Source organism: Microcaecilia unicolor, unplaced genomic scaffold, assembly GCF_901765095.1.
Source record: "Microcaecilia unicolor unplaced genomic scaffold, aMicUni1.1, whole genome shotgun sequence".
NCBI lineage: Eukaryota > Metazoa > Chordata > Amphibia > Gymnophiona > Siphonopidae > Microcaecilia > Microcaecilia unicolor.
In genome coordinates, this window is record NW_021963092.1 from 149,753 (window position 1) to 221,841 (window position 72,089).

At 45.4% G+C, this 72,089-nt stretch overlaps 1 protein-coding gene across 1 annotated transcript; it reads right to left on the bottom strand.

Annotated features, from left to right (window-relative positions):
* Positions 1–30,737: 30,737 nt before the first annotated feature.
* Positions 30,738–45,165, bottom strand: LOC115458923 (prothymosin alpha-like). The gene is made up of 5 exons (XM_030188777.1): positions 44,962–45,165; positions 38,061–38,129; positions 37,369–37,468; positions 32,430–32,497; positions 30,738–31,599 (listed from the first exon to the last, which is right to left on the bottom strand). The coding sequence occupies exons 1-5, from the start codon at positions 45,004–45,006 to the stop codon at positions 31,552–31,554; spliced, it is 330 nt and encodes a 109-aa protein (XP_030044637.1). The 5' UTR covers positions 45,007–45,165; the 3' UTR covers positions 30,738–31,551.
* Positions 45,166–72,089: the final 26,924 nt, after the last annotated feature.

A 72,089-nucleotide genomic window follows, 5' to 3' on the forward strand; every position in this document is an offset into this window, starting at 1 on the left:
AAGATAAACTCATTTTACATGGTATGTGATACTTTATACCCGAGTTTGATTTGTCCTTGTCATTCTCAGGGCACAGACCGTAGAAGTCTGCCCAGCACTGTTCTTGTACTAAAAGTTCTGAAGATTCTGGAATCCTAAAGAGTTACAAGATTCCGGAATCCCAATTAGTAGCAACATTCCATGTAGAACCCCAAAGAGTAACATAGTAATATAGTAAATGATGGCAGATAAAGACCTGAATGGTCCATCCAGTCTGCCCAACAAGATAAACTCATTTTACATGGTATGTGATACTTTATACCCGAGTTTGATTTGTCCTTGTCATTCTCAGGGCACAGACCGTAGAAGTCTGCCCAGCACTCTTGTACTAAGTTCTGAAGATTCTGGAATCCTATAGAGTTACAAGATTCCGGAATCCTAATTAGTAGCAACATTCCATGTAGAACCCCAAAGAGTAACATAGTAATATAGTAAATGATGGCAGATAAAGACCTGAATGGTCCATCCAGTCTGCCCAACAAGATAAACTCATTTTACATGGTATGTGATACTTTATACCCGAGTTTGATTTGTCCTTGCCATTCTCAGGGCACAGACCGTAAAAGTCTGCCCAGCACTCTTCTTGTACTAAAAGTTCTGAAGCTAATGTCGAAGCCCCTTAAAACTTACACTCCAGCCAATCCCTATCTATTCAGTCACAATCAGGGCATAGACCGTAGAAGTCTGACCAGCTTCCATTTTGTATCCCAATTACCGGCGTTGCCACCCAGTCTCCGCTAAGATTCCATGGAACCATATAAGCTTAAATGTGCGATGATGGTTGGTCGTCCTCAAAAAGTAGGGTATCTGGTTCTGAGCACATTCCCCCAAATTCTATAAATGGCGCCTGAACTTGTACACATTAATTTGGCCGCATGACCAAATCGCACACACAACTTAATTGACTAACAAGCCAATCAGTGCCGATAATTTCTACTTAAGAACCAATTAGCATAACTAATTGGCTTTATTTAGAATGTATGTGCACAACTTTCTAGGCAGGGGCGTAGCTACGTGGGGCCACGGGGGCCTGGGCCCCCATAGATTTGGCCCTGAACCCCCCCTACCAACGACCCTCTCAACCTCCCCTCCCGCCGCCAACCCTCCCCCGCCATCACCTACCTTTGCTGGCGGAGGACCCTAACCCCTGCCAGCCAAGATCCTCTTCTTCCTTCATTCTGTTTCTGAGTCTGACATCCTGCACGTACAGGACGTCAGACTCACAGAAACAGAACAAAGGCTTGCGCTAGAAGAAGAGGGCCTCACTGGCTGATCTGTAAGGCTTCGTTCTGTTTCTGTGAGTCTGACGTCCTGCACGTACAACGTGCAGGACGTCAGACTCAGAAACAGAATGAAGGAAGAAGAGGATCTCGGCTGGTGGGGGTTAGGGTCCTCCGCCAGAAAAGGTAGGTGATGGCGGGGGAGAGTTGGCGGTGGGAGGGGGTGTTGAGAGGGTCGTCGGCAGGGGGGGGGGGTCAAAGTTGGTAATGGTGGTGGCGGCGGCGGGGGGGGGGGGGGTCGGCGGTGCCGGGGGGGGACTAAAATGTGCCCCCTCACCTCAAACTCTGGACCTCCCTCCTGCCGAAATCTGGCTACGCCCCTGTTTCTAGGTGTATTCTACAATGCAGTGCGTGTAAGTTCTAATGCGCACAGTTGAAAAGGGGGCCTGGCCATGGGTGTGGAATGAGCAGGTTGTGGGCATTTGAAAAAAACTATGTGCACTATTATGGAATACATCCGAAGGTATTTAGGCCTGGTTTTAGGTGGCCTGAAAGCCTGTGCCTACACTTTAGTCTCAAGAACAGCATGTGAGCATTTTCTATAAACTATGCCTAACTTTAGGCGTAGTTTATAGAATCACACTAACCTTGTGGTTTTTCAGCACCGATTTTTAAGGTGTCATTTATAGAATTTGGCCCATTACACATATTATTAAAATAAGAGTTAAGTTATTATTTAAGAGGTATATATAGAAGTTGACACCTTGACAAATAAAAAGTTTTTTTTCAAAATATGCGTAGCCAAGGTGGATTCCGAAGGGCAACCTGAGAGGTCAGTAAAGATGTACATCATGATGGACTAGAAATAAGCAGTGGATTTTCCAAAGTCCCCCTTAATAATGGCTTATGGACTTTTGTTTTAGGAAATTAGCCAAACCTTTTTTAAACCCTGCCAAGCTAACTGCTTTTACCACATTCTCTGACAACAAATTCCAACGTTTAATAACACACTGAGTGAAGAGATATGATATGATGTGTATATTTCTGACATTAAAACAGCGCAGTAGAACAGTCATATATATGTAATATGATAAATGTCAGCAGAGTAGAAATGAAACATCATAATATACAGCCTGCAGGAACATTCATATAACACAGATATGATACTTACAATATCAGCACGATACAATGAAACATTTTAATAAAATCACAGCAGAGAGAGAGCGAGTTCATCTCTTTGCTGGACTTTCTGAATTTACGATGGCTGGAGGGAAGGAATGCAAAAGAAAAATTCTCACTGTAGCCTTTGATAGCTGAGAGACAAGACATTATCATACTGTTTGGAAAAGCTTGGAATAAGTGGGCATTAAAATGGTACAGAGAATTTCTTCTGGGATGCAGTCAATGTACTGGGATAAATGGAAAGGGTACTGCAGCAGGGATCAGGGTTATCTCCTGCATCCTTTGGCTGAGCTAGTGACTGGGACAGGGATTTTGTTTCAAAAACATGCAGGTTAATTTTACTAATACAGGGCAGTGTTGATTGAGGAGAATATTCATACATTTCAATCTGGCTGAGCAATAATAGATCACTTTTAAGGCAGAGAGATTATGCAGAACTTTAGGTAGGCAGGATACAAGAAGAAAGAAAAGAGCTTGCAGATTGATCTCATAAGAACAGCCTTACCGGGTCAGACCAGTGATCCATTTAGCCCAGCATCCTGCTTCCAATAGTAGCCAATTCAGGTCACGTTATAATGCCTTTGTATCACTCCATGGTGCGACCGCACCTCAAATATTGTGTTCAATTCTGGTCGCCGTATCTCAAAAAAGATATAGTGGAATTAGAAAAGGTGCAGAGAAGGGCGATGAAAATGATAAAGGGGGTGGGACGACTTCCCTATGAGGAAAGGCTAAAGCGGCTAGGGCTCTTCAGCTTGGAGAAAAGGCGTCTGAGGGGAGATATGACAGAGGTCTATAAAATAATGAGTGGAGTTGAACGGGTATATGTGAAGCATCTGTTTACGCTTTCCAAAAATACTAGGACTAGGGGGCATGCGATGAAGCTACAATGTACTAAATGTAAAACAAATCAGATTGTTCAGGAGCGCATTGCCTTTAAACTCTGCTCCTTGACCCATAAAATTATCTATGGGTTTGCCCCGGAGTATATGCACCCCTTGATCGACCTCCCGCCCAGGAATGCCAACCCTGCTGCTCGTTCCTTCCTCCACCTTCACTTCCCAAACTGTAAGGGTGTCAAGTACAAGAGGATCTTCGCCTCATCTTTCCGCTATTGGAGTCCTAAGCACTGGAATTCTCTCCCGCAACACCTTAAAACTCAAGCGGACCAATCCCTCTTCAAGAAGTTGTTGAAGACCTACTTCTTTGCCAAGACCTACTCCTCACTTTATACCGCTGCTTGATGCACCCTCCCTGGCTCCTACCCTGCTAGTTCACCCTGTTAGATGCTTCTCCCCCTGCATACTCCTTGTATACTCTTCTAAGTTTTCCTATTCTGTATTTTATTTAATGTTTGTAAGCCACATTGTGCCTGCATGAGTGGGAAAATGTGGGATATAAGTGAACAATAAATAAATAAAAAATAAAATTGATGTAAGAAGAGTTTATTTCTCTTAGTTTTTATTATGTTTTATTGTAATCCACTTAGTTGTAGGCGGAATAGAAATTCGTAAATAAATAAATAGTTATTCGAATGTTCTTCTGTTATATGATCGTTTTACAGTTAAATGTCTATATTTCTGATACTGTATCTTGTTGGTTTCGTTATTTCCCATCTCCAAGTTACTTCCTTTATTGTTTTTTATGTTTATATTTAGTCATTTTACTATTATTATGCTCTTAACGAAATTGTAAGTTTTATGTTAAACTGTACCTACTGCCTTGGGTAACTCTCTTCATAAAACCAGTTAAGAAATAAATAAAAATAAACGATAGGCATCCATGTTCTCAAAACGGAAGTTGAAATGTTTAATTCCACCATAATACAAGCGATGACCCTCTGTTCTACACCCCTGCCAGTGCTTCAAATGGTACATCATGCTGTAGTTGGGTTAGTGACAGGGGGGGACGAATAGAGACCATGTCACTCCCTCATTCAGGAGCCTGGGTGGCCTGCTGATCCAGCAGAAGATGCCGGTTCTGCTCAGATCCATGCTTGAAAATGACCGGGGATAGATGTATCTCAGTTTGGGTTCTGCATTTATCGAATTTATTGTCCCAGGAATTAGGAGAGAAGCAGTGTTATCTGAGGTTTCAAAAGCAGCTTAAAACTGTATTAATGCAGTGGGAATTGATCTGGTCAATACTGAACCGTGAAGGTCAAGTGCTTAAAGAAAACACAGGCCACTGCAGTTAAAATTAAACTGTATCCAGACCGTGCGCGTAGCGATATTCGGCTTGCAAGATAAAGCTGGGACCTGCCTTTTTACTATCCTAACTTTCTGCAATTTCTTATCCATAACTTCCAGCCCTGTCAAGCTCCATCCACGGACCACCCCAGCACGATTAAGAGTAAATAATCAGAGGCACTATCCAGTTAATGGCATTGAATATCCCTCCCACCAGTACCTGCTAATCAGATAAGCCCCAAGGTTTTTAGATGGGATTTGTTTATAGGTGTAATTTTTATGTAATTCATGTTCAGTGTTTTAATTGTGTCTTTGATGGTATAAGTTGTAAATTTGTTTAAATGCATACAAACCACAGGCTTCAGGATATGGAGAAAGTGAATTGTATGTTCATTTCCCATTCTGCTTAAATTTATTTATTTTATTTGTTGCATTTGTATCCCACGTTTTCCCACCTCTTTGCAGGCTGAATGTGGCTTACAATACATCATGAGTAACAGAAATACATGAAAACGTGTACATTTAGTGATAACTGCAGGATTTGGGGTAGTATGATAATGATAAAACATGATAGTGTTTCAACAAACAAACATATTAAGAAGTATCTAAGAAATATATAAGAATTGTATAAGAAAGTATACATTTAGTAGTAGTTACAGGGTCTTGGGTATCATGATAGTGAAAAAGACGGTGGTGTTTTGGCAATTTGATATAGTAGAGGTAGTTTTGGATGTGAGTATAGGAGTTTATATTTGTCGATCATTGTTGTATGCCTTGTTAAAGAGATGAGTCTTCAGTAGAATTCGGAAGTTAGCTAATTCATAGATCGCTTTTAATTTGCGTGGCAGCGCATTCCAGAGTTGTGTGCTCAGGTAGGAAAAGGTTGACGCATGCGTTAGTTTTGTATTTGAGACCTTTGCAATTTGGGAAATGAAGATATAAAAACTAAGTAAACCCACAAGAAAAAAATAGTTTGGAAAAGTTTTGCAGTACCTTCACCTGTTCAGATACTTTAAAACAAACAAGACCTCAAATCTGCCGATAGGTTGAAATACAGCACTATCCTGAGCGGGACTAAGATATTATCATTGGTCAATACAGCAAAATGGAAGAGGAAAAAAGAATCAGAACAAAAAACTCCCAAAACATGGAGAAAAGCTACTGATTAAAATAAAAAAAAACAACCCTTCCACCACAACAAAAGAACAACACGAATGAACATGCAAAAATGTTTAATGTAAGTATGTTTCTCAAAAAATGTGTAAAGATACAACAAAAAAATGCTAAACCTTGCCTATAGTAAAACATCATCCATGCAAGTTAGCTGTAATGTCAGAAGAGAGTCAAATAAAGGTTTTTGAAGGACAATATATACATCTTCAATGAGCAATGCAAAAATGTCCACAAACAACCCAAAAGAGTCACTTAGCTGGACAATGCTGCTCCTTTACACACCAGACCTCCCTCAATTCGGCTCAACATTAGTCTCCTCCTCCACTACTCAACATGGATCTCATCCACCCATGCTAAGCAGTGCACTGCATTTCTTCTTCCTCAACAAAAGTGCCTCGTTTCGTAAATATCAGTGCTGCTTTAGGAAGAGAATTCAACTTTACACCTTCATCACAGGCTCAAAGATGACTCCTCACCTACCACAGTTCATTCATGTTTAATTATCAGAATCATGAGCAATATTTACTCCAAAAGCCAATGACTGTAGGTCAGAGTGAGCCCCAACTGCACTCTATCTGTGGCATTTATTAGCTGGTTAGCAGTTACTTCATAGCTCCAATTTAGCATCAGTCCCCTCCCCAGTATGGACATCCATCAAGCTGCCTTTTTAACTGTAATCGAAGAGAAGACATGCTGTAAGAGGACTTCCAGAGCAAGACAAAACTTCACTGGTAAGTTATTTGCTGGGAAATTACTTTTAAACTTACATAAGTACATAAGTATTGCCATACTGGGACAGGCCAAAGGTCCATCAAGCCCAGCATCATAACAGTAGCCATACTGGGACAGACCAAAGGTCCATCAAGCCCAGCATCCTGTTTCCAACAGTGGCCAATCCAGATCACAAATACCTGGCAAGATCCCAAAACATTTAATGCTGCTTATCCTAGAAATAAGCAGTGGATTCTCCCCAAGTCCATTTTAATAATGGTCTATGGACTTTTCCTTTAGGAAGCCATCCAAACCTTTTTTAAACCCTGCTAAGCTAACTGCTTTTACTACATTCTCTGGCAACGAATTCCAGAGTTTAACTACATGTTGAGTGAAGAAATATTTTGTCTTATTTGTTTTAAATTTACTACTTTGTAGCTTCATTGCGTGCCCCCTAGTCCTGGGACAGAGTTGTATTTATTACCTAAGGATTTGGAAACAATTGATGAAATAACCAACTTTCGTAAATCTCTGAAGACATATCTCTTCAACAAGGCCTACAAAGAAAACCCATAATCCACTGAACACTTCGCCAACCCAACCAGTTAAGACAATTTACCTTCTATACTCACTCACCTTACTCTCTTCTATACCCTCACATTTCTTTACCCTCACTTAATCTTAATACATCACTAATGATATCTAATATTCTGTAATGTTAATGTCATAACAAGACTATGTAAGCCACATTGAGCCTGCAAATAGGTGGGAAAATGTGGGATACAAATGCAATAAATAAATAAATACCTGCTACTACTTATCATTTCTATAGAGCTACTAGACATACACAGCACTATACACTAAACACGTTTGAGACAGTCCCTGCTCAACTACTACTACTAAGCTTTGCCATACTGGGACAGACCGAAGGTCTATCGAGCCCAGTATCCTAAGTCTCTTCTAGTCCAGTGAGGCTCTGCAACCAGGAGCAGCAACAGTGCAAACCATGAACTCCCAGTTCAACGCTGTACTCCATAACCTTCTTCCACACAAGTTCAGAGACAGCTGGAAACCAGGCAGCTAAACTACAGAGACCCAGGGCACAGGACACACAGAGATAAGCAGGCAAACTACAGAGACTCAGGGCACAGGACTGTGGCGAAACAGTGGGTTTCTGAGCCTTTGAACTGTATTGTTTTGGTGATGATGTGTTTCTCCTGGTTGGCCAGCAGATGGCGATTGTCTTCATTAAAAATATACAAGAAGTAACAGTTTGTTTTCTTCCCCCCCCCCCCCCTCCTTCCCCCCCCCCCCCCCCCCCCCCCCCCGTCTAACTGTGAGGTAATTCGTTAGTCTCAGTTTGGAAGTAGAGGGAGAAAGACCTCTCTGCTGAGACCATGATCAGTTATATTGTGTAACTGGTGAGCAGCTGTATTTCCTGCACTTTCCAGGCATTATTCAGGTAGTGATAAAATGTTTATAATTAATCCTATTTCAGTTACCTGTTATTGTATGTTGTTTTCCCCATCTGTTTTATAGTTCACAGTTCAATATTTTATGAAAATAAACGTAACTGTTTGTTTGCTCTGCTTGTCTGGACTGACTAAGAATCCTGGTGGTTTGTGTTTTGGGTCTATGGGTGCTTTCTGGGAATTGGGGGGACCCCTGGGAGTGTGGCCTCCAGTAACCTAGAAATCACTGTGGATAATTTGAAAGTGGGAGACTCGCCCAGAGGCGGTTGTGATCCAGTCGGTGGGCAGAGGGTGCTAATGTAGAGCACACGCGGCAGGTGCAGGAGGACCGGAGCTATGCTGGGGACAGACCCTCCAGGTGGCCGCAGGGTTAGCCCCAGGCAGGCGACTAGGTGTTTCGTGACAAGGACACACAGAGATAACCAGGCAGTTAAACACATCTGTACCTGCCAACACCCACTCTGATCCCCACTTTCCTCCTTTCCCACAGCTGAGATAAGAGGTAGGGAAAAGCTTCTCCTTTACTTTTTATCTGCTGCTGGTCCTCTCTCACCCCTTTACAGCCCTACCTTCAGATTTTGAAATCACTTTTAACGTGAAAGGTGAGTATTAAACAGATGAAAACTGAGGCTTTAGCACCACCTGCTGGAATATGGAAGACATGGATGATCAAGAAATAATAAATCTCACTGTACAAAATATGCCAAAAGATCATCATTAGATATGCTCTATCTGCTTTGATTACATTTTTTTTTCTTATATGGGATTCTCTTCATTGGTAGCTCAAGGTGAGTTATAATTCAGGTACAGTCATAGGGGAAAGCATGGTGGTGGTGGGGTGGACAGCAACCCTCCCCCCCTAATGCTCCAGGTGCTGGTGCTGAATACTGAGTGGCGTGGAAGGGTAGACGTGAATCGCTGATTTACTCTTTCCAAAAATACTAGGACTGGGGAGACCAAGCAATGAAGCTACTAAGTAGTAAATTTAAAACAAGCCACAGAAAATATTTCTTCACTCAAAATGTAATTAAACTCTGGAATTAATTGCTAGAGAATGTACATAAGTACATAAGTACATAAGTAATGCCATACTGGGAAAAGACCAAGGGTCCATCGAGCCCAGCATCCTGTCCACGACAGCGGCCAATCCAGGCCAAGGGCACCTGGCAAGCTTCCCAAACGTACAAACATTCTATACATGTTATTCCTGGAATTTTGGATTTTTCCAAGTCCGTTTAGTAGCGGTTTATGGACTTGTCCTTTAGAAAACCGTCCAACCCCTTTTTAAACTCTGCTAAGCTAACCGCCTTCACCACTTTCTCCGGCAACGAATTCCAGAGTTTAATTACACGTTGGGTGAAGAAAAATTTTCTCCGATTTGTTTTAAATTTACTACACTGTAGTTTCATCGCATGCCCCCTAGTCCTAGTATTTTTGGAAAGCGTGAACAGACGCTTCACATCCACCTGTTCCACTCTACTCATTATTTTATATACCTCTATCATGTCTCCCCTCAGCCGTCTCTTCTCCAAGCTGTATAGCCCTAGCCTCCTTAGTCTTTCTTCATAGGGAAGTCGTCCCATCCCCGCTATCATTTTAGTCGCCCTTCGCTGCACCTTTTCCAATTCTACTATATCTTTCTTGAGATGCGGCGACCAGAATTGAACACAATACTCAAGGTGCGGTCGCACCACGGAGCGATACAACGGCATTATAACATCCTCACACCTGTTTTCCATACCTTTCCTAATAATACCCAACATTCTATTCGCTTTCTTAGCCGCAGCAGCACACTGAGCAGAAGGTTTCAGTGTGTTATCGACGACGACACCCAGATCCCTTTCTTGGTCTGTAACTCCTAACGTGGAACCTTGCATGATGTAGCTATAATTCGGGTTCTTTTTTCCCACATGCATCACCTTGCACTTGCTCACATTAAACATCATCTGCCATTTAGCCGCCCAGTCTCCCAGTCTCGTAAGGTCCTCTTGTAATTTTTCACAATCCTGTCGCGATTTAACGACTTTGAATAACTTTGTGTCATCAGCAAATTTAATTACCTCGCTAGTTACTCCCATCTCTAAATCGTTTATAAATATATTAAAAAGCAGCGGTCCTAGCACGGACCCCTGAGGAACCCCACTAACTACCCTTCTCCATTGTGAATACTGCCCATTTAACCCCACTCTCTGTTTCCTATCCTTCAACCAGTTTTTAATCCACAATAGGACATTTCCTCCTATCCCATGACCCTCCAATTTCCTCTGTAGCCTTTCATGAGGTACCTTGTCAAACGCCTTTTGAAAATCCAGATACACAATATCAACCGACTCCCCTTTGTCCACATGTTTGTTCACTCCTTCAAAGAATTGAAGTAAATTGGTCAGGCAAGATTTCCCCACACAAAAGCCATGCTGACTTGGTCTCAGTAATCCATGTCCTCGGATGTGCTCTGTAATTTTGTTTTTAATAATAGCCTCTACCATTTTCCCAGGCACCGACGTCAGACTCACCGGTCTATAATTTCCCGGATCTCCTCTGGAGCCTTTTTTAAAAATGGGCGTTACATTGGCCACCCTCCAATCTTCCGGTACCACACTCGATTTTAAGGATAAGTTGTATATCACTAGCAGTAGCTCCGCAAGCTCGTTTTTCAGTTCTATCAGTACTCTAGGATGAATACCATCCGGTCCAGGAGATTTGCTACTCTTCAGTTTGCCGAACTGCCCCATTACGTCCTCCAGGTTTACCGTGAAGTCAGTAAGTTTCTCCGACTCATCCGCTTGAAATACCATTTCCGACACCGGTATCCCACCCAAATCTTCCTCGGTGAAGACCGAAGCAAAGAATTCATTCAGTCTCTCCGCTATGTCTTTGTCTTCCTTGATCGCCCCTTTTACCCCTCGGTCATCCAGCGGCCCAACCGATTCTTTTGCCGGCTTCCTGCTTTTAATATACCGAAAAAAATTTTTACTATGTTTTTTTGCCTCTAATGCTATCTTTTTTTCATACTCCCTCTTGGCCTTCTTAATCTGCGCCTTGCATTTGTTTTGACACTCCTTATGCTGTTTCTTGTTATTTTCAGACGGTTCCTTCTTCCATTTTCTGAAGGCGTTTCTTTTAGCCCTAATAGCTTCCTTCACCTCACTTTTCAACCAGGCTGGGTGTCTTTTGGACTTCCGTCTTTCTTTTCTAATTTGCGGAATATGTATGGCCTGGGCCTCCAGGATGGTATTTTTGAACAGCGTCCACGCCTGTTGTACAGTTTTTACTCTCTCAGTTGCCCCCCTAAGTTTTTTTTTTTACCGTTCTTCTCATTTTATCATAGTCTCCTTTTTTAAAGTTAAACGCTAACGTATTTGACTTTCTGTGTACAGTTACTTCAAGGTCGATGTCAAAACTGATCATATTATGGTCACTGTTATCAAGCGGCCCCAGTACCATAACGTCCCGCACCAGATCATGCGCTCCACTAAGGACCAAGTCTAGAATTTTTCCTTCTCTCGTCGGCTCCTGCACCAGTTGCTCCATAAAGCTGTCCTTGATTTCATCAAGGAATTGTATCTCTGTAGCGTGTCCCGATGTTACATTTACCCAGTCTATATTTGGATAATTGAAGTCACCCATTATTATCACATTGCCCATTTTGTTCGCGTCTCTGATTTCTTTTATCATTTCTGTGTCTACCTGCTCATCCTGGCGAGGCGGACGGTAGTACACTCCTATCACCATTTTTTTCCCTTTTATACATGGAATTTCAACCCACAGTGATTCAAAGGTGTGATTTGTGTCCTGCTGAATTTGTAATCTATCTGAGTCAAGGCTCTCGTTAATATACAATGCTACCCCTCCACCAGTCCGGTCTACCCTATCATTACGATATACTTTGTACCTTGGTATGACAGTGTCCCACTGGTTATTCTCCTTCCACCAGGTCTCAGTAATGCCTATTATATCCAATTTTTCATTTAGTGCAATATATTCCAACTCTCCCATCTTATTTCTTAGACTCCTAGCATTTGCATATAGACATTTCAGAGTATGTTTGTTGTTCTTATTTGCATGATGCTTAGTACCTGACACTATTGATTTGACATCTTTTGTCTGATCTTTAGTTGTATTTAAGGGCACCTGGCCTACCACGGTCTGTTGTGCAACCTCACTATCCAGAAACCCTATCTTCCCTGTTTGTGAGGTAGTAAAAGCAGTTAGCTTAGTGAGGTTTAAAAAAGGTTTGGATGGCTTCCTAAAAGAAAAGGCCATAAGCCATAATTAAGATGGATGGGGAAAATCCACAGCTTATTTCTAGGATAAACAGCATAACATCTATTTTAGTCTTTTGCGACCTGGATGGCTACTGATGGAAACAGGATGCTGGACTTGACGGACCTTTGGTCTGTTCCAGTATGGCAACACATATGTTCTTACGACTCTCTGCCCCTGCTGCTAATATGACCTCCCTCTTCCTCCGCCCCCCCCCCCCCCCAAAAAAAAGCAATTAGCAGGGTACAGTAGGCGTTCCCCTATCTGCACAGGGCTAGATTTCGCGAAGTGCATACTCTAGTAGACACCAGGTCCAGGAAGAGTTTTACAGAGACATATGGAAGTTATACAGTGGTGGAAATAAGTATTTGATCCCTTGCTGATTTTGTAAGTTTGCCCACTGACAAAGACATGAGCAGCCCATAATTGAAGGGTAGGTTATTGGTAACAGTGAGAGATAGCACATCACAAATTAAATCCGGAAAATCACATTGTGGAAAGTATATGAATTTATTTGCATTCTGCAGAGGGAAATAAGTATTTGATCCCCCACCAACCAGTAAGAGATCTGGCCCCTACAGACCAGGTAGATGCTCCAAATCAACTCGTTACCTGCATGACAGACAGCTGTCGGCAATGGTCACCTGTATGAAAGACACCTGTCCACAGACTCAGTGAATCAGTCAGACTCTAACCTCTACAAATGGCCAAGAGCAAGGAGCTGTCTAAGGATGTCAGGGACAAGATCATACACCTGCACAAGGCTGGAATGGGCTACAAAACCATCAGTAAGACGCTGGGCGAGAAGGAGACAACTGTTGGTGCCATAGTAAGAAAATGGAAGAAGTACAAAATGACTGTCAATCGACAAAGATCTGGGGCTCCACGCAAAATCTCACCTCATGGGGTATCCTTGATCATGAGGAAGGTTAGAAATCAGCCTACAACTACAAGGGGGGAACTTGTCAATGATCTCAAGGCAGCTGGGACCACTGTCACCACGAAAACCATTGGTAACACATTACGACATAACGGATTGCAATCCTGCAGTGCCCGCAAGGTCCCCCTGCTCCGGAAGGCACATGTGACGGCCCGTCTGAAGTTTGCCAGTGAACACCTGGATGATGCCGAGAGTGATTGGGAGAAGGTGCTGTGGTCAGATGAGACAAAAATTGAGCTCTTTGGCATGAACTCAACTCGCCGTGTTTGGAGGAAGAGAAATGCTGCCTATGACCCAAAGAACACCGTCCCCACTGTCAAGCATGGAGGTGGAAATGTTATGTTTTGGGGGTGTTTCTCTGCTAAGGGCACAGGACTACTTCACCGCATCAATGGGAGAATGGATGGGGCCATGTACCGTACAATTCTGAGTGACAACCTCCTTCCCTCCGCCAGGGCCTTAAAAATGGGTCGTGGCTGGGTCTTCCAGCACGACAATGACCCAAAACATACAGCCAAGGCAACAAAGGAGTGGCTCAGGAAGAAGCACATTAGGGTCATGGAGTGGCCTAGCCAGTCACCAGACCTTAATCCCATTGAAAACTTATGGAGAGAGCTGAAGCTGCGAGTTGCCAAGCGACAGCCCAGAACTCTTAATGATTTAGAGATGATCTGCAAAGAGGAGTGGACCAAAATTCCTCCTGACATGTGTGCAAACCTCATCATCAACTACAGAAGACGTCTGACCGCTGTGCTTGCCAACAAGGGTTTTGCCACCAAGTATTAGGTCTTATTTGCCAGAGGGATTAAATACTTATTTCCCTCTGCAGAATGCAAATAAATTCATATACTTTCCACAATGTGATTTTCCGGATTTAATTTGTGATGTGCTATCTCTCACTGTTACCAATAACCTACCCTTCAATTATGGGCTGCTCATGTCTTTGTCAGTGGGCAAACTTACAAAATCAGCAAGGGATGAAATACTTATTTCCACCACTGTAACAGTGGTCAGTTTTCAGCCCCTAATGGTCAGTACTTTTTAGCTGGTGACAGTCACGAGCTGAATTAAGTGCAGATACTTAATGTTATAGAAACATAGAAACATGATGGCAGATAAGGGCCAAATGGCCCATCCAGTCTGCCCTTCCTCAGTAACCACTAACTCCTCCTTTTCCTAAGAGATCCCACATGCCTGTCCCACGTACCTTAAATTCTGTGTCATGTCCCCTACCTCAACGCAAGCGGCGTCCTCGGGCTGTGCAGGGTCCCATCGACATGCACACTTGACTGGCACTGACTGAGCCATGTGTGTGTAGTCCTCTCTGGGTTTGTTCAGAGAGCGGTGGTTGTAGGTTCCTTGATTACTTTGCTTCCATGCACCTGGCTCTGCTCTCTCTCTCTCTGCCTGGCTTCCAGGCTGCTTGATTGCTTTGCTTCCACCCACCTGGTTCTGCTCTTCCTCTGCCTGGCTTCCCTTGCTTCTCTCCTATTGGTCTTCCGGTTCCTCCTTCCCCTGCTTTTGTCCTATGGCTGTGCCCCTTCTCCCTGTTGATGTCAGACACCAGCACTTTATCAGCTGAGCTCTCCCTGGACTCCATGCTTCAGCTTCTACTTTGGTAGGTGTTTCTAACTCTGTAGTCTGCTTCTTATCTACTGGTCCCTCGTTGCTGACTTTGCCTGTACCTGGATTACCCTTCTGCCTGCCGCCTGCCTACTGACTTTCGCCTGCATCTGGATTACTCTCTTGCCTGCCGCCGGCCTACTGACTGCCGCCTGCACCTGGATTACTCTCTTGCCTGCCACCTGCCTACTGCCTTTCGCCTGTACCTGGTTTACTCTCTTGCTTGCCTGCCGCCTGCCTACTGACTTTCGCCTGTACCTGGATTACTCTCTTGCTTGCCTGCCACCTGCCTACTGCCTTTCGCCTGTACCTGGATTACTCTCTTGCTTGCCTGCCACCTGCCTACTGCCTTTCGCCTGTACCTGGATTACTCTCTTGCTTGCCTGCCACCTGCCTACTGCCTTTCGCCTGTACCTGGATTACTCTCTTGCTTGCCTGCCACCTGCCTACTGCCTTTCGCCTGTACCTGGATTACTCTCTTGCTTGCCTGCCACCTGCCTACTGACTGCCACTTGTACCTGGATTACTCTCTTGAACTGCTGCCTGCCTGGCCGATACATTCATTACCCTGCTTCCAGCTCCATCCCGTAAGTCTTGCAGGAGAAGAGATAGGAATGGAATTGCAAGACTGAAAGATAATGAGAATAGCTATGTGGAGAGTGATAAAGATAAAGCGAACGTGCTAAACAATTATTTCTCTTCAGTGTTCACGGAGGAAAGTCCTGGAGAAAGACCGCGGTTGGCTGTCGAGGGAATGTCTGGGAATGGAGTGGATACTGCGCCATTTGCGGAAGAAAGAGTTTATAAACAGCTAGAGAATTTGAAGGTGAACAAAGTTAGAGACGGGAGAGGTTCCGTGAGAATGGAGACGAGCGGATGTGGTCCCTCTTCACAAAAGTGGAGACAGAGAAGAAGTGGGAAACTACAGACCGGTAAGTCTCACGTCGGTGGTAGGAAATATAATGGAGTCGCTGCTGAAAGAAAGGATAGTTAACTTTCTAGAAGCCGACGGGTTACAGGACCCGAGGCAACATGGCTTTACCAAAGGAAAATCCTGCCAAACGAATCTTATTGACTTTTTTGACTGGGTGACCAAACAACTGGATGAGGGATATGCGCTAGATGTAATCTACTTGGGTTTCAGCAAAGCCTTTGATACGGTCTCTCACAGAAGACTCATGAATAAGCTGAGAAGGCTGAGCTTGGGATCCGAAAGTGGTGAACTGGATAAGAAATTGGTTGACCAACAGGTGGCAGAGGGTGGTGGTAAATGGAATCCGCTCGGAGGAAAGGAAGGTGAGCAGTGGAGTTTCTCAGGGGTTGGTGCTGGGGCCTATTCTGTTTAATATATTTGTGGGAGATATTGCTGAAGGGTTGGAAGGGAAGGAAAGGTGTGCCTTTTTGCGGATGACACGAAAATAGCCAATAGAGTGGATACCCTGGAGGGAGCAGAAACGTTGAGAAGGGATCTCCAAACCTTAGAAGAATGGTCGAGGGTCTGGCAGTTAAAATTTAATCACAACTACTATTCGGGTTCTATTAGATCAAACTGGTTTTGGGATTTATAAATTCTATATATCTTTTCACCAGTATATAATTGTATGGCTTTGCCTGTATATATTTTTTATATTTTTAAATCTACGGTGCTCAGTGTTTGTTATGGTGCTTAATTACCAGTATATGTGGTAACAACATACAGCCCAATAACCCATAAACATCATCGCACTGTGCACAGCAGCAGCACTGGATTTCAACACGCCTAAACAGATAAGTGCTGCTTTCCCCTGCCATTATCTGAAAGTACTATATAAGTAAGCGTCATTCTATCAATTGCAGAGTCAGGCAGGAAGGTAGGAACAGTGCAATGATGTTTATGGGTTATTGGGCTGTATGTCGTTACCACATATACTGGTAATTAAGCACCATAACAAACACTGAGCACTGCAGATTTAAAAATATAAAAAATATATACAGGCAAAGCCATACAATTATATACTGGTGAGAAGATATATAGAAGTTAAAATTTAATGCCAAGAAGTGTAGAGTGATGCACTTGGGGTGCAGAAACCCAAAAGAGAGATACCGAATAGGAGGGGAGAGATTAGTAAGCTTGACTCAGGAGAGAGACCTTGGGGTGTTGGTGTCTGAGGATCTAAAGGTGAAGAAACAATGCGACAAAGCGATGGCCGTGGCCAGAAGGATGCTAGGCTGCATAGAGAGGGTATAACCAGCAGAAGAAAGGAGGTGTTGATGCCCCTCTACAAGTCGTTGGTGAGGCCCCACTTGGAATATTGTGTTCAGTTTTGGAGGCCGTATCTTGCTAAAGATGTAAAAAGACTGGAAGCGGTGCAAAGAAAAGCTACGAAAATGGTATGGGATTTGCGTTGCAAACTGTACGAGGAGAGACTTGCTGACCTGAACATGTATACCTTGGAGGAAAGGAGAAACAGGGTGATATGATACAGACATTCAAATATTTGAAATGTATTAATCCGCAAACGAACCTTTTTCGGAGACAGGAAGGCGGTATGTAACAGAACTAGAGGACATGAATTGAGGTTGAAGGGGGGCAGACTCAGGACTAATGTCAGGAAGTATTTTTTCACAGAGAGGGTGGTGGATATGTGGAATGCCCTCCCGCGGGAGGTGGTGGAGATGAAAACGGTAATGGAATTCAAACATGCGTGGGATAAACACAAAGGAATCTGGTTTAGGAGGAATGGTTCCGTGGAATCTTAGCGGAGATTGGGTGGCGACGCCGGTAATTGGAAACAAAATGGGAGCTGGGCAGACTTCTACAGTCTACGCCCTGATCATGACTGAATAGACAGGGTTGGGCTGGAGTGTAAATTTTAAGGGGCTTCGATATTAGCTTCAGAACTTTTAGTACAAGAACAGTACTGGGCAGACTTCTATGGTCTGTGCCCTGAGAAAGGCAAGGACAAATCAAACTCGGGTATAAAGTATCACATACCATGTAAAATGAGTTTATCTTGTTGGGCAGACTGGATGGACTGTACAGGTCTTTATGTGCCGTCATTTACTATGTTACAAAATCATTGACAAGGTGACAGTCCCTGCCACAAAAAGTGCACAGACTGACCTAGAGCAGACATCATTTACATTCGTGCTTCCTGCCAATTTCTCTTACATTTCAGGTGTATGAATTGCTGAAGTCACCAAGTGAATAGAGGGAAACTCCCTGCAAGAAAGGGAAAGGGAAATGGGACTTGATATACCACCTTTCTGAGGTTTTTGCAACTACATTCAAAGCGGTTTACATATATTCAGGTACTTATTTTATATCAGGGGCAATGGGGGGTTAAGTGACTTGCCCAGAGTCACAAGGAGCTGCAGTGGGAATCAAACTCAGTTCCCCAGGATCAAAATCCACTGCACTAACCACTAGGCTACTCCTCTTCTCTGGGAAGACCAAAACTTCCCAGAGAATGTGCTCATGACACCCTGGGGGCCCCAAACAATGTCTTTATAGCCAGCATGTGTACAGCAGGGGCAGAGAGATATTCACACAAAGGATTTGCAGACCTGCTGGCTACAAAACTCACCCTTCCTCACATTTTCTGAGCTTTTCCAGTGCAGTTCTCCAATTTGCCACCAGAGGACACCTTTTCCTAAGAAATTCAGGCTCCAGGGACAAATTCCAGTTCCTTTACCACATTCTCTATGTAAGTCCCATTCCTGACAGGGTCTAGTAATAACAGGAACATGTTGTCACCACACTACTGGGGGCTAAATAACTCCCCAAAGGCCTTAAGCCAATGTAAAGAATAGATCAAGAGTTGCCTAATTTAAGCTATTTCATGAAACTAGGAGCAAAAAGAACATGATTCATTCTATCTAGAAATTTACTCATCTCCCTCCCCACCCCCACCATGATGTGGGCTATATTTTTTTAAGTTTCTTTCATATTGTAGTTTTTTTTCTTATTATTGTTATATTTGGAAACTGTATATGTCATAAGTCCAAGACCTCAGGAATCCCCAAGCCTGTCCTGCCTTGTGACATTGAAATCTTTAAGTCTGTCCTCATACCAGGGGCGTAGCCAGACTTCGGCAGGAGGGGGGTCCAGAGCCGGAGGTGAGGGGGCACATTTTAGCCCCCCCCCCCACCCGGCACCGCCACTCCTCCCCCATCCCTTTTGACTTGTCCTTCTGCCACCGCCAGGTACCTTTGCTGGCAGGGGTCCCCAACCCCGCCAGCCGAAGTCCCCTTCAGCGCCAGTCTCCGAGTCCGACGCGTTCTGGATTCTGTTTCTGTGTGTCCTGACGTCCTGCATGTTACTACGTGCAGGACGTCAGGACTCACAGAAACAATCCAGATCAGCAACGCGCCGGAGACCAGCGCTGAAGAGGACTTTGGCTGGCAGGGGTTTGGGACCCCCGCTAGCAAAGGTACCTGACGGCGGGAGGGGGCGGTCGAATGTGAAGGGGGAGGGTCGGCAGCAGGGGGGTGAAGGCAGGGGGGCCAGGGCTAAATCTGCAGGGGCCCATGCCCCCGTGGCCCCACCTAGCTATGCCCCTGCCTCATACACTTTATGACAGAGACCACTGACCATTTTCGTAGCTGCTCTCTGGACCGACTAAATCCTGTTTATATCTCTTTGAAGATGTGGGCTCCAGAATTGTACATAGTACTCTAAAGGAAGTCTCACTTGAGACTTTTTTCAGAGGTGCCACTGCTGTCCTTATGCACCCAAGTATCTGTCTGGCTTTTGCTGGCACCTTTTCTACCTGTTTGACCACTTTAAAATTAATTCTGAGGCTGGAGCTGGAGAAGTCACAGAGACAATTCTCATAGTATTGAGAGAGAATTTCAACCACTGCACACCTACTGGTCAGATTTGGAAGGAACTGGAATCGGTAGATCGATCCCGGACAAGGACTATTGCTGTTGTAGTTGACCTCGATGGAATAAGGGTAAAAATGTGAAGCCCCACCCCCATCCCTGGTAGCTCATGGCCGTGTCCCCACAACAGCCCGTTCTGATTGTGCTGGAGACCTGACTGAAAGAAGAGGTGCATAAACAGTGTAAAATACAGTTAGGGCTTTTGATTTTAGGTTTTGACCAATAAACATTAAAACATCCTGGTGGAAATAAAATAATATAGTTTTCTATTTGATAAACCCTGGAAACCAGGGGCGTAGCCAGACAACAGATTTTGGGTGGGCCTAGGCAAGAAATGGGTGGGCACCAAGTGTTCTTCCGAACCCCCACCAGAAAAATATCTGAGCTGGCGGGAAAACGCTTCTTTCCACCTTGGCAGTCTGCAGTAGGCATGCGCTGAAAACTGAGCATGCACAGGTGCCAGTATTGTGGAGAGCAACGTTTTAATTACCATCAGGGGATGTCTTCAGGCTGGTGGAGCTTGGGATCCCCACCAGCAACCGCTAAATGTGTGCTACTGTTGGGTGGGCCTGAGCCCTAAGTGGGTGGGCCCTGGCCCACCCAGGCCCACCTGTGGCTATGCCACTGCTGGAAACACAGCATTTCCTCTCTGTCTGTCTTGAATCTTCCACTCTATTTTCATGCATTTTATGCGTTAACAACTCCAGCCCATCTAGTTCAGTGTCCTGTTTCCAAACAGTGGCCAATCCAGGTCACAGGTACCTGGCAGAAACCTAATTAGTAGCAACATTTCACACTAGCAGTCCTGGGCCAAGCAGCGGCTTCTCCCACGTCCATCTCAATAACAGACTATGGATTTTTCCTCCAGGAACTTCTCCAAACCTTTTTATAAACCCAGATATGCTAACCGCTGTTATTACATCCTCTGGCAACGAGTTCCAGAGCTTAACTATTTGTTGAGTGAAAACATGTAGTATTTCCATGTAACTTCACTGAGTGTCCCCTAGTCTTTGTACTTTTTGAAAGAGAGTTAAAAATCAATTCACTTTTAATCATTCTACACTGCTCAGGATTTTGTAGACCTCAATCATATTGTAAACCCCCTAGTGGTGGAGTCGAGAGTTACTAGATAAAAATAAACTGATAAAAATGTCGTGGGTTTCGGATAGGTTTCCAAATACTACATACGACCAAGAGATTTAACAAGAAAAAAAGTATCTTTTTTAAATAGTGAAAAAATGGAAAACACCTGGATGTGTTTCTCTAATTTAGGATCAATTACTAAAGTTGGATGGTATTAAGGAAAAAATGATACAAGGTGTTGAATACTTTGCAATAAATTACAAGGTGAGTGTTTGCCTAAAGAATCACAATTCTAACCTAAATTTGGAAAAGCACCGCTCTGCTATACTGCTGGTTCGCTCTACTTTCCAGTGCGGTAGCTAGCAGGAATCCTCACTAGTCTTACTCCCTCTGATAAGAGCCAAGCCTCCCAATTTTTAACTTTTTATATATATTTTTGTGGAGGAAACAGCACCGGGAATCTGAAGTCTCTTCTTCCCTCTTATATCTACTAGCTGGATGAGCCAAATAGGTTTGCAATTGTGTTGTTAGAATAAAATACAAGGGCAATATGATATTCAGATTTATAAGGTTTCAATTCAGCTTCCACAATAACACATGATATCCCAAAACATTTGCACAAACTTAATTGCTACTTTAATACCTCCACGACTGAAACTCAGTCACTCTACAGCCAGCAACTGTCAAGGACCTACAGCATCAGATAAATATACACAGCTATTCTTTCCCCTTAATGCAATTTCAATTCTGCCTTTCTCTTTTCAATGGATTCACATACACCCAAGCTTCCTTCAGGTAAGTATTTTCCAGTGGTGTATACTGGTAGTTATTTTATTTTTGTTACATTTGTACGCTGCGCTTTCCCACTCATGGCAGGCTCAATGCGGCTTACATGGGGCAATGGAGGGTTAAGTGACTTGCCCAGAGTCACAAGGAGCTGCCTGTGCCTGAAGTGGGAATTGAACTCAGTTCCTCAGGACCAAAGTCCACCACCCGAACCACTAGGCCACTCCTCCACTGTTGCTACTATTTGAGATTCTACATGGAATGTTGCTATTCCACTAGCAACATTCCATGTAGAATCTCCAATAGTATCTATTTTATTTTTCTTACATTTGTACCCTGCACTTTCCCACTCATGGCAGGCTCAATGCGGCTTACATGGGGCAATGAAGGGTTAAGTGACTTGCCCAGTCACAAGAAGCTGCCTGTGCCTGTGAAGTGGGAATTGAACTCAGTTCCTCAGGACCAAAGTCCACCACCCTAACCACTAGGCCACTCCCCCACTGGTAGTTATAGCACACAGATCTGAAATTTTCTTATTGGAATAAATTTGTGTACACAGAATAGAATTACTGATATCAAATTTTCAATAGCATCACCGCTGTCTTGCATTGGGTACCTTGGTTGCCTCCACATCTCAAAAGAACTGAAAAAAGGAAAACCCTGACTCCCTATCCTCAGTGTTTGAACTCTAATCTCAGTCAGTATCTTCCTTGGCAGGTCTTTCTCTTCCACCTGCAACACGCTCCTGCCCGGGCTTGCTCTCTCGTCCTTCCTCCAGCCCGCCACTTCCCCCAGCATGCCTGCAGCTGCCTTCTTGTTTGGTTTTGCCCTACTCCCTGCCCCAGCTTGCAGCACAATCCTAACCCAGCTTGCTCTCTCTCTCTCTCCCAGCCTGCCTCTGAGCTCAGCACACTTCCTAGGCTGCTCCACTGATCCTGCCCCTGGATTGGCTTGAATTTTGTGCCAATCTGGGGCTCTGGCTGCCTGCTCCTCTCACCTCTGATTGGCCTGGCTCTTTTCTCTGTCTGATTGGCGTGATTTTTGCACCATTCCTGGCTTCTCCCTCTGCCTGCAACCCAGTGCAACTGCAAGTCATGGTCTGTGGCACTTCTGGGTCTGCAGGGGGATTGATGGGCCCACCTCCTGTCTTCACAGTGTCTCTGGGGAGTGCCCTGGCTCCTTTGGCTGCTGCTCCCTATTCTCCCACATCTTCACTGCGGCACCAGAAAGTGCGATGGCTCACCCCGTTTTCCTGTCTACCTCTCTTCTCTCCTTTGTGCGTGACCCCCCCCCTCCTTCACCGCGGCACCGGTGAGTCCTGCGGCTGATTTGGCTGCCCTCTATGACCTCTTCTCTCCTCCGCGACCTGGAGTGATCATGGCCATTTCAAAGTTGAAAAATGTCTCTTTTTTTGTTTCAAAAATAGCCATTTCCTAAACATTTTGTGCTCCGTCAGTTTTTCTTTTGTGATCATTTTCCAAAGCAAAAGCCCAAGGAAAAAACACACAAAAACAAGCCATTAGGATGTTGGGGGGAGGGGGGTAGCATTCTAACCCAGGGGCGTAGCCATGGGCGGGCCCAGGCCCAGCCACTTTCCCTCCAGGCCCGCCCATCCAACATCCTGCTGCTGTCGCTGCCTTTTCTCCCGCGGCTCTGCCGGGTCCGGGAAGCAACGTTCAGCAGCGTTGCCTGCCTGCCTGCCTTTTGAAATAATTCATCTCCCCAGTTTTACTTCTTCGCCCGTCGCAAGCCGTTCGCACAGGCAGCTCCGCTCCCCTTTGCCGCGTCCATCTGGCCCTACGTATCCACTATAGGAAGTGGATCAGAGAGGGCCAGATGGACACGGCAAAGGGGAGCGGAGCTGCTTGTGCGAACGGCAGCGCTTTGTGATGGGCGAAGAAGTAAATGCAGCGGAGTCTGGGGAGACAAATTATTTTAAAAGGCAGGCAGGCAACACTGCTGAACGCTGTTTCCCACCACGCTGGTGACTGGCGCAAGGATGAGACTTCTCAAGCCTTGGGGGCCTCCAGAAGATTCTTCAGCTGGCAGGGCCCGGAGATCCCTGTCAGCCCAGGTATTTATCTTTACGGGAGGGGGATGGACAGAGAGGAAATATGTGGGTCATGCCCACCCAGTCCACCCCCAGGCCCACCCAAAAAATGAGGTCTGGCTACGCTAACCCCCTCCCTGGCCACACAGACATCCCAGCAGAGCAGTAGGGTACCCTAGGGGGCACTACAGTCGACTTTACATAAAAATTAATTTCATTGTTATCCCCTTATACTGTATCGTGAGCCCCCCCAAAACCTACTAAAAACATACTGTACCCAACTTTGAGTATTCTAAGGTTTTTGAGATTTAAAGATTTTTAGGAAATGCTATTTTATTGTTGATACAAATTTGTTTTGTTCTCTCGATGTGAAGAGCTTTTCTTATTGGAAATTGGGAGGAGTAGCCTAATGGTTAGTGCATCGGGCCTTGATCTTAGCAACCTGGTTCAATTCCCACTGCGGCTCCTTGTGACTCTGGGCAAGTCACTTAACCCTCCATTGCCCCAGGTACAAACACTAGGGCCAGAGAAAGTACCTGCATATAATGTGTACAGCGCTGCCCTCTAGGGACAAAGAAAGTACCTGCATATAATGTGTACAGCACTGCCCTCCTGGGACAGAGAAAGTACCTGCATATAATGTGTACAGCACTGCCCTCTAGGGACAGAGAAAGTACCTGCATATAATGTGTACAGCACTCCATGTGTCTGGTAGCACTATAGAAACGATTAGTAGTAAGTCCTTTTTTTGGATATGAAACAGAGTAGCATAGCACCACGATAGCTCTTATGCTTGTAGGTGTCCCAAAATGTGGGTACAGTAGGTTTTTGGTGGGCTCACACTTTCCACCACAAGTGTAACAGTTACAGTGGGATATGGGCCTGGGTCCCCTTCTCTACTGTCCACTAGGCTACTCCATGGACCTGCTGGTACTCTAATAGGCAGTGCCATAGCGAGGGCAGCTGCCACCTGGGGCGTTTCCCCGCTGCGCACCCCTGGATGTACCACGGTGCACCCCCCTCCCCCCCCGAGTGCATTCTTACCAGTCGCATGCTAGGAAAGGGAGCGGGCGGGAGGGCCTGTCTGCCCCAAGTGTATGTCGCTGGGAGAGTGGAGTGACACCCCCCCAGCGGCATGCACCCAGGGCGGACTGCCCCTCCCACCCACCCCCCTTCCTACCCACTGCTAATAGGACTGGCCATAACATCTGAAGCTCCATTACAGTGATCTACACCGTCCCGACCACTGCGATCTGAAAGCCAGCAGTTGCTTGTGGTTCCTGCATTGCATCATATACGTTTGGAGCTAAGCTGGGAACCTTTTCCATCCATGGTCCAATTGAATAGAACAATTTGCCCTGCTCAGAGATTTCCTCTTAAGGCTTTTGTTGTTGTGGTTCTAATTTTTTTTTTTTTGTTACATTTGTACCCTGCGCTTTCCCACTCATGGCAGGCTCAATGCGGCTTACATGGGGCAATGGAGGGTTAAGTGACTTGCCCAGAGTCACAAGGAGCTGCCTGTGCCTGAAGTGGGAATCAAACTCAGTTCCCCAGGACCAAAGTCCACCACCCTAACCACTAGGCCACTCCTCCACTGTTGCTACTATTTGAGATTCTACATGGAATGTTGCTATTCCACTAGCAACATTCCATGTAGAAGTCGGCCCTTGCAGATCACCAATGTGACGTCAGACTCACAGAAACAGAAGCCTGCGCAGCCTTCTACATGGAATGTTGCTAGTGGAGCATGGGGCAATGGAGGGTTAAGTGAGTTGCTCAGAGTCACAAGGAGCTGCCTGTGCCTGAAGTGGGAATCCAACTCAGTTCCTCAGGACCAAAGTCCACCACCCTAACCACTGGGCCACTCTTCCACTCCCACACCTCTAAAGACTAGGTCTAGAATTTTTCCCCCTCTTATTGGTTCCTGAATCAGCTGCTCCATAAAGCAGTCCTGGATTTCATCAAGGAATTTTACATCCCTGGCATGCCCTGATGTTACATTTATCCAGCCAATATCGGGGTAATTGAAATTACCCATTATTGTTGTGATAAACTAGTTTGTTAGCCTCCCTAATTTTTTTTATTATTATTTTTGAGTATTAAGTATATACATTATGTTACCCATGTTTTTATGTAATTACTAATTGTATCTTTTATTCTGGTATGGCGATAGCCATGGCGGAACAATGTAAGCCACACTGAGCCTGCAAATGTGTGGGGAAATTTGGGATACAAATGCAATAAATAAATAAAATACATTTAAAAAACAATTATGAGAACAGTAACAACCAATTGCTTCTGTTACAAGATTAGACCTACACATGGAGTTCACAATCGTTGCATATTTTGTTCACAGGAGTCCAGAGGTGACCAGGTTTTAGCGACTGATGAAACATTCTAAAGCTCGAGAGCGAGCCTCCCAAATTTCAGATAACATTTCTACATGTCTGTTCATCCTGTCCACTGGTAGTACACTCCTATCATTATCTTTTCCCCCTTTACACATGGAATTTCTATCCATAGGGATTCCAAGATGTGTTTGTTTCCCGCAGAATTTTCAATCTATTTGATTCAAGGCTCTCCTTAACATACAAAGCTACCCCTCCATCAATTCGATCCACCCTAGCACTGTGATATAATTTGTACCCTGGTATGACAGGGTCCTCGTTGCTTACCTTCCTTCCACCAGGTCTATTATATCGGTTTTTAATTTAGTGCAATATACTTTAACCCCCATCTTCATTTTTCTTAGACTTCTGGCGTTTGCATACAGATATTTCCAATTCATGGTTTACTACCACTAGCATTGAATCTGATCTCTTCAAGCCTCTCTTGTGGCTCCATCCCCTCGATATGGAAAAAAGCTATGCTTGACCTATTCTGAAACAATCACCTATGATCCATCATTACTTAAAAATGACCATCCAGTGGTTAATGCATGCTTTTATCAAAATTAACAGAACAGGTGGTCTTCGATCAGTTAACATGCATTGAGCCAACCCATATACACGGCTTCCTAAAGGAAGATCCACTATTTCTGGGATAAGCAGTATAAAATGTTTTGTACATTTTTGGGATCTTGCCAGATTGGCCACTGTTGGAAACAGGATGCTGGGCTCGATGGACCTTTGGTCTTTCCCAGTATGGCAATACTTATGTACTTATGTACCCACAACAATCTGGATTTAGAAAAAGTCACAGTACAGAAACCATTATTTCTGCCTTACTAAGAGAGTCATCTACAAAGCCACGGTAGCACTTTAGCTCATGGTAATCAGCTGGCGGTAAACGCCAAGATGCCCATAGGGATAGAACAGGCATCTCAGCGGTTACAGCCCGCTGATTTCTACCGTGAACTAAAGACAATACCGTGGCTTATTAAAAGACCCCCTAAATGAGATCCACTCTATATTCGGACAGGGCAAGATGTTTTGATTAATTTCTCTTGACCTATCCATAGCTTTTGATTAGATTGATCATGACATCTTTGTCTTATCTTGCGGAAATTAGCATCAGAGGAATGGTGCTCACTTGCTTTACCTCTTTCTTGAGCAATCGCTCCTTTTCCGTGATAACCTCATCTTCTGAGTAGCCTAGTGGTTAGTGCAGTGGACTTTGATCCTGGGGAACTGAGTTCAATTCCCACTGCAGCTTCTTGTGACTCTGGGCAAGTCACTTAACCCTCTATTGCCCCAGGTACAAATAAGTATCTGTATATGCTATGTAAACCGCTTTGAATGTAGTTGCAAAAACCTCAGAAAGGCGGTATATCAAGTCCCATTTCCCTTATGACATCACAATATCAGAAGTGAGCCAAGTATTGTGCAATCAAGCCATTGTGACATCACTGATGAGGTTGGCTCTTATTGGTGGAATGAGTGGAGGAGTAGCCTAGTGGTTAGTGCAGTGGACTTTGATCCTGGGGAACTGAGCTCAATTCCCACTGCAGCTCGTGACTCTGGGCAAATCACTTAACCCTCCATTGCCCCTGGTACAAAATAAGTACCTGAATATATATGTAAACTGCTTTGTAGTTGCAAAAGCCTCAGAAAGGGGGGTATATCAAGTCCCATTTCCCCTTCCCTTCATCTCCATCTTTCCTGTACAGAGTCCTACAAGGATCTGTTCTCTCTCTCTGCTACTTTTAACATTGTCGTGTTAGTCTTTTGCCAGCCGTTACCCTGGAGTTTGGCATTTCATCCTATTTTTACACTGTTCATATTTTATTGGTATTTCCTACTTGTATTTTATCTCCTGACTTCAGTGCATTAGTCTTGCTTGAAGGAGCTGGTCTCCTGGTTCTATGATAATAAATTGGTAGTGAACCAAGAGAGGTACATGCTATAACCCTCAGGCCAGGGCTCCACCTAATACTGAACCAAGAAAAAAAAAACATGTTTACTCTTTCCAAAAATACAAGGACTAGGTGGACACAATGAAACTACCAAGTAGTGAATTTAGAACCAATCAGATAAAATATTTCTTCACGCAATATAAAAGCAGTTAGCTTTGCAGGGTTTAAAAAAAATTAGAGAAGTTTCTAGAAGCCCATAAACCGTTGGAGTTGGGAAAATCCACTGCTTATTCCTGGGATAAGCAGCATAAAATCTGTTTTTATTCTTTTGGGCTCTGGCCAGGTACTTGTGACCTGGATTGGGCCAGTGTTGGAAATAGGCTACCGAGCTTGATGGACCTTCAGTCTGACCCAGTATAGCAATACTTATGTTAAAAAACCAGACATGATCTGTGGGACATTAGGCTGCTGTTCCATCTGTGCGTTTTCTATGTAATGCCCAGAAATCTGATCATTGCATTCCTCTTCTAAAATATTTCCATTGGTTGCCAAATTTGATACCATACCCAGTTCAAGGTCATCTGGTTAACCCACAAAGTTTTACATTTAGTACATCCACCTTACCCGTCAACTTCAGTCATTTCATTTACTCCAAATAGGAGTTATAGGTCATTAATCTCCCACCACGTTTTGCTCCCTCTGCCTACTTGAGGAGGGTCTTTTACTAAGGCAAGCTAGCATTTCTAGGACACCCTAAATATCAGTGCATGCTAAAAATGCTAACATGTAAGAGGCCCGAGTCCATTAGGAATTTGGCTTATTTTTCTTGGAATAACCTGCCCCCATTAACAGAGAACTTTCATTTAAAATATTTAAGTGCCTTAAACCTTTTTTTTTTGGTACAAGCTTTGGACTGATTACAGCCCATCCTGGAGGAATTGGGGCAAGGTGAATGAATACTGAGAACATATTTGAATGGCCTTTTCTGTGAGTGGCTTTACTTTAGAGTGTAAACCGCTTTGACCTCCTTTTGGAAAGTCAGTATTAGCAAATCTAATAATAAACCATAAAGCCGTCGGGGGCTGATGGAGAAAAGTGCACATCTTTGCACACCACTTACTGTGTCTGTAGCACACAATTTTGGGGATGCAGAATACACAAAGCACATTCAAAGCCACGGTAACGTAGGGAAGAGCGCAGAAGACCAAAGACCAAGTACAAGGCTGAGGCTTAAAGACCAGGTCTGAAGAATAAAAGGTTAGCGTGGAAGTTCTACGGTAGCATGAGTGAGGATTTCACGTGGGAGGTGCACAAGTACAACAGCATACATGCCGTACAATGTCTAGACACAGATCTGCGCTCAAGTTGCTACCTGTGCAGTAATGCTCTGTGCATACATACTATGCAAAAATGTTTTGCACAGGAATGCATTCCAGCACATGCGCCAAACTGTACATATGCAACTCCAGGCACCAATTTACGTGCAACACAACTACCACAAACCCTAGTGCACCTGCTGCATCTAGTGAATTCACCCATATTAGCACGATTTTCATGCAGACTGATTTGGTATATTATTTGGTTACTGCATCAAGGGCTTCACATCATGGCCCCTCATTATGTAACTTCCGTCCTACTGAAACCCATTTACCTCTCCTGATTGATAGCTTTCAGGTATGTAAATGGCTGTCATGTCTTCTAGTTTTATACAGGTAGGTCCTTTTGGTTCCTTTTTCTGAATCGGCCCCCCCCCTCAAAGATGGTAGCTGCAATCCTCACTGCCCCCCTCCCAATAGCATTCTCCTGGCTCAGGCCACCTCTGGTCTCTTCCAAATTTGCATAATTAGATTATTAATAGTCATCAGCTGACTTTCCAAAAGTCTAAGCTTATCAAAAAGGAGGTGATCTACATCCAGCCCTCAGAGACAACTTTCTCCAAACTTACCAGCAAACCCCACCCCCCCCCCCCCAAAAAAAAAAAAAAAAAGCTGGCTTTCATCACCTCCTCCTGCAACACGGAAAATCTGCTTCGTGATTGTTCAGTGTTCAGAACTTGCTTTTATTTGAAAGGGTAAAAAGCCCCGGAAGCCCTACCTCTTATCTCACTCTTCTCGTACCTCCCTAACCCCTTCTGTTTATTCTCCATATGGGACCCTTTTCTGGTTCAGTGTTAGAAGCAGAGAATGAAAGCTTCCAGAACATTCTTCAGCCTCCCACTTACAGGTCCAGTATGCAGCCCTGATAGGTATGAATGTAATTTATGGTACCGATGCATCTCTCCCTGCTCAAGGGGGGGGGGGGGGGGGCTCCCTAATATCTACAAGTTCTGTAACTACTACAGCTTATGCACTAAGTTTCTGCTCCCCACAGACCCCATCAGGGGGTCCTGGCCTCTCACTACTGCCCCTGAAGGCAGCAGCCTCAAAGGCTTCAGTCAGGTTTCACAACATTTCCAACAAAGGACCTTAGTTCTTGAGAAAACAGAAAAACTATCACCGTTACCTGGTAGGCTGAGGATACATGAAAAACATTTCCAGGTCACAAGATAAAACATGTAGATCCTTCATTGGAAAGAAGTAAAGCCTTCCCCAATGTCCAGGAAAACATTTCTGTAAGTGTTGTGGGGTCAGAAGGGCAACATCTGAGGGCTGGTACCAGAAGTAAATTGGACAGGCTCAAGGGGCCTCGTCTTCCATCCTCATTTGTCTTTCTATGGCCCCCCCACAGCTCAAGCAATTCCTCACTCTGAACATTGACTAAGGGGAAATGTGTCCTCTTAAGCTGTGGCAAGAAACAGAAAGGCCCAAAAGGCAGGGGTCAGAGGTTAGATCTCGAGAACAACTCCGCAAAATAGAATTCCCGTTTTATTCTTAGACATTGTTTCACACATACATCAAACAGGCCAAGGAAAGAAATGAATAAACAGCAACTTTAAAAGACAAAAAAAAAAAAAAAATCAAATAAAAAAAAATCCTTATTTCATCTTTGGCCTTGCCTGTCATACAACCAAAACTACCTCCTAGTGCACCTACGTACATACACAAACAGAAAGTTACTGGAATGCTTACAAATAAGAATGGTGTAGGGGGGGTAGGGTTTTTTTTTTTTCTTTTTTTGTGTGTTTGTTTTTTTGTTTTTAAATCAGTTTATTTTTTTTATTTTATTTTTTACAAGGCTGGACATATTTTTTCCTTACAAGATATAACAATCGGCTGCGGTCAACAGCGCAAGTATAGGCAGCTGGAAGATGGCAAGAAGCCGACTGTCCCCCCTACACACGCCACACACACCCTTCAAAGCCCCACTTTTGGTCACCTAGAGATCCCTGACAAAAAAATGGCTGACTTCCTAAAAATATATACAAAAATATAAAATGTAAATAAAAAATACAAACTAATTCTCATTTTTCTCTTCGTTTCTAAAGTACTTTGAGAAAAAAAAAGTTGGGCCTTGAAGTTCTGGAATCCCCCCACCCCCCTTTTTAAAAACATGGGTCTCTCTGCACATGGGTGTGACATGGGTGTGTCTGTGTGGCTCTTGCTGACAGGACTTGAATATTTCTCTCGCATGCTCTACTTGCTGGCTGGGACCACAGGGTTCTGGATTTTCTTTTTTTGGGGGGGACAGGAAATCAAAAGGTGGGTCAGTCACAGTGCCCTTCTAGTCATCGTCATCCTTTTTCTGCTTCTTGGTGTCGACTTCATCGTCCTACAGGAAAAGAGGAACCCGTTAGGCTCAGTTCCAACAAAACTGTGAATGGACAGGGAGGCATTGGTAGGCGTAACATCCCAATAGAGCCTACAGAGGTTTCAAGACATAAGTGAGAAAGAAATTAGCTTTGAAAGCCCAGGGCAGATCCTGCTTAGCGACACTAGATTTGGAAGCTCAGCTGTAAATCAGCTGCATCTGGTGCTAGGATAGACCTGGCAGCTGTCACAAAGGTTTCATCGTGCTCGAAGTACATATAACAAGCACCAGGTTACAGAAATCTCTATGACAAACTGGATTAACTTTTAAACCATAGACACGGCTGATGTCCCAGTAAACAGGCTCTGGAGAGTGAATAGTTTTACCAGTCAGGGATGTTAGCAGAAGAGTCAGGGACACTTGGAATGTCCCTTGACCTAAGGGGCTTAAATTTGTACCTGAGGCAATGGACGGTTAAGTGACTTGCTCAAGGTCACGAGGAGTGTTCAACATTCAAAAGAAAAGCAGATATGGCCCGCTTGAGTGGCGATCCCTGGCTCTCCCCTTCTCTGCCTGCTGCTCCTGTGCAACAGCCTAGTGGTTGCAGCAGACAGCTTTGCTTCCATTTGAATAGCACATGGCACGTAAGAGCTCTAAACTTTGGACTCACCCTCCTCTTGCCCAGACCCACTTCTATTGAAAAGGAGGGAGGGGAGCAGATTCCCCTTTCTCCACTATGTAACCCTCTAATAACCCTCTTATTCTTCTCCACATGCAAAAGAAAAAGTCTGAAACGCAAGGAGCGGCATCCAGGGCAACCCTTCAATTGAAGACCCCATTTTCACACTCACTTCATCATCTTCAGCAGCCCGTTTGCCTCTGGCTCCTTCTGTCTCATCTTCCTCATCGTCATCCTCACCTGTAGAGCAAAAGGCAACCAGACCATAAGATCAGATTCTCAGCCAGTGAGATTTCAAGGGCCACAGGAGCAGCGGGGCGGGGGGGGGGGGGGGGGGGGGAAGAGCTACAGTAGCAGGGGTATCAGTACACAAAGTGCAGTCTGCACACACAGTACTGGCTGCATGACACAGAAAGGAATTCACCGCAGCAGTGAACGTGTGTGGTAGACACGTGAAAATAAAATGAATGGCAATGAGGTTATATCCAGATGTAAACGAGGGATTTCAACATAGGTATAGTTGAGAGAATTGGCGGCAGATCCGGGCAACCAAAGCAGGGCTGGCTGACAGGATTTTAAAATCAGTTTGGGGGATTTAAATGCCTCATTTTGGTTTTCTTTTCTCAGCAAAGTGATCCCTGCCTGTAGCTTTAAAGGAAAAGCAACAGCTACGCACTGGTGTCCAAACGAAACAAAAAAATGTGCCTGCACAGGAACTCACTTTTGTTCTGGGCACAGCACCAGCCTTGTGCGTGTGCAAGAAACGTTAGCAAGAGAAATTTATGCTCAGAACATTCCGGTCCTTCGTTTTCTTCCAGGTTCTACTGAAAAATAACAGGAGAAATACAGTGTGACGCTGCTGTAAGTTAATCAGATGGAAACTCAGGTGTACAGAACTATATGCGCCCCACGGTTCTGTGCGCGTCCGAGTTCTGTACACCCAAGTTTCCATCTCATTGGCTTACAGCATCGCTGCAGTGTAATTCTACCTGTTATTTTTCAGTAGAAACTGGCACTCTGTCATCGGCGTGTAACTTTCTGCATCAGCCACTATCGGCATCGGAAAGCTGTATGAGTGACAGACCACTCTCCTCAGGGGATCAGCAGCCAAACATCGGACTGGTGGGGGGAGACAGTGACCTCCTCAAGCATGGGAGATTGAGGGGACACTGCCAAGAGTGAAGATACAGGCGGGGTATTAAAGCAACTCTGAGAACAAGGAACATGTTTAGGGTGAAGCCAGTGGCGTAGGAAGGGGGGGGGGCGGTTCGCCCCCGGGTGCACGCGCTGGGGGGGGGGGGGGGGTGTCGGCTCGCTGGTTCCCTGCTCTTTCTACCCCGGAACAGGTTACTTCCTGTTCCGGGGCAGAGAAAACAGGGAAGCAGCAAAGCCGACGCAGCTCCCAGTGACGTGCACCGGGGGCGGATCGGCCCTCTCGCCTGCCCCCCGCTGAAAGGTAGGGTGTGTTTCGGGGGGGGGGGGGGTGCGTAGCAGCAACCCACCCAGGGTGTCAGGCACCCTCACTACAGCACTGGATGAAGCAGGGTTGGTACTAAATCACCTCCCTGGCCATCAGATGTACATGCTGCCCACCCCCCACTTGTAATAGAAACGTCCCCTCTGAAAACAATGCTCCCTCACTGAAAGGATAGTTATGCCCCCACCCACAACAGCTGATAAAGTATAAAGGTCGCCAACACGGAGACCTCCGAAAAATGCTTCCCCCTAAATCACCAGATCATCATAGATTAGCTTTTCATCTGTTTACTGCAGCTCCTCTGGCTTTGGGCACAGCATGGACGAGCTCTAAGATCCCACCCAACTCTATTTGAACAAGATGGATTATTTTTGTTTGATGGCTGCGTTGACGGCAATTAGGATCGGGCAGACTGTTAAAATTGCATAACGTACGGGATTGTTATCGTAGGTGGAAATCTGACGCACATTCCAGACTGACGACTATTTTGCATCGCGATTCTTTTTCCCGGAAACTGTACTGGACATGTGACAGTTTCTACATATCTCATTGGAGAGTGTTTGGGTGGGGGTTTTGGGAAGGGGGGGGGTTGCTTATTATTGTAGATATATTTTTGACCAGTTGCTCAAATATTTTTAATGAAGCCCAATAAAAAGAAAAAAAAAAATGCTTCCCCCTCCCATCAGCCCAGTCTCTACAATATCAGAGCTCAATTGTCTGCTTTCACACCCAACCTCATCTGTCAAACAGGTTAAGTATGAGAAAGTGAGACCTGGGGCATCAGCTCCCACAGCAGCTGGGCAAAATACTGAAAAGGCCTATTGCCAAGCAGAAACACTACAGCCCCTCAATCCACCAGTTGGGGTCTCAGAGCTGGAATTAACCCCCCACCTCTACCTCTTTCACTACGGCCACTGCCAGGACCAACTTAACCCTTCCATTGGTTTTCATTCCCAGGGCCTCACGATATTCCTAATGCAATGGTTGCCAAAGCTGGTCCTGGAGGCAGCCCAGCCAGTCAGCTTTTCAGGATATCCACATTGAATACACATGAGAGAGTACTAGCTCCATGACATGAAAATCTCTCATGCATATTCATTAGAGATATCCTGAAAACCTGACCTGCTGGTGGTCCTTGAAGTACGAATGAAGACTGAGGCATCAGAACGTTGCCCGAGGTGAGGTGGCAAAGATCTGATACTGTCAAAGCAAAGCAGCTCCTAACAGCCAGAAAAACTGTTCGTGCTTTGCTCACCCAAAGGGAGGGGCGATTCTCAAACAGACCCTTCCACTAGATTCATGTTTTTTTTGGAAACTGCACTCGGCCATCCAAGTTTGTGAAAATCTGAAACCCTTAGGAAAAAGAAGAATTTACCTTTAAACCTCATATCCCACCTCACCAAGAAACTGCTGTTATAAATAACGTAGGATCGGGTCACTTAGGTCACTTTTGACTAAAAGATTAATAATTATTTCTACAGTTTGGTAAAAGGTATCTCTGCTTCTGCAATTCGTCATCTTCAAATGTTGCAGAATAAGGAATAAAGGAGCCGGGAAATGGAACCCATCACTGCACTTCTGAAGGCGGGGCACTGGTTGCCCACATCTCCGCTTAAGATCACGCTGTTGGCACGCTGCCATTCTTAATCCTTCTACTCCTCGCAGCTCACCAAGATCCCTTCAACAAGTTTCTTAGTTGCCCCCTCGTTTCGTGAAGTTTTCCTAGATTCCACTGGAGGAAGTGTCTTCAGTGAAGACGGCCCAGCGTTATGGAACCATTCCCCCCTCCCCATCATTATCTCTGCTTCGAATCCTCTAATATTAGCTTCAGGAAGCACTTGAAAGCATTTTTATATCACGATAATATTGCTACTGTCTGTTCTTAATTCTTTCCTATAGAAGATCTAATTTCTTGGTTTTGTTTTCATTTTATACATATATTTTTTAAATATATTATAAACTGATGTGATGGTATTTCCCAAACAGCAGTATAGCCCATCCTGAAACAACATTTAACTGAATATCAAATAATTAATAGCGTGGGGGAATGCTGAAAGTTTACCTATAGCTCACTCAACCCTTGCACCAGCCCTGAAATACTTGACAATAAATGAAGAGACCTGCCCCAGAGACCCAGCATCCTTCACCACAGGGTCTGAAATGAAGGGGATGGATATGTCCCCTGCACTCAGCAGAGCTGGAATCCCTTCCCAGGCTGGTACATGGTTGGGGGGGGGGGGGGGGGGGGGGCTCCTGAGCATAACACCAAGTACCAGGACAAACACTACAGGCCATCACCAGGGGGAAGACAGGAACGATCGGAAACCCAAAACATGGACCCAACAGATCTGCACACCTCTGTATCTTCCCAAAGGAAATCCGAGGCTCACAGTGCAGGAACTGCCCCTACAAAAGGGATGAACCTAACTGAAAGCCAATGGGGGGGGGGGGGCGGGGCACATTCCTTCTATCCCAGAGGCTATGTTCAGACAGCCCCAGGACCCCCAGCAACGACACCAGTGAGGCATTCTGGATGGGTCACAGCTGCATGGACCTGGGGGGGTGGGGGAGAAGAGGCTTGAAAAAAATTTGGAAGACTTGACACCAGGACCCAAGTCTACTGTCTATGTGCCCCATCCCCAGCCTTTAACCTAGTTCTAAGGAACTTCTAGAAACATCTCAGTTTCTCAGGAGGAAATTAAGGAGTTGGTACCAGGAACTGTGGGATTACTGAAGCCAGGAGGGAGAGTCAGTTATAATCACCTCTGTTCCCCTGTCTAGGGGAGCGTTAATCCTCACCGATCACCAAAGGCTGCAGCTAAATGAACTAATTACTTTCTTTTAAAATTCTGCTTTAAGCAAACAGAATGTCAGCAGTTACTGGAAAAGGCGTCAAAGTCTTCCGGAACCACGACTTCCAACATATCAGTGGTACAAAACTAGCACAATGGTGTAAATTCACCCAGCCCTGGAAAATTATTACTCTTGAGACACAGCTGAAAGCAGCTTTGTATGGATTCTGCTCTTCACTCCACAAAAATACCCCGTTTACCCAGCAAGGACAGCGTTTAGCAGTCTCCACAACTCCCAACTATTACATCCTTTAGAACCACATCCTTAATCAGGCGGCCAGGGAGGCCGTTCTTGGGGGGGGGGGGGGGGGGGGGGGGGGGGGGGACTGGAAGAGGAGGAGATGGTATTGATCTGCAGCAAGCCAGTGCAGAGGTTGATTTGATCACAGTGAGAGTGAGCATGGTAAAGGGAGCTCATCAGGGCCCCTTGTCAGAACAGCCTGCTTGCATTCCGATTTCCTGCAAAATTTCCTAAGTTAACCAATATTTCCTGTGTTTCTATTGATAACGTGCCAGTGTCATTTATCTAAGCAGAACGAATTGAAAGAAGACACCACACTGAAGTCCACAGCGGCCAAGAGCAGGTGCAACAAGACAGGGCTGCTAAACTTGGCAATACTCACGAGTCAACCCTTGGAGCAGATCTTTAGAGAATTCTTGTGCCCACGGGACCGACGCTTCTGCCCTATTCTAAAGTAAGACCCTGCAGCGTGTCAGGAGCAAGTCCGAACCAGCATTTCCTACCGAGGATACCACGGTATAGCCACCCCAGGATTTCTTACCTTCTGCCTCTTCCTCGTCCTCATCTTCCTCTCCGCATTCCTCTTCGTCTTCCTCGTCTACCTCATTGTCTGCCTCCTGTTCGCCATTCTCTTCGTTCTCCTGGGGGAAATGAGCAAAATCAAAACATGGGACCGGTGCCTAGTCTCGGCGCTTTGCCAACAGAGACCAACTGACCCTTCTGGGAAGTCCCACACCAGCCCCCCAAACATTTACCTGCTCCCGACAAAGTCCGACTTCAGAAAATCCTGCTTCGTCCAGAAACACAGCAGGCTTGTCATAAAGTGCAAGGGAATAAGGGGGAAGGCAAGTAGGCACAAGTAAACTGTCAAATCCAGTCAGGTGCTTTAGAAACCCAGCGGCCTATCCCTTATCCACCCATTCCCTCTACATTCTCAGCTGTTTGTCAGGAGCCAAAGTATTGTGACCAAGACAGAGCAGCACCATGGAGAAAAATCTCCGGAGTAGGAGCGTGAATAAAGAAGGAAAGACAGAGCAGCCTTCTGAGACACCCAAACAAGAATGAACCGCAGCATGGCCAGCTCACGAGACCCTTCAGAGAAGCAGCATCTCAGTTGTAGAGACACGACATTACCAGTAGATCAGGAAGAGAGAATGAAGTCGGAATGCAAACAGTGGCGCTTTACTCTGAACCCCAGGGGGTGGGTGGGCGCTTACTAGCCGCAACACTTACTGCATTGCCATTGGCTGCTTTGTCTTTCCCAGTTTTCTCTTCAACCACTTCTTTCTTCTCTTTTAGATCCTAGAGAGACGGGAAATTGAATATATCAGTGAAGGCGGTTGGAAAACAGACATTGAGAACGCCTACCACAGATCTGATCAACCATCCTGCACCATGGTTCGGAGGGAGGAGGAATTCACCGACTGTGACCATCACCTACTACTACTACTTGACATTTCTAGAGCGCTACTAGGGTTACGCAGCGCTGTACAATTTAACAAAGAGAGACAGTCCCTGCTCAAAGAGCTTACAATTTAATAGATAAGAGTGAGACAAATATAGGACAATCGAGCCATTGTGACATCACTGATGAGGTTGGCTCTTAGGCATTGGTGGAATGAGGCATTATGACATCACAATCTCAGCTCTGGTTAAATCACTGCTATATGTAATACTACTACTACTACTTAACATTTCTAGAGCGCTACTAGGGTTACGCAGCGCTGTACAATTTAACAAACAGAGACAGTCCCTGCTCAAAGGAGCTTACAATCTAAAGGACGAAATGTCAAGTTGGGGCAGTCTAGATATCCTGAATAGAGGTATGGTGGTTAGGTGCCAAAGGCGACATTGAAGAGGTGGGCTTTGAGCAAGGATTTGAAGATGAGCAGGGAGGGGGCCTGGCGAATGGGCTCAGGGAGTTTATTCCAAGCATGGGGTGAAGCGAGGCAGAAAGGGCGGAGCCTGGAGTTGGCGGTGGTGAAGGGTACTTGTTCTCCCCCCCTCCCCCCACCAACCAAGACTGTCATTACATACAGACAAGCAGTTATAACAGTGGGATCTCTTCCCTCCACCCCAACCCCTGCATTCAAGTGTGCTAATGCAACTCACAGATACAAAGACCTTTGCCCAGTGCAGTCCAGGATACATTCATTCATTAAACCACATGCTGGCACAGGCTTCAAGGCACAACACAGCAACCTGAGCACCCCCTCCCCTCTCCTGTCAGTACAGACCAGCCCCCTTCTATCTGCATGACGCTAGCGGGCTTATTTTTTTTAAACAAACACCACCTTCGCTTACCCGGGTGACTTTCAGCCAGTCATTTAACCCTCCCCGAGTTCAATATTTCTTTTGTAAGACAGACACGGATACCTCAACCACACGAGCTACCAAGTGTGTGTCTTACAGCAATCAAATGGGTAGAGAACATACGAATTAAAGCAGTTAGTGTAGATTTTAAAAAGATGTGAACAAGAAAAAAAGTCCATCATTTGTTAAGACGAGACCTGGGGAAGCCACTGCTTCACCCTGGGATCAGGAACACGGAACCCTGCTAGGTTTTGGGACTCTGCCAGCTACCTGTGACCTGGATTGCCCTCTGTTGGGAAACAGGATACTGGACTAGACGGACCTTCGGTCTGACCCCGATATGGCTATTTTTATGTTCTTCACAAGTAGCAGACATGAGATCCTCCTTCCTTTCACCCTATTCCTGTTCTCCTTCATCAGTGCTGGAAGTCTCTAATGGATGGGCCAGATAAATCTGAAGACATAATCACAGCCCCCAGCTAGAACATTTATGCAGCTTACAGCTAACCAAGCACCCTCCCCCCCCCAAAAAAATAATGTCCTTGGTAACCAGCATCCACAGGAACCGGTGCATCGTCTGATCTTCCCAGGGTCAATGCTACACTGCCAGGATCAGCATCTGTGTTTTTATCTCCACCCTTCACCTGCCCTGGAATTTGTGCAAGGTTTGTTGTCTTCCTTAAGGAGCCCCTGTATACCTGCTGAGTATATTCTAATTTACTTGTAAGCAATCCTCAGCAATTAAAGTAATTATCTCCCTGAGTGATATTTAAAGTTACACTGTTCCCTAATCCTTCAGAAAGATATTTACCCTGATGTAAGCTTTTGTTTTTATCTTGGAACAATCCGCCACCTAATCCTTGGGACACATTCAGCCACTCAGAGTTTCAGGATACCCACAACGAAGATGCAGGAGACAGAACTACTTATAATTAAGGCACTGCAGGCAAATTTCTCCTCTGCCCTGTGGTATCTGAAACCCCATTTGGCTGTACGTGAGGACTGGGGTTGAAAGCCCCTACTGAAGTGCCTCTACTTTCACTTGCAACTGCGTGGAAAGGGGTGATCCCCCCCCCCACACAGCCTAGTTACAGTAACTGTACCTGGCAGAGGCTTTCCACCAAGGCTCTGTCTGGAAGTCTACAATCACCAGACTCCCCTCCCCCAGGGGCTAAGGGTGAATCTCTAACCCGCCCAGCCAGTGGAAACCTTAACCCCAGAACTGAACTCAGATCTGCTGCAGGGCAGCACCATTAAATAAAAACCTAAGGGGCCCTGTTTACTAGCCGAGGTAGAGGCACGCTAGCCATTTTAGCGTGCATGCCAACTGTGTAGATGACCATAATATTGCTGTGGGCGTCTACACAGTTAGCACGCAGTAAAACACTAGTGCACCTTAGTAAACAGGGCCCTAGGTCCATCTGTCTTAGCAAAACCTTTTTCTTTTTAATCTGGCTTTCCTAGTCAGCAAAATAATTTAATTGTATGTGATTTTTTTTTTAATACTTTGTTGGGATGATGCAGCTCTTAGAACTTGTAGCCTGCCTCGGAATCAGTCAGTTCCACATAACAAGCACAATTGCCAAAACTAATCTCCTACAGCCATTGCAGAATAGCATTAAAATATTCATAAAAAGTTAACTAATATTTACACTAGGTATCACCAGAGGGCATCACTGTAGCTCATGCTATTTATGACTATGTCCACCTAATCACCTGAAATAATCAAATCACTATAATAATTAGAGTATAATTAATAAACAGGATGCCTAGAACCCTTTGCATGGGTAAAGCCTTGATCCCTGGCCACCCCTATAGTCATAAAATCAACAATCCTGCCTTCAAAAACTTCACAAAGCCAAATTAATCGCTCAAGGTGGGTTTTAGAACCAGTTATCTCTGGCTAATTAATGCTTTGAGATCTATCTCGGAAAGCCTCTGGTCTAGAGTTGCATGGGACAGAAATTTCACCCATTCCCAAGACTACAATAACCCAACCTGTGCCAAACCAACAGTAGCCCATGTTGATAATTTCCCCTCTCAGTGCTTTCAATGCTGTCAATCATATCCATTGTTTTGTTTTTTTTAATGTGCTATTATAATTGCTAAACTAGCTTAGAAACACAAGGAAAGGATAGGTAGGTTGGCCTGGCATTATACTTTCACGGGAACCCAGCAGGATCTGCGTCATCCCCATGGGATTCCCGCTAACTCAGTTCCTGTGCAGCTCTCTACTGCTTATGCTGTACTTCACTGATCCCCTAGTTACTACCTCTTTCCTCTGTTGCAATTCTTTATGCTTTCCACTAGAGGGGGCTCAAATTATGCAAAGCTGCGGTGGGAGGAGCCATCCCAAGGTACTTCTTTATGGTTTCCACTAGAGGGGGCTCATAACATGTTGCACAGCTGCAGTGGGAGGAGCCATATCTGTCCCAACTATTTTAAGTCCAAGCTCTACAGTAAATCAAATCATATTCCGTTGCCTATCTTCAAAAAAATGACTTGAACAACCGTTTCACTGTGGCCAGATTTAGAGCCCATAATACAGAGAGATTAGTCTTTTGAAAGACCCTAGTTAAACAGGAACCATGAGTCCCCCATTTTGAGTGTGTTTTAAAAATTCCACACCCTGGGCCCCCTTGTGGTTCTGACTGCAGAGGAAAACCAGCAGGAAAGCTCAGTTTCTTATCCTGCAAAACAAACGGGCAATGCCTTCATGAAAGATCATAGATGCCCATGGTCAGCATAAGAATAGCCATACTGAGTCAGACCAGTGGTCCCAGTATCTATTTCCAACAGTGGCGAATCCAGGCTACAAGTACCTGGCGGAATCCTGAAGAGCCGCAAGATTCCATAAAACTGATACTAGGGTAAGTTGCTGTTTTCCTCAAGTCTACCTCAATCATAGGAGCCGGCTCTGTGAGTGCTGTGGGTGCTTGAGCACCCCTAATACTGAGAAAATTCCTTGTATGTATCCAGGGAGGGGTTATTTCCAGTGGGCTTGGTACCCCCAATAATTTTGAAAAGTTGGTTCCTATGACCTCAATAGAGGTTTGTGGACTTTTCCTCCAGGATCTTGCCCAAACATCTGGTTTGAACAAGTTCCTGGAGAACTTGTCAATTGCTGGAAGAAAATAGGCTGGGAACAAACATCTGCCTTGCCCACCGCTGAATTTGAATATACGAGGCCCCTACCTAAACACTGAAGACCTAGGCATTTACCCTGACTATACCATGATAATGCCTTAGGGGAAGTGCTTATCAATATTTTTCTGGCTCTGACCCCATGATCGCAACAAAATAAAATAGTTACCCCCTTTGCAGGTGCAGAAAAATAGATGCATCTATGGAGAACTCTCCAGTACTGTGACCCCAAATGCTCTGCCTTTGGGCCTCATGTGCTAAAGGAGTTTCTCTAGAGTTCTTAGGAAAGAAAATGCTTCTCACCCCAAATTAATGTTTGGGAAGGGGGTTCCCGGTCCCAAACCAGAAAGAGTGGTAGGGCGGGCCTATAAAAAAGCAGAAAAATCTCTTGGATCTGTCGTTAAAGGGTTTCCCTGGACTGAGCTGGAAAAGTTAACCTAAGAGCCAGTTCAGCTTCCCGCGGGAAACCTGCGCTCTCACACGCGCCCTGGAACCTTTCAAACAAAACACGCGTTTACAGCGCCTGCCCATTGGCTGCTACCCATTCCTCAGGCCCGCCCCCTCACCTCACGCCCAATCCGCGCCTCTCCTGTAATTCGATCCCTCCACAACACGCAGGGTTCATGGGAGGGGTAGTCTCTGCAGTTCAGAACCTCAGTCGTCCCTATACAAACGAAACTCAAAAAAAACTACAAGCCCCGCCGGGCTAGGTGCGGGGACGAGCCCGCGCGGCACCACGTGACACGCCTCAGGCACTGGCGGCGGAGGCGGCGAACAGGGAGCGGTGTGCAAAAAGGGGGGGGGGAGGAGGACCCCTGAGAGCTGAGTCCCCATAGTGGGGACGTCACGGGAGGGGGCAACAGAGCGCTGCCTCCGCCTCTTCTCTACGATCGCACTTTTAGGAAAGGGCAATTTCTGCTCAAGGACAGGCAGCCCCCCCCCCCCCAAGTAATGACACTATTGGTCCTAAAGTAATAATCGGATCAAGGGGAGGGGGGAGCGCCCGCCCTTCCCCCCCCCCAAGTAATGACACTATTGGTCCTAAAGTAATAATCGGATCAAGGGGAGGGGGGAGCGCCCGCCCTTCCCCCCCCCCCAAGTAATGACACTATTGGTCCTAAAGTAATAATCGGATCAAGGGGAGTGGGGAGCGCCCGCCCTCTGCCCCCCCCCCCCCCCCGGTGACATCGACCGACAGCAGTTCAATTCAGCCAGCTGTCAATAAGTGATACCGATCCCGACCACCGGCTAAACCCACCTGAGAAACAGCAAAGCGCGGGGCTCACACCGGAAAATACTCCGGTTAGAAGGGGGGGCAGCGCTTGCGCGCGCACCTGGGGATTTTTTTCATGTGCGATTTTGACAGTTCCTCATTAAAATTTCTCCGAAAACCATAATCCCAGGTACTAAAACAACAGTCTGCTGGAACGGAGCCAAGAACAGGAGCAACTTGTACCTACGAGGGAGGAGGAGGGGGGTGGCGTGGCAGACAAAATACAGGTACACGGGGGACCCTGCAAAGTGGCATCCAGAAGTGCACTTCAAAGGGCAGAAAGTGCAGAGGTGCAGCATCTTAAGGAGCCACTTGGCCAGATAACTTTCTTCTTTTTACTTTTATTTAAGGCCACGATCTGTTGCCAAATTTCGTACCAGAACTTGTAAAAAAAAAAAAAAAAAAAAACCCGGGAGGGAAGTGGAATTCACAAATCAAGAAACACCCCTTTCCTAAAAATAGACGAGGGGTTTACAAAAACCCGACTAAAACAACAACAAGAAAAAAAGTCAGCGGTGGTCTAATCCAGTGTGTGCTGGCGACCGCCCCAATCCCCCTTGAGAACATAACATATATACAAAACAATACCGAGGAAAATGCTCGGCTGCAACAATGTTTCTGTGCTGGCTGAGACTCGAAACATTGTATCTGTTTAGCTTCTTCAAAAGCCTGCCTGGGTCCGAGCCAGCTGACTTTTTAGCGAGCTGCTCCTTCTCTCCCATTCCGCCCACCCGCTCGCGTGGGCTCGGGATGCCCTTCAAGCTTTCCGCGCTTTCACTCAAGTCTGTCTTTGCCCACAACTTCGCCCCATCAAGGGCAAAAAGAGCAAACAAACAAACCACCGCACACAACATCAGCACCATTCCAGCCCTTCCGCTGCCGCATCCTTCTCATCCTGCCCCCCCCCCCCCGTAGTAATTAAAGGTTAATCAGCAAAGAGAAAACAATGGGGGGGGGGGGGTGAAGGCAGAGCAGGCGCTGGAGACAGAGAGATCATCGCTTACTTGTTGTGTTCAGCCGGGTGAAGCGAAGCTAAAGCCGGCATGGTCGCTCTTGCATCATTAAACAAAAGAACCCGCGCGATCAAAGCCCATCCTGACCCTCTGCCACTAGCCTGGAGGCGTCGGGCAGCTCCCGATCGGCTTTACACGGTTCCTCCCTCCTCCGGTCTTTACGGAGACTTCTCTCCTTTGGGCTCAGGAGATTTAAAACAAAAAAGGGCGCCTGTCAGATTTAAGAAGCCTAAAGTGGGCGATCTGGCTTCTCTGCAGCTCTGAATCCAGCGCAGATCGCTGCATGCACTTTCCCCGGGGCACCGCAGCGCGCGATGTCAGAAGAATAGGAGGCAGCTCGGCGCCCCAGAGAAGGAACAAAAGTCATCGGCTGCCCACACGTCCCACTCACCTTGACCGATTTCTCGGGACTGGTATCCACGGCTGTGTCTGACATGATGTGAGATCGAGCTGTCGTATTAAAATAGACGGAATATACAAATCTATATTAAAAAATTAAAAAAAAGCAAAGTCCAGGCAAGTCCTGCGGCTGTACGGGAACAATACAAAGATGGCTTTTTAAATTTTTTTTTTTACAGCCAGTGCAGGGCTCACGCGGCGCCAGAACCTCTAATATAGATTAGTGGGCGGTGCAAGCTGCCAAGACTGCCGGTACCCGATTGGTCGGCTCCCCGAAAAAAAAACCCCAATCTGTGGCCGCTGATTGGCCGGAGCGCGCACAATGGGAGCAGCTTGGGCTTGCTTTTTTTTTTTTTTTTTAAGCTGCAGTACCTCGACTGGACTGCGCGCCACCTGCCCCAGCGGCTCCGCTTGCGCGAGTGCGCTGAGTTTGCGCCAGGTCTCAGCCGGGCAGGGGAGCAGAGAGCGAGCACAGCGACCCCTAGTGCACCAGTTCGGCTTGTCAGTTGTTGGGAAAGGCGCGGCAGGGAGGGGGAAGGGCGGGAAGTCATTTTCATCACCGCGAAGCAGAAACGAGCCAGTAAGAGGCGCTCGAACGCGTTCAGCGAGGGGGGCGGGGCCGCTGTACTTTTCCATCCACGCGGCCACGCCCCCCTCTCTTCCCAAATGCGACCAGGGCGCCAATGACGACTTCTCCCGCTCTGCAACGCGCTTAATAAGAATAAGTTTAGGAAAATGTGCAGCAGCCCCACCCTTCGTGTTCTGTCGAAGACTCCCCGGCAGTCTAAGAAAAATCACACTTGTGTGCTCATCATCCTGGAACGTTTCTTTGGTCAAGGGGTGCAAAATCCCAGTCTCTTTTCGCGCCCCCTCCCAAAAAAATGAGCGATTCTGGCAATGTGCCAACGTCGTGGAGGTGCGAAGCTGCCACACCAAAAATGGCGCCCGGCACGCTGAAGAAGCAAATCATTCGCTTTTGCTCTACTATTTGTGGCACAAAGTGGCAACAGGTCGTCGGGGGAGTGCTGTGGCGGCTGGGGAAATCAGTTCCCTTTGGCAGAGGAGCGCTACGCGCGTCCTAAGCACATCCAATTCGCTAGAACCTGGCTTTTCTGGAACCTTTTTTGCCACACTCAACATGGCGCCGAAGCCAGAGCCACTGCGGTGACGTCACTGGGAGAAAGCCCACGGTGGTTGGCTTGTGGGCGGTCGTTGAAACCATGGTCTATGCTGATTGGGTGTAAGTCCAGAGCCAGCCTGGTGTTGACGCTTTGCGACTTCTAATAGGCCGAATCAGACGTCATTCTGTGGTGAGGTAATTGCTAACTTGAGTAAAATAGGGGGCGGATTTTAAGGAGCGGAGTGCCGGGGTCTGCTCGTATTTGTATACGGGGTGGTTAAATCGCTCATGAAAGGAAAGAATAGCAATAGCATGCACGCTTCGTAGGTGCTCCAGATTAGCCCCCAATAGCACCCCCCACGGCCGTAGGCTGCACTTAAGTGCTTCTAACGATTTGGAGCCCAAAGCGCTCCATTCCGAAGCTGGATAAAAGCGCTTAAATGGAGCGAGCAACTAACAAAATAACGCGAATGGCCCCCTTAACTTCTAATGATTCCTTTCAAAGGGATCTGAGCCAAGAAGGACAAACAAATGCACAAAAGCCGTAGACGCATTAATTGAGAATTCAGTGGCTGCTGGTAAAGAAGCCAGAAACAGATGTTCCTATAGAAATCCTTTGTAACTCGAGTTTTGTACTTCAAAACCCAACTCATACCCAATTAAACAAAGAAAAAGAAATAACTCTTCCTTCTCTATATTTTATGCCGGTTTTAGTCGTAAACCTCCAACTTCCTTCCAAACCACCTATTCCTGCTTCCTTTAGGCTCTTTGAGCACGTGGCCTCCTAACTCAGCAGGACCCATTTCAACCAGAGGCTCCTCCTCCTCATCTGCTGCTTCAAAGTTTCGAACTGAAAATGCACCAATCAGACAGCAGCTGGCAGGCGGCTCTACCAATCAGAAAACTGCAGATGGAATGGCTGCTGTGTGATTGGTCGCCCTGGGGCGCCAAAGGAGCGCTTTGCTTTTAAAACAAATAAAAGTGCTGATGAGTTTCCTTGATGTGATCCGTGATGACAGTGATCAATTTAAAGGGGGTAATAAATAATCGCTTCATCCTCGTGTCTGCTGTTTACCTAGATTAGTACCTTGATGTCCGGCTCCAGGCATGTGGTTCCCCCCCCCCCCCCAATGTACACGTGGAAGGTGTGCGAGTGAACACGTGGTTATATGAGGATCCTTGTGGCTTAAAATACAAAGAGTAGGAGGGGGGTCCTCTGCATTATTTTTCGTGGGAGGTGAATTATCTCTGTAAATGAGAGGGGGGGGGTCCAGTTTGTGTTTAGTGGCCTTTAACCTCCCTCCCACCGTTAAAACGGAAATAAAATGTAGGTTTGATAGCGTTCCATGCTTGAGATAGTATGTACGAAGTGCTACATGGCACATAGAAACTTTTGTTATTATTAAAGTAACACGAAAATTAGTTTCCTTGTAATGTGAGGCCATAAACAGTAGCCTCCCTTGGTCTAAATCTAAATTATACCTAAACTTGGTTTTAGTGGGAGAAATGGATTTAGTGTGAGACTGTGAGTGAATGAGGGGGGGCTCTCGGAGTTTCAGCAGGAAAGTGAGATGCCAAGGGTGAGCTAACCAAAGCAGCCAGGGTATAAATCTAAAAAGATGTTACCCATCCTATTGCTTTGCAAATGAGACAAGTACCATGATGCATACAAAAATTCTTGGGGCTGAAAATTGCCCTCCATTACTTAGCTAAGAATATACACTTCTAATAGCAGGAATAAGTGTGCTTACTGGTTGCCTACCTTTCATCAAGGCAGCAATTGGCTCTGAGGAGTGAAAAGGGGCTCAGACCAGAGTGAGAGAGCCTTCAGGTGAATGTGAAATATGCCTAATAAGCAAGAATCTTGCTACAAGACTTGGCATCTCTGGAGTAATGGTGGCTGTGTAGTGTTGCACTCTTTCTGGGTTTTAGCTGTGAAAAGTAGTGGCTGATGCTGGAAACACAGAAGCCAACATTAGCTTCTTCTCCCCTTTAATCTCAGTGACTTCGGATTATTCTGCTTTTCCTTTTTGTCTCGCACAACAAGTCTCCAGGCCTACCCACATTGCCAGCAACACTTTTGACATCACTGCACCCTGTTCTGTAGCCTAGTGGTTAGTGCAGTGGACTTTGATCCTGGGGAACTGGGTTCAATTCCCACTGCAGTGCCTTTAACCCTCCATTGCCCCTGGTACAAAATAAGTACCTGAATATATGTAAACCGCTTTGAATGTAGTTGCAAAAACCTCAGAAAGGCAGTATATCAAGTCCCATTTCCCTTATGACATCACAATATCAGAAGTGAGCCAAGTATTGGGCAATCAAGTCATTGTGACATCACTGATGAGGTTGGCTCTTATTGGTGGAATGAGTGGAGGCGTAGCCTAGTGGTTAGTGCAGTGGACTTTGATCCTGGGGAACTGAGTTCAATTCCCACTGCAGCTCCTTGTGACTCTGGGCAAGTCACTTAACCCTCCATTGCCCCTGGCACAAAATAAGTACCTGAATATATGTAAACCGCTTTGAATGTAGTTGCAAAAACCTCAGAAAGGAGGTATATCAAGTCCCATTGCCCTTTCTTGCCAACCATTTTCCCTTTGTCCTCTTTCCCCTCCTTTGCCTCTCTAACCCTCTACGTTCAGGCCACTCTCTGAATCTTTATTGGGCTTACCGGAGTGGCAGCTCTCCCACCTTCAACTTCTTTCCCTTTCTTTCTTGGACAAAGTTGGCAAGGTCTATTCTTCTCTCTCGCATATCCTTGAGACCCGGCTCCACTTGTTCCTCCTCCCCTCAGTTCTCTTCCTTTCCTCGACTCCTCCATTCCCAACTACACAGGTACCATCTCTGCTAGCTACAAAGAAATACATACATGCACTTTGCAAAGCTAAGCGTGCTTTCCTGACAAAATGTATCGCTAACTGCCAACAAACCACAGGCAGGTTTTTTGGCGCCTCAACCAATTTTCGCCTCCTGCTGTCTCTACTTCCTACGAGACCTCCCCCTTACCGCTCTGCCTATGCTTGGCAGACCAAAATTTCCTCCTTAGTCGCTCTCTCTCCCTCTGCTATTTCTCCCATTCCATCTCCTGACCCTATCTTGGGGCTTTCTGCCTTCTGTCTGGAAGCATGCTTTGGTGCTGCCTCAAACCACACCTCAACCGTTCTCTCTCTTTCTTCCAATCTCTATCCTGCCACTTTTTTGTAAGAACATAAGAGTAGCCATACTGGGTCAGACCAATGGTCCATCTAGCCCAGTATCCTATTTTCCAAACAGTGGCCAAGCCAGGTCACAAGCACCTGGCAGAAACCCAAATCGTGGCAACATTCCATGTAGAACCCCAAAGAATAGCAAGATTCCGGAATCCTAAAGAGTGACAAGATTCCATGCAGAATCTCAAAGAGTAGCAACATTCCATGTAGAACCCCAAAGAATAGCAAGATTCTGGAATCCTAAAGAGTGACAAGATTCCGTGCAGAATGCCAAAGAGTAGCAACATTCCATCTAGAACCCTAAAGAGTGACAAGGTTCGATGCAGAATGTCAGAGTAGCAACATTCCATACTACAAATCCCAGGACAAGCAGTTGCTTCCCATGTCTGTCTCAATAGACTATGGACTTTTCCTCCTGGAATTTGTCCGAACCTTATTTAAACCCTTTTAAACTACTCGATAAACTGATCTTGTTTCAGCTTGACTCCTTCCTTGAAATCCTGCATTTTCCGTCCAAAATCAAGCAGGCTTTCGCACAGGCCACGGTACAGAAACCCTGCTTCTAGTTATTTGAAAAAAGGAAGATCACCCCAGAAGGATTGGACAGTATAATTTTATCTACAAAAATGAGTATGAAGTAATGCTTGACAGTTTAAGCTTTAATGTGAAGAATTGCAAACTGGTGCATCTTGGGTGCAGGAAATCCAAATGAGCTGTGTGCAGTAGGAAAGAGTCTGATAAGCACAGACCAGAAGGACAGTGGGGTGATAGCTTCTGAAGCTGTCAAGGTGGTGAAACAGTGTGACAAGGCGAGGGCCAAATCAGCAGAAGGGAAGAGGTGTTAATGCTCCTGTAGAAGTTATTGGTGAGGCCCCACTTGGAGTATTACCGCATTCAGTTTTGGCGGCTGTATCTCTCACTAAAGACACATTTGTTGGGGAAGTGGGGTGACAAAAGTACCAGATTTAAATGGGATGCAAGTTGGTGGTGGGGGTGAAGAAAACAATTTTATAGGATGGGGAAGGTAAATCACAGCCTGAACAGTCATCTACTTTTATCTCACACTCTCCAGCTCTGAATTACAACTTAATGTAAATAATTAATGTCTGGGGCTGGGGGAGGTAGGAGGATTCTCATACCGACACACCGTTTCCAGTATTGGAGACCAGCACTCTCCCCTCTGCCAGTTGTTTCCAACTCTTTACGTTCACCAGCTGTAGGGTCTCTCTTTAGGTCTCCCTTTTACAGTTATCAACCATCTTTTAGTCCTTCCAGTCCTGGAGTAGACAGGTATTCCCTCCCAGGGCCTAACAAGGTCTTTTTTCCTCCCTTCCCAGGGAATTGTATGAATATAATCCTAGGGTTACCCCCACCTCCCACGTAACCTTCCTTGATAGGCTACAGCCTCTTGCACAATGTCCCAATGTCTTTGCTGTTTGAGTGGGCCACAAAACTAATCTCATACCCAAATTGTCATTCTTTAAGGTCAAGTCCTGGTATATTTGGCTGGGGGATCTCACCTCATCTCCCCATGATGGGACACACACCCCATCACAGTTGGACAGCAAACGGCCTAAGTATGTTATGGTGAAGTTGCATAACAACATAAGAATAGCCATACTGGGTCCATCTAGCCCAGTATCCTATCCTACTGCCAACAGTGGCCAATACACAAGTACCTGGCAGAAACCCAATTAGCAACATTCCATGCTACCAATCCCAGGGGAAGCAGTGGCTTCCCCCATGTCTATCTCAACAGACTATGGACTTTTCCTCCAGGAATTTGTCCAAACCTATTTTAAACCCAGATGTGCTAACCACCATTACCACATCCTCTGGCAACGAGTTCCAGAGCTCAACTATTCTTTGAGCAAAAAAAATATTTCCTCCTATTTTGAAAGTATTTCCATGTAATTTCATTGTGTGCCGTGACCTTTGCACTATGGATCAATACAGAGGTATTATAATATTCTTGGTCTTATTTTGCATCCCTTTCCTAATAATTCCTAGCATTTTGTTAGCTTTTTTTGGGCAGAAGATTTCAGCGTATTGTCTTTATTGACACCTAGATTCATTTCTTGAGTGCTGACTCCTAAGGTTGGCCCTAGCATCAGGTAACTATGATATGGATTATTCTTCCAGTTTTCTCATGAGGTTCTTTGTCAAAAGCTTTCTGAAAATGTAGATACATATCATCAACCGGCTCACCTTTATCCATATATTTATTCACATCTTCAAAGAAATGAAGCAAATTGGTGAGACTTCCCTTGGCTGAACCCATTCTGACTCTGTCCCGTTAAACCATGTTTGTCTACGTGTTCTGTAATTTTATTTTTCCACTATTTTGCCTGGCACTGAAGTCGGGCTTACAGTTCTGTAATTTCCTGGATCGCCCTGGAACCCTTTTTAGAAATTGGCGTTACGTTAGCCACCCTCCAATCTTATGTCACTCTTTAACTTGTCGATTTGGCTCTGCATATCTTCCAGGTTCACCGAGATTTCTTTCAGTTCCTCTGCATCATCAAAAAACATTTCTGGTACAGGTAGATCTAATCTTCCGTGAAGATCAAAGCAAAGAATTCATTCAATCTCTCTGCTATGGCCTTGTCCTTCCTGAGTGTTCCTTTTGCTCCTTCCTGATCTAATGGTCCACGGAGATTCCCTCGCTAGCTTTCTGCTTCTGATGCACCTGAAAAAGGTGTTGCTATGAGGTCTTGGGTGGGTTTGCCTCTGAAGCAACTTTTTCTTCTTATTTTCTTACAGCCTTCGTTATCAGTGCTTCGCATCTGGCTTGACAGTGCTTATGGTGCTTCTTGTTTTCTTCATTGAGATCCTTTTTCCATTCTTTGAAGGATGTTCTTTTGGCTCTAACAGCCTCTTTCACTTCACCTTTTAACCACACTTGCTGTTGTTTGATCTTCTTTCCACCTTTGTTAATATGTGGAATACGATCTGGGCTTCCACGATGGTATTTTTAAACAACGTCTATGCCTGATTTAAAGCCCCAACCTTTGCGGCTGATCCTTTTTTAACCATTTTCCTCATTTTGTTGTAGTCGCCCTTTTGAAAATGAAACTCTGCTACCTTAGATTTCCTTAGTGACTTCGCTCCGGATATCAGCTCAAATTTGAGCATGTTATGATCACTGTTTCTGAGCGGATCCAGCACCGTCATCTCTCATGCCAAGCTCTGCATTCTACTATACTCTCTGGGCAATTGCAGGAGGGATTTGGGCTGCTTTCAAAAGATATTTACTTTTATACTCAAGACTTTTTATGACTCAAAGCTGCACCTCCCAGAAAGTACAATGTTACAGGATGGAGTAGGACAAGAAGGGATTGTTACTACAGGATGCTTTACTGATTCCCTATACTGCGATCTTGGAGAAGGACTTAGGGAAAGACTTATGATCCAAAGGTCTGGGTGAAGATTTACAAATATTTATTTATTTGTTGCATTTGTACCCCACATTTTCCCACCTCTTTGCAGGCTCAATGTGGCTTACATAGTACAGTGAGGTGTTAGCCACCTCCGGTGATGAAACAAATACAGAGTGGTGTTGTTACAGAACATTAGAGAATCAAGAGGAGGGATGTATTGTTCATTGCAGGTTATGGCTTCATTGTGTTGCTGCGTTCAGTTACTTAAGTTGGATCAGTAGTGTATGCCTTTTCGAACAGATCGGTCTTTAGTGATTTCCGGAAGTTGAGGTGATCGTTAGCCAAATACGGTATACAGGTTGGTTTCACATATCTTTATATCTTGTTGAATAGCAGTGACTGCAGCATGGAAGCGAGAGGAACCACCTATGGTCAGTACAGTGAAGGTGCAATTGGATCGTTTATACTTGATGTCAAAATTTAGAGAAATCGGACTGAATACAACAATTAAATTCCCCGAAGTGTGAGATGGACCTAAGAGTGTTACAATGAGCAGCTGGAGAAGGATTGGCACTTAGCTGGAGCTGTCGGGGGGGGGGGGGGGGGGGGGGGGGTTGTGGGATGAGGGTAGGTCCTGAAGTGTACACTTATTGTTTATTTTAGTTATGCTACTTTTATTTCAATATATTGAAATACTTGATAAATGCATTAAAAAGCATTTTTTTATATTCTTCTCATGATGGTAGAAATCCTTGCCTGGGAGCCACCGACCACACTATCTTTCAGTGCCTGTCTGAACTGGACCCTAAATCTGGCCACCGAATGAGTACCATGATTCCCCTCCCTGGGGTCTGTGAACTCTGTCTCCGCAGCACCCCTACCTCCTGTAGACACGAAGAGCAGACCCGGGCTGGGAGCTGAACCCAACTCTTATGCATAGCAGTGTATATTATAAGCCCTGAGCTAGCAGTGACCTGTAGCTGTCTCGGGGTCAAGGCACCACATCAGTGGAAGTGGGGAGAGAGGTGGCAAGGTGTAGATTTAACCTGCAGATCTGGGTGATAGCAACAGACTGCAAGTAAAGACTAGCATGTGCCCGTCGAGTCCAGTGGTTCTGAACCTTGGCCTCTGGGCACAACCAGCCAGTTGGGTTTTCAGGATATCCACAATGAATATGCATGAGAGAGATTTGAATACCACTGCTTGCGTGGTATACAAATGTATCTCTCCTGCATATTCACTGTGGATGTCCTGAAAACTTGACTGGTTAGATGTGCACTGAGGAATGGGTTGAGAAGCGCTGATCTAGACTTCTGAGCAAGGTGGACAGATGCTGTATTACAATGTTTTCTGGTTTTAATAATAAACAGCTTTTCTAAAATGCTGCCAAAAAAAAGCTGCAGAATGAGCCATATGAGAATTTGAGATGACTATTTTTACCTTACTACTGGTTCTGCAACCCTGGGCATGTCCCTTTATTTTCCTTTGGCTGAGCTGTAATCCCTGCTTCTGTCATTGCCTGTGTAACCAGGGGGATGAGTCCCTTCACCTTCCTGTGCCTGAGCTCTTATTCCCTGACTGTGACCCTGGGGCTTATCACTTTATTTCCCTATTTTCTGGCTTTACCCCTGACTGTGTGTGTATGATCCTGAGGGTGTCACCTTTTCTCTCCAGAGCCTCAGTTCTAATCCCAGCTCTGTCACTAACTCATTTTTACAGACAAGCTGCTGGTCTGCTTCCAGGAGGAGGTTTCTGCCAATTTCTGAAATGCTAAAACTGCATGGGAAGCTGAGGACCAACAAACGAGAGAGGCAGTTGAGGGGGTGAGAGGATTCATTTCACCCTCGGCTCCTTTCGTCTGCTTACTTGGCCCTGTCATTGCCTTTTCAGAGCCCTTGTCTCTCTGTCACTTTTCCCTTCTGCAGCCTCCTCTCTGTTACCTGCCCCATCACTATGAGGTTCTCGCCAGGATTGCTTGCCTGTCTGATCCGGCACCTTCTTTGTTTTTCAGGTGAGATAGACCCGGGTTAACTGGGGGCTCAGTGCTGAGAGCTCCAGGGGAACATAGCTGGATAGAATTGTGGCTCATCCCCATTCCTGGAGGATTTTTCTCCTACATATTTGTTCTTTACACAATAGTTAATGGCAGATCGGAAGAAATTGACTTAGGCAGTTGTTTTGAACTTTTTCTCTGGTTCTCTACCACGTTGGTGGATGCACATACACTAGTATACACGTCCCAAGGTTTTCTCTTAGTTATTTATTTGCTTAAAAGTCTCGGCTCCATTCCTTGCACTGCCCTCTGTATCTGTCTCATGTCTGTTGAAATGCTGTTGCAGCGCTGACCATCATCTCTGCTCATAGAGGGCTGTAGGCCGCCTCTCTCCCACCCCTTTAGCACCAAGCTTTGTAATAGCCTGACAGCTTTAGCTTCATTGGTTGTAGGGATGTCATCTAGAAACAACCCGTCAAGGTTATAACCATATAACATAGGCAACCGAGACCCTCGGGCCTGGGGCATTCGTTACGTTGTACAATAATAACTCGAGACACAGGGTAATTTCTTAACATGGCACAACTTGGCCGCAGCTTTATTTTAAATCCACAAACTTTATAAACATAAACCCTCAGGTATACCCAAGCCAATCAGCTCATGAAGAGGCCGTCCACGCTCAGTCCAGGGGTTTTAAACCCCCTCCCAGCCCTCCCTCCTTGCTCGCTCCCCGCTGCATCGCGCATGCAGGCCCATCGGTGCACGGCGCCATGTTAATGTTGGCTCCGTACACCGGGGGGCACTGCGCCTTGCTTGTCACTTTGTACGGATTAGCCCAGCACTGAAATATGGCCCCTGTCTGCCGCTCTCCTGGGTCTTCTAAGTTTCCACCTGCTACCCTTGTGCTGACCCTGCTTGGTGAACTTGGGGGAGGGGGGATTCCCACCCCCTCTGCATAATACCTTTCTCTGTCTTTCTTCCCAGATCGCCTCTAGCCGGCAGGTGCAGCGTGTTGTACCAGTTGCAGCTTATCTGTAAAGTTGGAACCACACTGGACCCCCCCCCCCCAGTCTTACAAGACCCCCCTAGCCCCAAAAGCTCTGATTTCCAACAGAAGCTGTGGCAGACAGCTCCTCATGCCAGCTGAGGATATAATGCAGGCAGCCCTGCTATGATGGTTGTGCCCCTCCCCCCCAACCACCGTAGAAGGCATTTCTTCTCTTCCGCAGCTGGACTGTGGTCAGTCTGTTTTTCTCTTCATGTTTTATTTATTTGTTACATTTGTATCCCACATTTTCCCACCTATTTGCAGGCTCAATGTGGCTTACATAATACCGTAAAGGCGATCGCCAAGTCCGTTATGGAAAGAAATACAATTTGATATTAGGGTCGGGTAAGGTTAGTATACTCAGGTACATAGGGATCGAAGATAGGACGGAATATATAGTGTCCAATACAATCTATGGTTTACTGTGTTGAGGCATCGAAGAGCTGCAGGCCCAGACTCCCTGGTCTTTTCCTCCTTCCTTCAGCAAATTTTTTTCCCCCCCTGCTGTTCCAAAATTTGGGGCTCCAGGTGGTCACCTAGTTTTTCAGCCAGTCCCCCTGTACATGTGCAAGGGACATTTCAGTCCTATCACGGTTTGGTTGCCAGTAGGCTAATCCAGGAATTGACCACCAGCTCACTAAAGAAATCGGTGTTAGAAGGTTTGCTGGTGTGTACTGTCTCCTTGACTGTGCTTTAGAGAGGAGTTTGTGAAGGAAGTTTAATTTTTTAAATGCAAATTCACTCAACTAACAGGTTCTGAGCTTTAGGTCATGCCCTTCCTCGTTTTATAGCAGGTTTCCAGCAGAGGGTGTGGATCCCAGTCCCAGAAGATGATCCCTTCCAAGTTCCTAATGGCACCTCAGCTTAATCCTGACTCTGGAGTCATATTACAAGAGACGCTCCAGGAATAAAGAGATTAAAGGGAAACCTTCAGAAACAATTAAATTGCCCCTGGAACAAAACCTTCATCTGCCCAGCGATTAACCAATCCCCATAGCTGCCCCAATTTCACTGCCCCTTTCGGACTGACTGTTCACTTGTCTTTTAGATTAGAAGCTTCTTGAGCAGGGACTGTCCCTCTATATGTTAAATTGTACAGCGCTGCGTAATCCTAGTAGCGCTTTCGAAATGTTAAGTAGTAGTAGTAATTTACCCATTTCTAGTAGGAACATTTTATCCTGGTCCTAATTTCCAATTTGCATTCCCAGTTCAGGGTTGGAGGTCCCATAATGCAAGGATTGACAGGGGCCCTCCTCCCCACCCCCCCTTTTGAGGAAAACAGACTGTGAGCTGGAGCCTGTGGGTGTAGTGACTGAACAAAAGGCTCCAGAGAGACCAGCTGTAGGGACTCCACACCCTCATGGTGTAAATTATACCAAACGGCAAACATTGTACTGGAAACCAGGTTCTTGAAGGTTCATGAGATGAAGCTAAGGAGCAACAGGAGGAAATGTTTCAGAAGATGAAGGGAAAACTGTAGCAGATTTCAAGGACAGGCAGATTAAACTAACCCAGCTGGTGGGGGATTTGTACAATCTGTAGAAATACATATGAATCAGCCACAGATATTAAAATTATCCCCAGCAGTATCCTGAGTACAAGTGAATTGATTTTTTTTACTAGGGGACACTTGAAGTTACATGGAAATACTTTTAAAATAGGAAGTTTTTTTTTTTTTTTACTCAACCAATAGTTAAGCTCTGGAACACTTTGCCAGAATTTGTGGTAACATCAGTTAGTGTATTTGGGCTTAAACGTTTGGCGAAGTTCCTGGAGGAAAAGTCCATAGTCTGCTATTGAAACAGACCTGGGGAAGCTACTACTTGCTCTGGGATTGGTAGCATGGAATGTTGCTACTAATTGGGTTTCTGCCATGTACTTGTGACCTGGCTTGATTGGCCACTGTTGGAAGCAGGATACTGGCTAGATGGACCATCAGTCTGACCCAGTGTGGCTATTCTTATGCTCTTATGAACTCTACTTAACATAAGCGACCATTATGAGAGTGTCAGCCAGAGACTGTAGCCACAGTGGCAAACCGAGCTGGGCCCCCGTTTTGCGTCTTCTGCTCCCTGCCAAGAAACCAAGCTGGATGCTGCTGATGAGACGAGGTGTCCGTGGAAGTGCTTCCTCCAGCTTTCCCACTCCTATGGATTCAGATTCCATTCAAGCAACAGCTTTATCAAAAGGGACACAAAGCTGACTGTACTTGGACCATTGTTCCACCTGAGAGTGCACTCGGCACAGGACACCGATATCCTTGTAGACGCTCCAAAAGTAGCAGCATCTCTACAACACAGCTCCTCAAAGCTGGCCAACGATAGACCGCAGGTCTCAGCTAGCTGAACACGAGATAAATCAAAGGACAAGCACAACAAAGCTAAAATGGGCCCTTCCCTTTCTCCACAATTGGGAACCAAAAGAGCTTCTTCACCCATCTCCTCAGCATCGGTCTTTCCCCCGACGGCCTGTGCTCCACCCTGCACCCAAGAATACATGGCCCCAGTTCCTATTCCAAGTGTCAGGGAAGATTGATCAACACCACTTTTAACCTATGCCAACACACCCCTCACTACAGGAATGGTCAGATGCCTCCAGCTGGGAAAGTCTAGAAGATGGCTTTGCCTTCATTGTACCTTTTGAGGCCAGCCTCACCACCACATGGTCTGGTGCAGGAGCCACCAGCAAAGGACTTCTCTGCAAAAGATTTCAAAAGCCCTGCAACTGAGAAATACCAGGCAATAAATGGAACTCCATGCCTTCTTACGGTTCCGCAGTGCCTCCAAGGAGGTGATTACACTCTCAGTACACCAAATCCTAAATGATTTTCAGCATCTGGCAAATGCCGTTCTCCATCTCTACTACTTCAAGGTGCCTGGAGCTCAAGTGTAGGGTGCAGAAAGCCAGCTGCAGCTATCTCATTAGTCCATGATCTCTGAGGTGGCTGTCCAAAAGTTCAGATCATCCAGGTCACAACCTAGCATGCTGCCAGGCAAGGAATAAAATCTTGACACAACGAGCATGTCATGGACTGGTAGACGGAAGGATCTAACAAGGGGCAGTGCTCACTGTAAAAAATAAAAAGTATTGCTCACCAGCTCAAAATCCTTCATTTATCATCGCTCACTATTTTTAACAATTTGTGGAATCTACATCAACACCATCTCCCCTCGGCCATCTCTTTTCCAAGTTGAAAAGCCCTAACCTCTTTAGCCTTTCCTCATATGAGTGGAGTTCCATCCCCATTATCATTTTGGTCACTCTTCTTTGAACCTTTTCTAATTCCGCTATATCTTTTTTTTGAGATATGGTAACCAAAATTGAATCTAAGCAATAAGCTCCAAATAGCTCTACAGAGTGACCACGCCAATGCCCAAAACTACCTCTACTATATCAAATTGCCAAAACACCGCCATGTTTTTCACTATCATGATACCCGAGATCCTGTAACTACTACTAAATGTATACTTTCTTATACAATTCTTATATATTTCTTAGATACTTCTTAATATGTTTGTTTGTTGAAACACTATCATGTTTTATCATTATAATACTACCCCAAATCCTGCAGTTATCACTACATACATACTTTTTCATGTATTTCTGTTACTCATGATGTATTGTAAGCCACATTCAGCCTACAAAGAGGTGGGAAAACGTGGGATACAAACGCAACAAAATTAAATATAATCATTGATTTTAAATAAAGAGGCCTCAATAGCCCAGTGTACCAACTCAGTGGACACACCTGATAAGGTTTTTATCATGGGCCAACAACTCTGAAAAAACCTACAGAGTGAAAAACAGAGAAGTTGTTATAATAATAATTCAAATATTGGACCACATTATTAACATAGTCAACAATATAAGAGCATAACGATGTCAAAATGTTAATCGGAAGGGAGAAAAAAAGACAAAAATAGCTGTAAACCACTTTGATAATACTTGGAGTACTTAGCTTCAAGTCCCAGGCGAAAAATAGACGGGAGGTGCCTCCACATGCGAAGAATTACAAGCAATCAGTCTCTAAATCTCTTCGAATCTCTCTCTCTCTCGACAGCCGTAGAATTCTCACTGTTTCGTTCCTTCTTCAGGAGAGAATATAAACATCTTCCGTATCGTGTGTTTTCTAATCGACAATGGCAACCGCTTATATAGGCAGACCGATACAGAAGCATTTATAGTATTCTGCATCCTGTTCCTAATAATTCATGAGTCTTACGATGCCACTTTTGCTCTTACTGCTCTCACTGACACATCTAAAAAAAAAAAAGGTTTTGTCCTCCATTGTACCATAATTTATTTTTAAACAGTATAGCAATACTTATATAAATACAAACAGCCCGACACAGGCCGTGTTTCACCCAACTGGGCTGCTTCAGGGGCTATAAAAAAAACATATAAATTGTCTGTTATAATATCAAGCTACATATATAGATAACATATATAATATATATACATACATATATATGCACACACAACAAATATATCATCTATATAAATGTACATACATAAATCTAAAATGATACATACCAAAACATTCTCTAAATAAAACACTTGTTATTTGGGAAATACATATATAGAAAACACCATCTAAAATTGTTAACAAAACAGAAGGAACAGCTATATCTTGTAATTATAGTAATTCATATGCACATGTAGTAACAGGTATCTGAACTATAAGCAATTTTTCTTTTACTAGCAGATACCATTTGATGTTTATTCAATAATATTTTTTTAAATTCTTTCTTTCATCTTTTAGTTATTGACAGGACATTCTCCATTTGCCTCATATTTGGTAGCAAAGGACTCTTGTATAGGTGGGTGCCTTAGCCTATGTTTGCTTATAGTTCAGATACCTGTTACTACATGTGCATATGAATTACTATAATTACAAGATATAACTGTACCTTCTGTTTTGTTAACAATTTTAGATGGTGTTTTCTATATATGTATTTCCCAAATAACAAGTGTTTTGGTATGTATCATTTTAGATTTATGTATGTACATTTATATAGATGATATATTTGTTGTGTGTGCATATATATGTATGTATATATATTATATATGTTATCTATATATGTAGCTAGAAGTCGGCCCTTGCAGATCACCAATGTGGCTGCGCAGGACGTCAGACTCACAGAAACAGAAGCCTGCGCAGCCTTCTACATGGAATGTTGCTAGTGGAATAGCAACATTCCATGTAGAATCTCCAACAGTAGCAACATTCCATGTAGAATCTCCAATAGTATCTATTTTATTTTTGTTACATTTGTACCCTGCGCTTTCCCACTCATGGCAGGCTCAATGCGGCTTACATGGGGCAATGGAGGGTTAAGTGACTTGCCCAGAGTCACAAGGAGCTGCCTGTGCCTGAAGTGGGAATCAAACTCAGTTCCTCAGTTCCCCAGGACCAAAGTCCGCCACCCTAACCACTAGGCCACTCCTCCACTGTTGCTACTATTTGAGATTCTACATGGAATGTTGCTATTCCACTAGCAACATTCCATGTAGAAGTCGGCCCTTGCAGATCACCAATGTGGCCGCGCAGGCTTCTGCTTCTGTGAGTATGACGTCCTGCATGTACGTGCAGGACGTCAGACTCACAGAAACAGAAGCCTGCGCAGCCTTCTACATGGAATGTTGCTAGTGGAATAACAACATTCCATGTAGAATCTCCAATAGTAGCAACATTCCATGTAGAATCTCCAATAGTATCCTCAGTTCCCCAGGACCAAAGTCCACCACCCTAACCACTAGGCCACTCCTCCACTCCATTTCTTATCTCTCTTATCGCACTTCTAGTGTATCTTTGGTGGATTCTCCTCTACTTCTCTCCCACTATCAGTTGGTGTACCTCAAGGCTCTTGTCTTGGGACGTCTTCTTCTTTTCTCCATTTATACTTCTTCCCTTGATGGTCTGATCTCCTCCCGTGGTTTTCAGTATCACTTTTATGCTGTTGACTCCTAGGTCTACCTCTTCACAGCAGGAATCCAGGCCCAGGTCTCAGCCTGCCTGTCTTGACAGTGCTGCCTGGCTGGCTGGCTGCCATCTGAAACTAAACATGGCCAAGACTGAGCTTCTTATCTTTTCCCCTAAACTCACCTCTCCTATTCCCGCATTCTCTATCTCTGTGACTAACACTCTCTCATCCTCACTGTCTTGTCAGCTCCTATCCTTAGGGTCATCTATGACTCTTCTCTCTCTTTCTCTGTGCATATTCAGCAGACTGCTAAAACCTGTCATTTCTTTCTGTATAATATCACCAAAGTTCGCCCTTTCCTTTCTGAGCACACTGCCAGAACCCTCATCCACACTCTTATCACCTCTCGCTTAGACTATTGCAACTTGCTTCTCGGAGGTCTCCCACTACATCTCTTTGATTTACTTCTTTTAAAAAAGTGACGACGAAAGTTTTAATAAAGATAAGCACTAAGCCATCTCTCTCCCTTTCAGTCCATTCTGCTGCACGACTTAAATTCCTCCAGTGTCACTATGCTCATACTAGCCCTGTACAAGTCACTTCATTGGTTTCCAGTCCTTTTCGACATACAGTTCAAACTCCTCAGTACCTCTCCACACTCCTCCCCAGGAGCTCTGTTAATCAGGTGGCCTTCTTATCTGTACCCTTCTCCTTCACGGCCAACTCCAGACTCTGTTCCTTTATCTTGCTGCACCGTACGCCTGGAATGGACTTCCTGAATCAGTATGTTAGGCTCCACCTCTGTCCGTATTCAAATGTAGGCTGAGCTCACCTTTTTGAGGCTGCTTTTTAACCTAACTCCTATTCACCTGTTCTGTAAGTAATTCCCTTATTCCTGATTTGTCCCGTTTGTCTTTCTTGATTAGATTGTAAGCTCTGTCGGACAGGGACTTTCTCTTTCATGTTTAGTGTGCAGCGCTGTGTGCGCGTAGTATAGAAATGATAAGTAGTAGTAGTAACCCTCTGATGATCACTGGATGCCAGATGCTCGCTCACTGTAACATCAAACCCTCTCCCCTTTCGTAAGCACTAAGTCCAGAATGGCCTCATCCTGTGTGGGTTCCATTAGGAGCTGCTGGAATAGTCCCTGGCAGACTGTGCAAGATTTTCATCCAGGGTCTGCCAGTACAGTGCACCATCCATTTTTTTTTTTACAAGCATCTCCTCCACAACATAAAGCCACCATCACCTTGCTGTACTGTTAAGATGGTATGTTTGTTTTACAGCACAAACATCACTTAGCAATGAGCTGAACAACTTGGGAAAACATGCAGAGCATGTCTCCTGGGATTCTTTCCAACACTTCAGTGTGGTTGTGTCTGAACTGGAGGGAGAAGGGTAGGGTGGATTTCAAAAGAATGTGTTTTACCGTTTAACCACATGGTGCCACCGTAAAGATAACAGGTACTGCTGTGTTTCACCACCACATTGCAACTCAGTAGCAACTACATTGTTCAGTCACTGGGTGTAACCAGACATAGCAACCAAGTAACCACTTTGAAAATGTCATTCCTGAGAGATTCGGAAAGATGTATGGTTCAGTCACTAAGTTTCACAGTAGAATTTACAATAAAGGGAAATGGGACTTGATATACCACCTTTTCTGAGGTTTTTTTGCAACTACATTCAAAGCAGTTTACATATATTCAGGTACTTATTTTGTACCAGGGGCAATGGGGGGTTAAGTGACTTGCCCAGAGTCACAAGGAGCTGCAGTGGGAATCGAACTCAGTTCCCCAGGATCAAAGTCCGCTGCACTAACCACTAGGCTACTCCTCCATTCATTCCACCAATAAGAGTCAACCTCATCAGTGATGTCACAATGGCTTGATTGCCCGATACTTGGCTCACTTCTGATATTGTGATGTCATAAGGGAAAGGGAAATGGGACTTGATATACCGCCATTCTGAGGTTTTTGCAACTACATTCCAAGCGGTTTACATATATTCAGGTACTTATTTTGTACCAGGGGCAATGGAGGGTTAAGTGACTTGCCCAGAGTCAGAAGGAGCTGCAGTGGGAATCAAACTCAGTTCCCCAGGATCAAAGTCCACTGCACTAACCACTAGGCTACTCCTCCTCCATGCATATTTGAATTACTGCAAGCCAGCCCAGCGGGGATAGGGGAGGTACTGGGAAAAGCTGGAACTGCTGCTTCCTTAGAAATTCGTTGGGGACTTTATTTCTCTGGAACCCCTAGACTGGCTCAATTTTTATCTTAATCGGTCTTTTCACCATTTTCTACTCCCCATGGCAAATTTGGTCCTCTTTCTTTAAGGAGCGATTTTGTCCACGGATATCTCTACTTCCTATGGCCATTTCTTTCCAACATTCTGTTTGGATTAATAAGCATGTCTTAGCTGGGTGCAACAGGCAGCGGAACAGGATCCGGAGTTGCTTCTGGCCTTGTTCTCTCTTCCATAGATGGAACCTGCTCTTGCATATTTAATGGACTTGCTTTGTGATTTGGTACTTCGGCCAAACAGATGACATTGGTCATTTTCCATCGGTTGATTGTGACTTCGCCACTGGGTGGCAGATGCTGCCTCAAAGTAGGTTGCCCTTTCGGGGTAAGCTCTTGTTTGGAGAGGATTTGGAGAAGCTGGTGAAGGACTTGAGGAACATCAAGTTGCATCAGCTCCTGGTGGACAAGTCTAAACCTTCATTTATGTCGGGGACAGTGAGACCGCATCTCCGGTATGCGCAGCTGTATTGACCGGGTAGGTCCTTGGCCACCTTTCAGCAGCCCAGATTCCAGCAACACTTGGAGTGAGAAGTGGGCTTCTGGGGCATCTACCCATCCAAGTCAAGCGACTTATCCTTTCCAATGATGGGGTGCCAGTCCACTCTGCCATAGTCAGAATAGGGGGCCGACTGTCTCTCTTTTACAAGGAGTGGGCCAACATCACCATGGATCAGTGGGCCCTGGATATTATCGGAGAAGGTTACAAGATAGAATTCTCCTCTCCCGTTTGAGATGTTTTTATTGGAGTCCTCATGCCACGCTTTCTCAAAGCATTTGGCAGTCAAGTCCACCCTTCGGCCCTTGTTGAATCTGGGGGCAGTGGTGCCAGTGCTGGAGCCCTCCCACGAGATGGGTTGGGGTCATTACTCCATCTATTTCGTGGTTCTCAAGAAGGGCAGTTCTTATCAGCCGGTGTTTGACCCGAAAGGGATGAATTGATTCCTGAAGGTCCAGCATTTCCATGTGGAAATGCTGCACTTTGGGGCAGCGGCGGTTCAGCTGGGGGAGTTTCTTACAGCTCTGGACCTCAAGGAGGCCTATCTCCTTATGTCCATTTGATTGCAGCACCAGAAATATCTGTTTTGCTATCTTGGGGCACCACTTCCTGTTTCAGGCCTTTCTGTTTGGCCTTGCTTCTCCAAGGTCATGGTGGTAGTGGCGATTTTGCAGAAGGAGGGGATCAGGGTGCATCCCTACCTTGATGACTGGTTGATACGGGCGGCATCAGAGCAGGAAAGTTGAGTGGTCACCTCCAGAGTGATTGCCCTCCTGCAGTCTGGGATGGGTGATCAATTTTGCCAAGAGTCATCTGACTCCATCTCAGACCTTATGTTGAGATGCTGCTGTTTTGACATCCAACTGGTCATTCAGATTCAAGAACTGCCTGCTGGGAAGGTGTTGACACTGATACCTCAGTAGGCCTCGGAGCCAACGTTGGCCACACCACTGTCAGTCTCCTCTGTGCATCAAGGGAGGAAGCTTCACTGAAGCACAGGAGATTCTGTATCTCTCGATGCCCTCATCCAAGGCTTGACCGATGTTAGTAGGTCATCAGGCAGAAACCCAGGCTTCTCTTTTGGAATACTTTTCAGGGTCTGACTCTGAGGTCTTCTGGGAGTCTGATTCTTTGAAAAAGGGTTCAACTGGCTTACCATCAGATCCATCTACTCCACATCAGAGAAGGAAGTCCCCGCCTGAAGAATTCTCATGCATTAATTTTGTTCAGGAAATGTCAGAGGCCATTCTTTTTAAGTTAGAGACGAAGGAAGAACTCAGGTCAGAAGTATTGGCCATCCTCCCAATTCCTTGTACCCCTCTAAGAAACCCACCCCGGCAGATGGAGCTCATGGAAGATTTGGCTACCTTGCAGTAACAACAGGCCCAAGACCTCAGCATTCCTGCAGAACACAGGGAAGTGGTGAACCAGGAAAACTGCTCCGTCCATGCCACAGGCCCAGAGCATGCCTGAAAGGGAGGGAGACAGCTGCAGCAGTCACAGGGAGAACAGAGACAACTTCAGGTAGTGGGGAGAGAGAGAGGAAGCTGCAGTTCTCCCAGGGCGAACAAGGACAATCTGGGATATGATGAGAGAGGGAGCAGCAGCTTTCACAAGAAGAGTGACCAGCTCAGGTATATGGAGAGAGAGCTGCAGCTGTCACAGGAATAAGAGAGACAACTTCATGCAGGGTGGGCGGAGAGAGCGAGAGAGACAGCTGCAGCAGGGACAGCAGAGACAATTTCAGGTATGGGAGATACCTTTTTTTATTGGACTAACTTAATATAATTATCATTTTTCTTTTCTATGTTTTGTTACCTTCAAAAGTGGACTAACAGGGCTGCGACATCACTCTACTCGGGTATGGGGAAGGAGCCACAGCTCTAGCAGGGAGAAAAGAGGCAGCTTCAGCTGTAATGGGGAGGAGAGACAACATTAGGTACTACGTAGGAGAGTGACTGTTTCAGTTCAAACAAGGGGAGAAAACAAAGCCTGGGGCTTTGCAGGAAAAAGGAGAGACAGCTTCAAGTACCTACATGATAGCCAGGTACAGATAGATTTCTTGTACCGTTTGGCACACTGGGTTCTGTTAAGGTTTTGCCTGACTTTCACCTCTGACCTTAGGATTTCCTGTTCATTTTAGGTTGCCCAACTGACAGCCCTACAGCGGCCTCCTTTGTTAGGTGATATTACTACTACTACTACTATTTAGCATTTCTATAGCGCTACAAGGCGTACGCAGCGCTGCACAAACATAGAAGAAACACAGTCCTTGCTCAAAGAGCTTACAATCTAATGATATCATCCAAAGTGTTCAAACACTTCCATTGTTCTGACATGCACACAAAATGCTACTCTTTCCACAAAACCTTTGTAAGCCAGCAGCCCCCCCCCCCCCAATTTGTATGCACGTTCTACACACACAAAATTTGGCATTTCGCTCAGGGTGGACACTTGACATCCGCTTGCAGTTTACTCAGGGCTTTCTGCTTCGGTCCCTCAGTGTTCGTTTAGAAAGATCTTCCCGCTCTGCCTGTTTTTTTTTTTTTTTTAATGGAGTTCTTTTTCTATCTTGATGTCATTGTACATCGCTTTGATTTGCCATATAATAAGGGCTCTAATCATTCTGAGGGGATTCTGAACCTAACCTCTTATAGACCTGTGGAAAATGATTTACACTTCTGAATACTTTATTTGTCAAAACAGCACATCCTAGGCTCTTATCTTTGAAGAATGAACTACACTGCTGTAAAAGTGAAGTTGTTAGTGTGTTGTGCTGTTCTGACAAATAAATAAATTGTACAGAATTTAAAAAGAGTGGGGCTGCCAACCTGTTCCTGTGTCTTGAGGATGAGGAAGAATACAACGAAAAAAATGTTCCAATCGATGTGGAAACTCAAAAGAATAAAACCTTTTTTCCCAAGAAACATCTTCCGCACCCTAGTACAGTCATTAGTAATAAGCCACTTGGACTACTGTAACGCTCTGTACGCAGGCTGCAAAGAACAGACCATCAAAAAACTCCAGACAGCCCAGAACACCGCAGCCAGACTCATTTTTGGTACCCCTAAATACGAAAGTGCGAATCCCCTAAGAGAGAAACTGCACTGGCTCCCGCTCAAGGAACGAATTGAGTTCAAGATCTGCACGACTGTACACAAAATCATCCATGCAGATGCCCCATTCTGTATGCTAAACCTAGTGGACGTACCGCCCAGAAACACCAAAAGATCGGCTCGCAAATTCCTCAATCTGAACTTCCCCAGCTGTAAAGGAATAAAATACAAACAGGCTTATGCTACTACCTTTGCGTACAAAAGCACACAGTCTTGGAACACACTACCCATGGCCCTGAAAACCATGACCAATCTAACAAGCTTTCGCAAAGCTCTGAAAACACATCTCTTCAACAGAGCCTACAAAAGTCACCCTCAATGAAACAAATCATTCCTTAAACCACCCAAGTACACCAAAAAACACTTCTCACACGACCTTATCTAACACCTTTCCATCTAAATCCTCTTTCATCTTTGCTTAAGATCAACTGTTTTTTTAAATCATGTAACAACGTTATCATATCTATACTCTGTAAGCCACATTGAGCCTGCAAAAAGGTGGGGAAATGTGGGGTACAAATACAATAAATACGTTTCTGTAGCCTTCCTTCCAGTCTCTGGAGGACAGGCCCAGGCATCCATCTAAGTCGGTGGCTCTTCCTTGTATGTGTTTTTAGAGGGAGCTATAAAAACACGTCTAGTTCAATTTCTTCCAGTTTGGAAGGGAAAAGATTTGCCGGTGTTTGTCTGGGAGGTTGTAGATCCCTGAGGATCTTGGTGCTGCTTCTTTCCATGTCGGGTTGGGTTTCCCAGTCCTAACCAGTCCCAGAGGAGTTGGGGGAGAGCAAAGCACAGAGGGGTCTGCAGAGACTTTTGTGGATGTGCAGCCGCCTCAGCAGTGCTAAAGCAGTCAGATGGTTGGAGGAAGCCAGCCCTGATCTGTGTGACGATTTTAAGCTGCATTTGGGTTTGGTACTGTTATACCCAAGAAGGTTTGGGAGACCAAGAGGTTGCATCCTATCTAACATCCTTTGAAGTACTTACTGCTCTGGGAGGAGCTGAACCACAGTGCAGATATAAAGGGGGAGGGGGTCTTCAGAATTTCTGTGAGATCTGGGCTTTGAGAGAGTTTTTTTGCATTTTCCTCTGCACCTTAGCCAAAGGCATAGATTTGAGGCACAATATAGTTTGGGGGGGATTTTTGAGAGTAGGTTTGCAGTACGTGCATAGTCTTGACTACAAAGGGGCTACACCAGCTCCAGTTGATTCAGAATGCAGCAGCAAGACTCATAAAAGGTCGCAAGCGACATGACCACATCACACCATTTTTGCAAAAACTTCATTGGCTACCAGTACAATACAGGTTAAATATAAAACTCTATGTCTGATCTTCAAGGCCCTGAAAGGAAATGGCCCAGAGTATCTAAAGAATAGGATGATCCTCCACACACCGCCAAGGACACTAAGGTCCTCCCAAGGACTTTCACTAACTACACCCTCTCCAAAAGACATTACATGTTTGATCTACTCTTACTGTACACTGCCTTGAGTGAATTCCTTCAAAAAGGCGGTAAATAAATCCTAATAAATAAATATAGTAAATGACGGCAGATAAAGACCTGTATGGTCCATCCATTCTATACAACAAGGTAAACTCATTTTGTTATTATTATTATTAATATTTGTATAGCGCTACCAGACGCACTTTATACCCGAGTTTATTTGTCCTTGCCTTTCTTACTTACTCTGTTGATAAACCAACGACAAATGGCTAAAGAGGTATTGTTTCTTTGGTGTAGGTTGTCATCACTAATCCATGCTTTAAACTGGAATAGGAAGGGGGGGGGGGATAAAAATGTAAAAATGTGTGATGACGGTTTGTGTGATACCTTCCCTTTTTCTTTCTTTTAGGTAGGTTCTGCGATTGGATTCTTTGTATATTCCTATCTATTGTTGGACTTGTCATCAATATAAATATTGTTAAAACATAAAAAAGTTTGACCACCAACACGGCACTCAACGGGCTATCTGACACTAAATCTTGCCAGATCGCGGCTTAAACATAGCCAGTTCTATCATGTGATATAAACAGCTGAGCTGGCTAGGTCGGGTGGCCATATTTGGCTGCCAAAACAGATGGAATAACTTTTGCCAGCTCCAACTTCAGCTAGCGCTGAAAATCGACTTGGCTACTTAAGCTGGACCTGGCCCCATTCAAACCAGATATTCAGTGCAGGTCAATGGAAACAGCCCGCTCTTGAGTATCCCTGTTCAGTTCTCTGTCCCGCAACTAGAGAAGGTGGGGTGGGGGGAGTCTACCTGCTGAAGTGCTGGTGTGGTCTTCTGTTAGTTTTTGACCTTCCAAATTCTTCTCCTAGGTTTACCCTCCTCTTTTGCCATGGGCATGCTTAGTTTTGGGGAGCTCACCAATTGAAGGTGGTTTCAAGGAGAACACACAACCTGTGCAGTGGCTTTTTTTTTGAGTGAGAGGTAGAGAAAGTGTGTTCTTGTAGTCAGGCACTGAGGAGTTTGGGGACAGTTGAACTCTCTCTCCTGCCCTAAGGCCCCTCCCCATTCCTGGTGAGTGCATTGAATTTTTAAAATGTCTACTGGTACAGTTTCCCCCTGACGATCTGTTAATCACCCCCCCACACACACACTCTTCCTAAGATGTCCAAGCGCAATCATTGATGACTGAACCAAATATACCATGATCTGCATGAGATAGATACGTTGGCCAACTGCCTCCATTATATATCTGATGCATTTTCGTTGACATATCCTACAACCATGATCTTTTCGGCAGCCCTCAGCGAAAGAATGTGAAGCACAGTCTCTCTTTCCTACCCCAGAGCTGCCATGTTACCCAGTTCCTAGAGAGAGATTCAGCACCAGTCCTGGACATAGAGAAAACCTGCCCTGTTGCACTCTGGGATGTGCAGTCCTGATTTCAAGGTGTAGAATCTGGATCTACAACTACTACACAGTTCATTAGAGAAGTTGCTGGGCTGGAATGAGAAGAGTCACTGGCAATAAAAAGCCCAAGAGGCTCATTTTCAAAGACTTAAAAAATTCTATAGGCTTCTATGTAACTTGTAAATCTAAATAAAATACAGCTCCACATAACTGTATAAGTCAATGTGCTTTGAAAATGAGCACCTAGGTGGCATGGCAGATGCTCAATTTTGGGTGGGCATGAGAATCCTGCCCCCCCTCCCCTCCAGGCATCTCTATCATCTCTCAACTCCCCGTCCCCCTATCCCCTCTCAGCGCTTTGGTCCAGAGCCTTTCCTCTGACCTGGTCCTGCCTCTGCAGAAACAGGAAGTGAGTCCCTGGAAAAGCCCTGGGTCCCGTGCAAGCAGTGGACTTGAGTCACTGTTTGTTGCTGGTGAATGATTTACAAGTTACAGAGAGGCGGAGTTGAGAGGCACTGCAGGGGAGTGGAGGGACAGAAGCTGGCACGATTTGGTGAACCCCTGCAGCCACATTGGAGTGCCATTGCTGAGTGGGCCCATTCTGTGTCTATGCCTCAGGAAAATGAGAAAAGAATGGGGGGAGGGGACGTGCAGGGATAGAGGTGGGGGTTTCTGTTTACACTTGCTCTCCTAGGGCTGAACCTCTTTCTCCATGGATAAGCAGGATGAGTCAGCCACACACTGAATCCTGCTGCCCACGGAGAACCCCCGGTACAGGTAAGTAACTTCACTTTAACTCGCTACCTGCTGCATGTTTCTGACCCCTCCGGAGGGGCAGTTAGTCAGCCACCCACAGCTCCTCTACCTTGCCATGGAAACTCAGGCTGTATACAATATGTAAGCTGCATTGAGCCTGCCATGAGTGGGAAAGCGCGGGGTACAAATGTAACAAAAATAAAAAACAAAACTCCTCTGCTGCAGCTCAAACAAGGGCTACCTGCCCCAATCTGCCTTTCTGTCTAACCAAACTGAGACACAAGACTTGGAGGCAGAGCCTGTGGACTCGGGGAATTTGCCAGTTAGAATATCTTACCAGCCAGCCCTGAGGCATGGCAGCAACTGTCTTGCATGGGAGCTGCATGCCACCTTCTTGCCATCTTTACAGCTGGGAGCAGCCACTCGAAACCTGAGCAGTTAAACTCCTCTAATTGTGGGTTACCATCTGACCCCCTCCCTACCTCCCCCACCCTAGCTAATTAAACACAGAACAACAGGAAGGCTCAGGAGAGGCTTGTTACTAAGTTCAGCACATCCCCAGCCCATAGAAACAGAACAGGCAGAGAGAGGCTACCAGACCTGTACTGAACAGAGGAGAACAGCAAAATATTTCCAGTCTCCATGCAGTGTAGACAGAGCTGATACTATGTTCTATCAGAGACCAGCCCTGGGCATTTCTATGCCTTCTATCTGACTGTATCACACAGTGAAGGAAGTAGAGAACCTCGCCCGAGGATTCTCTTCTATCTCCCTGTATCACACAGCAAAGAGAACAGAGACCATCCCCAGGTGACTTCGTACCATCTCACTATATCACACAGTGTAGGGAATAAAGACCATCCCCAGGTGATTCCCTTCCATCTCACTGTATCACACAGCAAAGAGAACAGAGACC

Coding starts and splice junctions, on each gene's coding strand:
- LOC115458923 (XM_030188777.1), bottom strand. CDS start 45,006: ATGTCAGACACAGCCGTGGATACCAGTCCCGAGAAATCGGTCAAG. Junction 32,498..37,368: donor GGACGAGGAAGAGGCAGAAG/GTAAGAAATCCT, acceptor TTTGCTCTACAG/GTGAGGATGACGATGAGGAA. Junction 31,600..32,429: donor GGGCTGCTGAAGATGATGAA/GTGAGTGTGAAA, acceptor CTTTTCCTGTAG/GACGATGAAGTCGACACCAA.